Source organism: Hippopotamus amphibius, chromosome 3, assembly GCF_030028045.1.
Source record: "Hippopotamus amphibius kiboko isolate mHipAmp2 chromosome 3, mHipAmp2.hap2, whole genome shotgun sequence".
Classification (NCBI taxonomy): Eukaryota; Metazoa; Chordata; class Mammalia; order Artiodactyla; family Hippopotamidae; genus Hippopotamus; species Hippopotamus amphibius.
Window position 1 is genome coordinate 110,649,492 of NC_080188.1, and position 72,089 is coordinate 110,721,580.

At 34.5% G+C, this 72,089-nt stretch overlaps 4 protein-coding genes and 2 pseudogenes across 4 annotated transcripts; 2 read left to right on the plus strand and 4 right to left on the minus strand.

Moving 5' to 3' along the window:
* Positions 1-11,691: 11,691 nt before the first annotated feature.
* LOC130848647 (olfactory receptor 10AG1-like) lies at positions 11,692-12,705 on the minus strand (annotated as a pseudogene).
* A 20,237-nt stretch (positions 12,706-32,942) lies between these two features.
* Positions 32,943-33,824, plus strand: LOC130849922 (olfactory receptor 10AG1-like). Its single transcript, XM_057729173.1, has one exon. It carries the CDS (start codon positions 32,943-32,945, stop codon positions 33,822-33,824), a length of 882 nt encoding a protein of 293 aa, XP_057585156.1.
* Positions 33,825-33,964: 140 nt separating this feature from the next.
* LOC130849832 (caspase-3-like) lies at positions 33,965-34,581 on the plus strand (annotated as a pseudogene).
* A 6,662-nt stretch (positions 34,582-41,243) lies between these two features.
* Positions 41,244-43,512, minus strand: LOC130848648 (olfactory receptor 10AG1-like). The gene is made up of 2 exons (XM_057727077.1): positions 42,534-43,512; positions 41,244-41,326 (listed from the first exon to the last, which is right to left on the minus strand). The coding sequence occupies exons 1-2, from the start codon at positions 43,492-43,494 to the stop codon at positions 41,244-41,246; spliced, it is 1,044 nt and encodes a 347-aa protein (XP_057583060.1). The 5' UTR covers positions 43,495-43,512.
* A 7,237-nt stretch (positions 43,513-50,749) lies between these two features.
* Positions 50,750-51,709, minus strand: LOC130849862 (olfactory receptor 10AG1-like). The gene has a single exon (XM_057729083.1). It carries the CDS (start codon positions 51,689-51,691, stop codon positions 50,750-50,752), a length of 942 nt encoding a protein of 313 aa, XP_057585066.1. The 5' UTR covers positions 51,692-51,709.
* A 16,426-nt stretch (positions 51,710-68,135) lies between these two features.
* Positions 68,136-69,068, minus strand: LOC130849828 (olfactory receptor 10AG1-like). The gene has a single exon (XM_057729013.1). The coding sequence runs from the start codon at positions 69,027-69,029 to the stop codon at positions 68,136-68,138; it is 894 nt and encodes a 297-aa protein (XP_057584996.1). The 5' UTR covers positions 69,030-69,068.
* Positions 69,069-72,089: the final 3,021 nt, after the last annotated feature.

Genomic DNA, 72,089 nt, shown 5'->3' on the forward strand with positions numbered 1-72,089 from the left:
CTACCCAAAACTCAGACCTTCTCTGTCTCTCCCTGCTGGTATATTTCAAGGTTGTCTTCCATGGTGTGTGAGTGGGGAGGGGATTTAGAAATAACGCTGTTTTCACTCACTGTTGCAGAAGTAGCAAATCACTTCATTGTCTTCAGTATTTTGTGCATAACTTTCATATTATGCATTAACTACTTTGAAAGTCCACAGAGACTAATTCACTGCAAAGAAGAGTCACACCTATATCCATATTCTAAGGGTCTTAAGTGAGGACAGTGGTCAAATTTTCAACTACAAAAAAATAGACATACATGGGGCAGGAGCTACAGTTCATCCAAAACTTGGCATCCTCTGGAATTCTGTGTCTAAGAAAAAAAAAGTTAAATAGTAATTTCTTTTACCATTTACAATATTCCACACTACTTTTAAAGTACTAAAGATATTTAAACTTGCCCCATTACTATTCAATTCATCCAAAGAAAATGTGATTGTAGCCAATATGAAATGCTACAACTGTGTCTTTGAAATGATCAGAAACTAGTGGCTGAAAGGCAATATTCCTAAGAATGATGTCATGTGTATTAGTCTATACAATAATGCATTTTTTTACTACCTCATCCTGACACTTTAAACATGTTTTATTCACCTATTTAATTCAATGCAGGGTATAGTACTGGGACACTAATTAAAAGTGTTTTGTTGAATGAATTACTCATATTTTTTCAACTGGCTTGCATACTGCACCTACATTTGATGAGCTAACCATGGCCTTCAGAGACTGCCACTTGCTTTAATCTTTTTATTGTATCCTCTCTTTACATAAGGTCTTCTCATGTTTTTTGATCCCTTCTGTCAACTATTCCTACTGTTCAAGGGTGCTAGTACATTTGAAAAGCATACTGAAACTAAGGTGCCAATAAATTTGCCGGAAAAAGGACAATAGAACTTGATATTCAAGAATACAGTGTTCTACATTTACTGCAATCTTGTTTTGCATCAATTTTTATTTGTCAAATAGAGCAACATTTTATGAATACTGTATTCAATGGAACTATCAGTGTAAAACCATCTGCAAATAAATATTATAATTTCTCAAATCCTGTACAAATTGGACTTATCTTCTAAACTATCCAAAATTTCCTCAAATCATGTGACACATGTGCTGGGTTCTGTGACTTCTGGAAACCTTTGGATCCTTCTATTTGTATTACTCAGAAAGAAAACCACTAATTTAGCTAAATGTAGCAGTTTCTGTTTTTACTTAGATAAGTCATTTTTTTGGTATTGATACAGATATAATGATTTTCTCTGGCATGGGTTTATGATATCAAGTGTACCAGCTATATTGCAATAGATTTAATATGATAAAGTGCAAGTTTATAAAATCAAATTGAAGATAGGAAATAAAAATCTAAAATTGGTGAATGAAATTCAGAAGACTGTTTCGTTTAGGAGAAGTCTCCAAAGATAAAAACGAAAACATGCCATTATCCCTTTAGTATTTTCTGATTCATTAACCATAGAACTTAATTTTTCAAACAAATGATTCCCCTGGTATTAGTAGGATGCAAAGCCATTTAATAAAGTCCATTTTACTCCTTAGTTATGTACAATTAAGGTTTTAAGAGGTAGCCCCAGCTTTAATACATGCAAAGTATTTAAAAACATGCTTAACATATAGTAATCATTAATATTAGTACCTAAGATGATTATGATGAGATGATGAAGTGGTCAGTAATTTTGGGTTTACTGGCCTATTATGTTGCAAAGTATTTTGTAATTTCTTCTGATAATATAGTGATGAGAATCAGAAAAGTAAAAAGCTATGTGAATCGGGGTTTAACATTAAACAATTATGTCAAAGGATTACTTTTTAAAATTTCCCAAACTGAGCATTCTCTTACTGATGCTAAATACATACAGATATATGTAAAACTAAATTTGCTATCGTACACAAATGATTCATGCTTTCCTGTTTAAACTGAAGTTAAATATACTGCTTAATTTTATAGACAGAGTTTAGACAGAGAGAAAATGAGAAAGTTTTTTTTCTTTTTTTTTTGAGAGTTAGGTAATTCACAAATATTTGAAACAGAGTTCACCAGCATCTAAAATACATTCTATTGTCATAACAAATAGAGCTCTTTAAATAGGAAATATGCTTTTCCCTTGGGATCAACTCCTTCCGCAGGCCATTTCCTAATTGCAAGAAACCATTCTGCCTGCCACTCAAGGAGTTTGGAACAACAACCCAAATCATATCTGTCCGTACCACTCCTCCTCAAAATTCTCTACCTCTCTTACTGTATTTTATGATTATTAAGAAGTATACACATTGAAAAATCACAAATTTTTGATTACATATTACTTTTGATGAAAAAAATAAGTTGTTTTAAAAAAAGAGGCAATTGTGCAATGTCTCAAGTTAAAGACACTTTTATTTTTCTGTCATTAAAAATTCAGAAGTAGGAAATCCAGGGATGTTGGAGGGAGTTATGTCATCTTCCACATGAATCTTCCATCTCCACAGCCACAGGAGCCAGGTGGTCCTCATCACCTCCCAGACTACAGAAAAGGGGGGTGGTTAATGAGGGGGGACTCACTTATTCCTTTTTAGATGTACAAACAGGAAACAGCATCTGCAGGGTTTCCAGGAATAGTCCCTCACCTCAACTTTATTCACAAGATCGCACCAAACAGTAAGAAAGGATGGAAATAGTTCTGGCTGCACTGCCATGTAACCCCTTAAGACTCCCTATTTCTATCAATAAACTGCCCTCAGTTGTCACAACCTAAAATTCCAAGTGGTTACTGTATTGAGTTCCTAGCCAAGGATGTCCCCAGGTTAATATCGGCTGCTCTCAGTGCAGTGGCTATAAAAGAATAGAATGTTTTCTGTAACAACACCCACACACAAAAACAGGTAGACACACACTCACAAAATACAATGGAGGAGAATATTAGATTTAACTATAGGAAACAGGATAGATTTAGACCTTTATAAAGATTAATGATAGGAAAGAAGGAAAAAATGTTTTAGAAAATTATGTCCATGCATGGACAGCTATCACTATTCAGGTATTATATACTTCTGTACCAAATTTGAGTTATTATAATACTTTGTGATATATTTTATTTCATTTTAATTCTAATCATTAAAATACATGCATAGCCTAATCTCATTTTGACTTTAATTTGCATTTTAATAATGGCTAATGATTATTAGCATCTTTGTGATTATTTGACTTCTGTTTATCCACTTTCATAAAATATCTATTTAAGAGTTATGTACATCTGTTAATTAGGTTGTTCCCTTTCTTCCTGTTGATTTTGGGGAGTTCTTTGTGTAGTCTATATATATATTTCCTTTTTTGAATATGTGATTTTCCTGTATTTTTCTTTTTAGCTTGTATTTTATATCTGTCAAGACAATTAGGACAACTTATTCTTCCTTTAGAGACCATTTGTAAATATTTTGCTGACTTTATCTTAATGATAAAATTTTAGCTATAGGAACTTATTATTATGACTATATGAATATTCAAAGGAAAAATAGATTGAAACATAAGCACAGATCAGTAGCATAGATAGAGGTGTTATTAATCATATCTCTTGAAATCATTTTCATCTTTGAGATACTATTTCAAATAATGGTGAAGGGGTCATATTTGTTGTGAGACAAATTATAAGGAAACCTGCAAAGCCCAGACTTAATGGTTTTTAATATCAAAATTATACAACAGCAGGAACAAAGTTGAGGACAGTAAAATGTAATTTTAAATGTAAGATATTTGACTAAAAACTGCTTTCAGATCAAGTGTCTACGTGTGGAATATCATAATTATGAAAGTCACACCTACAGAAACATGAAATCTCTTCTCGGGACTTTCAACAGATCATTCTAAGATCTTTCATACTACTCTCTTGCTGAAAATTGGAGAATATTAAATTCTTGTGAAGTAATGAAATGTGCCTATATTAACTGCTGTCTATATCCACAGAAGTTCATACAAGAGGTAAAGGCATGTTGAATACATGCATAGCAAAGAAAAGCACCCTTGGAACCTAAAGTGCTCAGTCATACCACACTCATTAAAGCACCAAAACCCTGTCACTGTGTTCATCAGCACCATTATTTTTAGATTCCATATAAATGAGTTAGCATATGGTATTTGTTTTTATCTTTCTGGGTGACGTTGCTCTGTATGAGAGACTCTAGGTCTATCCACCTCATTAAAAATAACTCAATTTCATTCTTTTTTATGGCTGAGTAATATTCCATTCTATATATGTGCCTTATCTTCTTTATCCATTCATCTGTTGATGGGCATTTAGGTTGCTTCCACATCCTGGCTATTGTAAACAGTGCTGCAGTGAACTTTATGATTTTCTCAGGGTATATGCCCAGTAGTGGGATTGGCTGGGTCATATGTTAGTTCCATTTTTAGTTTTTTAAGGAACATTCAAACTGTTTTCCACAGTGGCTGTACCAACTTACATTCCCACCAACAGTGCAGGAGGGTTCCCTTTTCTCTGCACCCCCACCAGCATTTATTGTTTCTAGATTTTTTGATGATGGCCATTCTGACTGGTGTGAGGTGATACCTCATTGTGGCTTTGACTTGCATTTCTCTAATGATTAGTGACATTGAGCATCTTTTCATATGTTTATTAGCCATCTACATGTCTTCTTTGGAGAAATGTCTATTTAGGTCTTCCACCCATTTGTGGATTGGGTTATTTGATTTTTTGGTATTAAGCTTCATGAGCTGCTTGTATAATTTGGAGATTAATCTTTTGTCAGTTGCTTCAATTGTGAATATTTTCTCCCATTCAAGGGTTGTCTTCTAATATTTTTTATGGTTTCTTTCACTGTGCAAAAGCTTTTAAGTTTCATTAGGTCCCATTTGTTTATTTTTTTATTTTATTTCCATTATTCTAGGTGTAGGGTCAAAACGGATTTTGTTTTGCTTTATGTCATAGAGTGTTCTTCCTATGTTTTCCTCTAAGAGATTTTTAGTGTCTGGCCTTACATGTAGGTCTTTAATCCATTTTGAGTTTATTTTTATGTATGGTGTTAGGAAGTGTTCTAATTTCATTCTTTTACAGGTAGCTGTCCAATTTTCCCAGCACAACTTATTAAAGAGGCTGATATTGATGAACCCATGATAAGGCAAATACAAAGATGCAGATGTAGAGAATGTACTTGAGGACACAGGGTGGGGGTGCAAAGGGGAAGCTTTGATGAAGTGAGAGAGTAGCATTGACATATATATACATTACCAAATGTAAAATAGACAGCTCATGGGAAGTTCCTGCATAACATAGGGAGATAAACTTGATGATGGGTGATGACTTAGAGGGCCAGGATAGGGAGAGTGGGAGGGAGTCACAGGACGGTGTGGATATGGGGATATATGTATAAATACAGCTGATCACTTTGGTGTACTTCAAAAATTGGCACAACAGTGTAAAGCAATTCTATTCCAGTAAAGAACTTTAAAAAAAATTTATACTCAAAAAAAGTACCAAAACCTGCATTCCTGAGAAACATTTCCAACCACAAAAGAACTTTTGCACCAGCTGAAAAGACACTAAAGAAATACTATCCACAACCAAACACTATGAAACAGTAATACTGTAGATATTTTCTCCCTTAGAATCGTATTCAAGCCTATGCAATAAAACACATTTATTTACTACACACAGCAACACTTCTGCTGGGATGCTGTGACTAGTTCTGTGCTTTAAAATAATGACATCAGAGGTCGAGGTTTCTTACATCTTCCTGCTATTCCATTCTTAGATATGACTTCTGCAATGTTCCAGGAATGAAAAGAAGCAGAAGCAAAGGAGAGAGCACTTGTTCATGTCCACATTCATCTCATTAGCAAGAATTGATTCCTCCTCATACTCAGCTGGAAAGGAGTCTGGGAAGTCAAATATATCAAATCCCCAAACTTTACAGTTAAACTGACTGTGGGATAGAAGATTTAGACTGATATATCCTGAGCAGGTCGACAATGTCTCCTACATTATTTAATGTGAATCTCTGTATTGGGTTTCTCTTGTTTTTGCAATAAATTACCCCAAATTGAGTGGCTTAGAACAGCTCACATTTATTATCTCAGAGCCCTGTAGACCACAGGTCAAAAATGGGTCTTATTGAGCAAAAATCATAGTGTTGGCAGGGAAGAATTCTTTCTGTATGCTCTAGTGGGGCTTCCGTTGTTATTCTTGTTCAGTGAGATAATTGGCAGAATTTACTTCCTTGATGTTGTCAGACTTAAGACTGATTCCTTGCCGGCAGCCAGTCAAATGTCATTCTCAGTTTCTAGAGCTTGCAACAGTCCTTGGCTCTTGGTCCCAGCAGATTTTAGAGCCAGCAATGAGAAAATGACCCTTCCTTTTTCCTGCTTCATCTGTCATAACATATCTTTGGAATACCATTCTTTCTTTCTCTTCGTTTTTTTTAGGGCACCTGTGATCCGATTGGGTGTACCCAGATAATCTCCCTGTCTCGTATATTTGAGACATTAATCATATCTGCAAAGTCCATTTTGTCAAGTAATGTAGCATATTTACACTTTCCAGAGATTCTGGTTTGTCTCTTGGGGAGAGATGTCTATCACAATCTCCCAATAAAATAGCATGATTGGCTTATGTGGTCTTCATTTGATTGGAGGGTTAACTGTCATAAAATTATTCTCTGATGCATCATATAATATTGCATCCCAGGATAAAGCCAGTTTGGTTACTTAGGAATCAAAATGTACTGTGTTCATATGAATTGGTAGGTTTTATGCACTAATTTTAAAATTTATACATTAGGAGAGGAGAACCAGGAATAGATGCCCTGACTTTCCAAGCACTCAAGACATTGACTTGTGTCCCACTTGCCAGGTCACTAACTTACATGTTTGTTTAGGTTGGTATGTCTTTTATTTAGACTGACATCATACTTTCAGTTCTTCACTTGCCATCCTCATGGTGTAACTCTAGATGCTACATTTAGCAATAAAGAGCATTTAGTGACAAGACATCTTGCATAATTTGTTGTTTACTAAGAAACTTTACCATCCTCATAGCTGACCCTAACAAATTTGTCTTTGGCCTTGTGGTAAAAAACTGGACAACTGCAAGTTATTAGTATAGCTGGTAACCTTCCTTCTGTCAAAAAAAAAAACAAAAAAACACTTGAACTGTAACATCTGAGAGTCACCTCTCTCTGCTGAGAGTTAGTCAACCTCATGATTACTGATTACCGTACAATTTCTCTTGCCAGGTTTCAGATGACACTTGGTTTTTGGAGTTGTACAAAAAGGCATTGAGCATTTGCAGTAGAGAGAAGTTTGCCTTTTAAATATGAAGACAATCTCGCATGGATTTATATGCAGGTTGGTTGTTTTAGGTGTTGTTACTGATTGCTGCCCTGATTGTTATCACCATTATTGTAAATTCATTGAAGAGTGTTTGAATGAATACTTTGCAGAAATGAAAGACAGAGGACCCAGGAAAAAATGTATCAGGTACAAGCTTATATATCCAATATTCACAGACAGGTCTTAAGGGTAGAAGGAAGAATAGGCAAACAGTTCATTCATAGTATTTGTGGTTCAGATGGGACACATATAAAGTTTCATATAGTTTGTTTGTTTGATAGCCTTAGGAATTTGAAGAAGCTCAGCTTTTCTTATTTAATCCATTGGTCTTTAAGGACATAAGAACACCACCTTCTTCACGCACTCACAATTCCTGGTAACTTGGACAGATGTATGAGTTGAAGAACTAATAGGCCTTTAGTGAAACATTAAATGTGACCCACTATTCCTAGTGGATAAAAGGCAAGCAATAATTTATGACAAACAAGTCATCCTGAGAAATATTCAATTACTACTTTACATTAGGAAAAATAAAGGAGACATTCAAAGTGAACAAGAAAATGGTTTCAATGGACTTAATATTTGAGAGATGTGGTTGTGGAATGGGTCTTATCACTAATACAAATTCAACATATTGTCAAAGTGGCAAAAAATTATATATAATGATACATGTTATAACATTGTATTTTATATGGTGATATGCAGTATTTATGTATTATATATATACATATAACATTATTTGAGTAATATATATAACTTGAAGTGGCAATTTTCACTTTTTAGTCTAAATAGTACTTTTTAATCCTCACTTAAGAATGAGTCTTCCTTGGCAACTCCATGTAATGTGGTCCTCTTCCAAGGAAACAGAGAGTAAGGAGTCTAAAAAGAGATGTCAATACATTTACTACAATTTTGGTTCTTACTAATAAAAGTTACTACACCCATGGAAGAGAGTGATATATCCAGACAATCAGCAGATAGAAGGTGTTAGAAATTATAATGCAGAGAACACGAGCCACACACAATTCTGCAGCTTAATGATACCATGTTAAAATATGTTATATATCCTCTAAGGACACATATGTCTCATCTGTCATAATTTTTCTTGCAGAAATAGGCATTTACAAATTTCACTGTTACTATGTGCTATAGGTATTTATGCTTCGTTTTCACAAGTACCTTCTTTAGAGGGATGTTATGCCAAAAGTGTTGCTATTGTTAAGGAAGCAACATGTAGACATCCCTTGTGAAGAAGCAATCTTCAAAATGTAACACTCAACCAACATGAATCCAGACAGAAGTGTACATCTTTATTTTCTCCTTAGTTATACATTTTTGGTGATGTATATACTGAAGGCACTATTTTAATGTAACAGAGACTCTAAATCTTCACTAAATGGTTAACCAAATCATACTTTGGCTCCTACATGTATTTGGTGGCCAGAGGTCAGTAAATGCTACCATCTAGAAATCTGGTATAGTTTAAAAATCAGAAAAAGCAAGATATATTTGAATACCTTATTGGTCTTCAAGAAATTAAGGGATCGCCACATGGCAATCATGAGCTAGTCAAAAAGTTATAAAGTCAGATGACTATTTATATTAAACATTCCAAAAATGTATTTCCAGTCAGTCTCAGTTATATTGGCTGGTACTGGATAGAAAATAAATGATTAAATGTCCAGAAAGTAATTTCTAGAGGCTGTTTCATTGTGAATGAACAGAGTGGGAAGATGAGGGGTAGAGAAATAAAAGGAGGAAAGACAAAGGCATCAAGGAATGTTGTAAAGTATAAAGTCATAATCCTAAATTTAATTGATCCAGAGTTCATAGTGATATGATGTTAATTAATATTTTATATGAACATTAATGAAGGTTTAGCTCCATTTCATTGATGCTATTTAAATGAGCAAAGATTTGATTAGCACAATTGTGCAGAACTAAACATAATTCATTAATACAAGGAACACAATTCCAATGTGTAACCAAGCAGATTTTCTTCCCTAGGTAATTGATCTTATGGAATGTCCTTTGTCTCAAAAATAACATTAGGGACAACTTGGGGTAATGAGATAAATAAAATACAGAATACTATGTATAAAATAAACAACAAGGATATTAGAATGAGTTATAACCATTTTTTAAATAACTTCTAATGGAGTATAATCTGCGAAAGTACTGAATCGCTATGCTGTACACCTGAAACTAACATATTGTAAATCAACTGTATTTCAATAAAATTAGCACTATTCTCATTTTCTCTGTAAATTTGAATGTAAAATAAATGAGAACAAGTGACTCCATTAAGAATTATAGGTAAATGGAACCAACGCAGCAATTATTATTGCTTTAAACTTTTCCAAATGCTTTCCCATGCTAGGTGGATATTTGAGCCTTATAATAATTCTGAGAATTCATAGGAAAGAGTGAGTTCTTGCCACTTTCCTAGTTGTGAATTGTTAAATACAAGACAGGGCCAAAATGGAGTTGATTATGCTAATCCTCATATCTCCTAACTAAACTTAATTTAGTTTTCTTAGAAATGGAATCTTAAAGCAGTCAATGAGGGATTGTCTGATTAGCATTAGTTAGGTAAACTGCCTGATAAACATCTGCCATCCCCTATGAGGAATGTAACTGCAATAACCAATTCGATTTTTACCCTCCTTGTTTCTTCTCCTTTTTGCTTATAAAAATCTCTTGCTCTGTATATCTCTACAGAGTTCCTGTCTATCTGTTATATTGAATGTCACCTGATTTATTAATTACTACATAAAGCAAAAATATTTAAAATGTACTCACCTTAATTTTGTTCTTTAAAGAAAAACATGAAAGAAATAGCTAAATGACTTACTCAAAATTTGATAAAGGGAAGATTAAAAACCAGTTATTTAAACTCCTGGGACAGCACTGTTCCCTTGACATGGTGATCCCTGTTTTACTAAATTTCAGAAACAAAAACTTCCACCGCTGTTATCTCCATCAAAATAATCCTCTTTATCATCAGTGTATAATCACTATCTTGGTCTCCATTATGGACCAGGTATGAAATCCGTATAGAAGGTTAAATGGGAAAGGATATATGCATATACTTCTGTTAATAAAACATGTAGACAAATAAATGTTAGATGGTAGAGGATACAAATGGGTTGATGAAGTAAAATATAACTCCCTATAGAACAAGAGCTAGAATTGTCTTATACACATGTGTACAATTATAACTGAAACTGCAGAATGGCATAATTGTCAAAAGAATGGCAGAAGAAGTTCTCAGGGACAGGTGCACCAAATCATCTCAATGTGAGTTGCTGATTTGAGAATGGAATTTGGAAGATGGGCATTAATGATTCTACTGACAAATGCTCACTTTCCTTGATAACATAAGTTCAATGGTTTAAAACTCTCAACACTAAAAAAAGGGCTAAAGACATAAAAGGCTATGCAAGACTCAATAATGTAATGCAATTGTGTGGACCTTGGGTAATTCTGAATATAACTTCTGAAAATTTTCTTCAGTTTTAAATTCATAGATATTTCCTTTTAAAAATATGAACTGGCATAGAACTAGCTGTTTAGAGGGCAATTATGAAACAGATGAAATAATTTAAAGCAAATTATTTTGGGTCCAAAATTGCTAAGTAGAATATATAAATACGTGCAAAGTAAACCTAGTAAGACAAATGGGAAGGTGCTGTTTTATCATGCACTTAGAAAGAGAACCAAGTGTATGAATGCTTTCCTTTTGGTTTTGTGATTGGAATAATCCCACATGAATATACAGTGGATAAGTAAATATGCATCCAATGTACTGGTTCTCTGAAAACTCTAGAGCTTTTGCTAGGAGTCTGAGCTAGGCAATAACAGAATTCATTTGTCCATTCACTCATTCAATCCCTCCTTCAAACATCCATTATTCAACTGACAATTGGCCATTTTCTGTGCCATGGAATCAAAGAATGCCAACAAATGCAAGTGTGGAGATGTAGATAATTGTTTAGATAAATAATCTTGTATATTTCCCAGTAATATTTAAGCCAAAAAACTTGACCAATTAAATTCTGTTTTTAGTTTTTAATGTGATTCACATTACTATGTACTTCATGAGTTAGGACTACTCCTTAGGTAATATTATTTCTTACATAATAATAACCACAGTAAACTGTGGGTTAGTATTGAGTTGGCCAAAAAGGTCATTTGGTTTTCAGTAAAAATAAAAGACACATTTTTCATTTTCACCAATAATTTTTTTGAGCAATGCAGTTACTAACCAGACATTTTTGGCCACCCCAATATTTAAAAATACATCTTAGAGTAGAAGTGGTTAACTTCTTAAAGGGGTAAAGTAGAGATTTAAAATGTTCTCAGTTAAAACATTTATGATTAAGATCAACACACTATTTTTAAGTGACAATTTTCTCAGTGCTGCAATCACATCCTTGTTCCAAAGGCTATACATCATGGGATTAAACATCAGAGTCACTATGGTTTAGAACAGAGAGAGCAATTTGTCAGTTCCTGCAGAATGACTGGACTTTGATCTTGAGTAGGTAATGGCAGCAGATCCAAAGAATAAAAGCACAACCGGCAGGTAAGAAGAACATGTAGAGAAGGCTTTGGCTCTTCCTCTGGCTGTTGGCAACCTCAGAATAGTGCAAATGATCTTGCTGTAAGAGGCAAGTACCAACACAAAAGGGACAGCAGCAAATAACAGAGCTACCACATAGGCTGACAGCTCATGTACAAAAGTGTCCCCACAGGCCAGCTTCAGAATGGGGTGTACATCACAGAAGTGGTTAATTTGGTTAGAGTTACAGAAATGCAGAGAGAAAATCTGACAGGTTTGCCCTATCTGCACTGGGATTCCCCTGATCCAGGAGCCAACAGCCAGCTGGATACAGGTCTTTTGGTTCATGACTAGGGGATAGTGCAAAGGGTTACGAATGGCCACATAGCGGTCATAGGCCATCACAGCCAGAAGGAAAGATGCAGTGGTTCCCAGGATAAGGAAGAAGCTCATTTGGGCAGCACAGTTCATCACAGAAATCCTTCTATCCTGAGTCCAAAGGTTCACCAGAATCCTAGGGAGAGTGACACACACATAACAGATTTACAGCGAGGAAAAATTTGCCAGGAAAAAATACACGGGTTTCTGTAGTGTAGGGTCTAGCCTAGTTATTACTATTATGAGGCTGTTTGCAGTTAAGATAGTGGTGTAAATGATGGTGAACACGCCAAATAGTAACCCTTGGAGGTCTGGGAGTTCAGAAAATCCCAGGAGTTCAAAATGCATGACTGTGGAAACATTGTCTTCTGCCTCCATCTCTTCGTATTCCTTCTGTGGGAGTGATTTCATTAGAGGTATCATTATTTCACTTTCTTTGGCTTCTGTTATCTTATGTATAAACAGGATGGAATGTTTTCCATTTTTTCCAATTCCCTATAAAAGGCAAACCTATAAGAGTTAGATGCCTAAAGTGTGGTGAAGTATATTTTTCAGTATTATTAAATCTATCTGTAAGAAAAAATATTCCTTTAATCTATTTTCTGGGATACATTATTAGAGTCCCTTGTTTCTGAAGATTTGTGGTTGTCATTTTGTTATTCATTGGAACACTCAAAAATGCAAAATCTCAGTTTATGTCCAATTGTGTCAGTGATTTTGTTCTTTCAGCTTATGTTTTTCTCTTCACCTCTCAATTCTGTGTTTAATTATTATCAACTCAAAATCAATTTGGTTGCACAATTAAATATATTGTAAGCCACCTAAGATAGTTTTAGGGATGAATATAGTTAATTTTTAAGTTGAGAGTTTTCCTGTGGTATTTCCAAAGTTTGTTTGGCTTTGACATTCAGCATATTTAAGCAATTTTCTTATAAGCAAAATTGATGAGCTGACTACTCAGTATTATGGGATGTTTTTAATTTTAAAGATTTTGTATTTCAATGTAAGGTCTATAAAAGCAGCAGTCATAATTTTTATTCAGGTTTTTTAGTTGGGAGAAAAAGAACTCTAAGCTGGTCTTCCTGTCCAGGACCACACAGGAGGTATGAGGCAGGTACATCTAGCACTTATGTTCAAGCAGGCAATTCTAACCAGAATGTTCACCCCCACACATTTATTGTATGAATGAGACATCAGACACACTCATCTCTATCTTCCTAAATTAATCGTCTTCAATAATTGCTGTTATTCTGCTGATCCCATTTAATTTTTTTTAGGAATTTTATTTATTGAGATATAATTGTCATACAATAAACTGTGTATTTTTAAAGTGTAAAATTTGATTTTTTTCTTTTTAATGATGTATATATAGCAATTCCAATCTCTCAATTCATCCCACCAATCCCATTTAATTAATTCATTTTTTTTTTGCACACATTTGTGTTAGTTCGTGCATGTGAATGTGATAGGTTGAGATTTCCCATCTTTTGTGTATTTTTTTGTATTGCTATAACTACATCATTAGCTTCTTTTGATTTTATACACATATTTTAATGAAATGCATAGTACATTTCTTCCACAAAACGTTATTCATTAAATTCTTGAATAAATTAAAAATGAGTCAAGTGGATTGCTTCTTTGGAATAATCCCCAAGGAAAAAGCACAGCTTCCAACTGAAAATGCAGAGCTCTCCTTCCACTCTCTCCTGAGATCAAGCCTGCCTTCTGTGAGGTGTAAGTGTGTGCATGTGTGTGTGTGTGTGTTTAGAAATTATATTCTTTTTATTCATTCTTGCAGAAGCGGTAAGTTGTCTCATTGTTTTCAGTATGTTGGACAAGTATTTTCTTTCTTTTTTAAATATTTATTTATTTATTTGTTTGTTTGTTTATTTATTGGCTGTGTTGGGTCTTCATTGCTGCATACGGGCTTTCTCTAGTTGGGGTGAGTGGGGGCTATGCTTTTTTGTGGTGCTTGGGCTTCTCATTTTGTGTTGTGGTGGCTTCTCTTGTTATGGAGCACAGGCTCTAGGCTCAGGGGCTTCAGTAGTTGCGGCACATGGGCTCAACAGTGGTGGCTCACGGGCTCTAGAGCACAGGATCAGTAGTTGTGAAGCACGGGCTTCGTTGCTCTGTGGCATGTGGGATCTTCCTGGCCCAGGGATTGAACCTGTGTTCCCTGCAATGGCAGGTGGATTCTTAACCACTGCACCACCAGGGAAGTCCTGTACATGTATTTTCACATTATGTGTTAACTTATTTGAAAGCCAATAGAGACTACATCACTGAAAAGAAGGTACACAACTAAATACATGTTCTAAGGGTGTTGACTGAGGACAGTAGTCAAGATTTCAGCTACAAAAATGTAGACACACATGGGGTGGAACCAATTGTCCATGAAAAACTTGGGCATCCTGAGGACTTTCTGTGACTAAGAAAAAGAAAGTTAAATAATATATTTGTTTTCTTTTTTAAATATATTTCTTTTAACCATCTTTTTACCATCTTCACAATATTCCAAACTACATATTAGAGTACAATTGTATGATAATTGCTCCATTATTATTCAATTCTCTCAATGAAAATGTGATTGTTAGACATGTAAAAATGCTATAACTGAGTCTTTAAAATGGTCAGCAACTAGTGGCTGATAGATGCATTAATAAGATATGATTTCATGTGTATATGTGTACACAACTATGCCTTTTTTTTTCAATATCTTATTCTGGCACCTTTACCAAGTTTTACTCAGCTATTTAATTCAGTGGAGAGTGTAGGTCTTGGCACCGATTAACACTGTTGAATGAATCATCAATCTGTTTAGACTAGCATGCCTCATGCATTTACATTCGATGAGCCACCTGTTTCCTGCAGAAAGTGCCATCTGCTTTATTCTTTTTATTGTATCTACTCTTTATGTAAGGTTTCCTCTCATTTTTTGATCCCCTCCATAAATTATTCCTTGCTCTTCAAGTAGGATAGTACATTTGAAAAGCAAACTGAAACTAAGGCGCCAAATAGCCAGAAAAAGTAAGAATGACAGGAACTTGATATCAAGAATAGAGTGTTCCACATTTATTGAAATGTTCTTTTGCTTTAACTTTTATTTGTCGTGTGGAACATTTTATGAATATTCAATAGAATTATCAGTGTAAAGCCATTTGTAAAGTAAGAAATACTATAACTATTCAAATCCTATCCAAATTATACTTATCTTCTAAACTCAATCTCAGGTACAAAGATTTCCTCAAATCTTGCAACATATTTGTTGGTTTCTCTGACTTCTGGAAACCTTTAGATGCTTCTAATTATACAACTCAGAAAGAAAACCACTATATAATTAATCTAAATAGAGCCACCTTTGTTTTTACTCAATTTCTGTTTATTTTTCTGGTATTTCCACTGAAATAATGATTTTTTTTGATGTGGGAATTATGATATCACATATACCAGCTAGCTCACAATGCACTTAATACTATTTAGAGCAAGTTTATAAAATCAAATTGAAGGTAGGAAATAAAAATCTAAAATTGATGACTGCAGTTCAGAAGCCTGTTTTCTTTAGAAGTCTCCAAAGATTAATAATGGAAACATGCCAGTATCCCTTTAGTGTTTTCTGATTCATTTACCATAGAAATTAATTGTAACAACAAATGATTACCTTGGAATCAGTAAGAAAACCCATTTTAATAAAGTCCATTCACTATCATACTCCTTAGTTACTTAATTTTTTTATTTTTTGTGAGATATCCCCAGATTTAATACATGCAAACTACTTACATACATGCTTACCATGTAGTAATCACTTAATAAATCTTAACACTTAAGATGACTGATGATGATGATATGGAGGGTATAATCTTTGATATATTGGTCCATCATATTACAAAATTCTTGGTAATTTCTCACTTGATAATATAATAATGAGAATCAGAAATGTAAAAAGGTTATCTGAATCAGGGTTTTGAAATTAAATAACAATTACAACAAATGACTTATTTTTAATTTTTCTGAAATGAATGTTCTTTTGTTGTTGATAAATATATACAGACATATGTAAAACCAAATTTGCTCTTGGACAAAAATGATTCATACTTACCTGTTTGAATTGAAGTTAAGTATAATACTTACCTTTATTGATAGAGTTTAAAGACAGAGAGAAAATGAGACCTTTTTCTGACCGTTAGTTAATTCACATTTATTTGAAACAGAGTGTAACCAGCATCCGCAGTATATTCTATTGCCATAACAAATAGTGCTCTTTAAATAGGAAATATTCTTTACCCTTGGGGTCAGCTCATTTCCCATGTCACTTTTTAATTAAACTAAACCTTTCTGTTTGCCACAGGAGGAGTTTGGTACAACAACCAGTCATACTGTCCATACCACTCTTTCTCTAAATTATCAACCCCCATTACCTATTTTGTGGTTATTAAGAAATATACATATTTTAAAATCAGAAATTTATGATTACATATTACTTATGATTTAAAATAAAGATGTTCTAAAAATATGCAAATGTATAATGTCTTAAATTAAAAAAAGTTTCTCTGTTATTAAAAATTCCGAAGTAAGAAATCTTGGTCTGTTGGAATACTTCAGACATTTTCAACATGAATCTTCCATCTCCACATCCACACTAGCCAGGTAGACCTCACCATCTCCCACACTACAGAAAGTGATGTTGGGAGAAAGTGGAAACTTGCTTATTCATAGATGTACAAACTTGAAATTGGCAGAATTTCCAGGCATATTCTGTCATAACAACATTAGTTACAAGGTCATACCAAGCTGGAGGGGAAAACTGAAATAGTTCTAGCTGTACTGCCATGTGACCCCCTAAGACTCCCTATTTCTACCATGAACTGCCCTCAGTTGTCACAACCTAAACTTCCAAGTAGTTACTGTATTGAGCTCCCAGCCAAGGATGTCCTCAGGTTATGTGCCTCTTCTCAGTGCAGTGATTATAAAATAACAGAATATGTTTACTATAACACCCTCTACACACATACACATAGACATACAAAATACAATGGAGGAAAATATTAGATTTAACTATAGGAAGCAAGAATAGACTTATAAAGAATAATGAAAAGAGAGTAGGAAACAAGTATTTTACAAATATTATGCCCATGCATTGAAAGCTATCACTATTCAAGGGTTATATATTTATTCAATAATTTTAGTTATAATATTTTGTGGTGTATTTAATTTAATTCTAATTCTAACAATCAAACTACATGTGTAGTATAATTTCATTTTGGTACTAATTTGTATTTTAATAATGGCTAATCTTTATGTGATTATTTGACCTCTGTATATTCTTTTAAGCAAAATATCTGTTCATGTTTTTTGTACATTTGCTAATTAAGTTGTTTCTTTTCCAGCTGTTGATTTTTGGGAGTTCTTAACATAGTCTATATACATCTCTTTTTATGACTATGTGATTTGCAAATATTGCCCCTTTTGGCTTTTATTTTAATTTTTGGCTTGTATTTTACTTGGCAGTTAAAAATAGCAGTCTCAGAGTAAAATATTTAATTTTGATGAATTACAAATTATAAACATGGTCTTTAATAGATTGATCTTTTGGTGACACATCTAAAAACTCTCGCCTTATCTAAGGTCACTAATATATTCTTCTATGTTTTCTTTTTATAATTCTATAATTTAAAATTCCACATTTATTTCTATGACCCATTTGAGTTAATTTTTGTGTAAGGGATGAATTTTAGGTTTAGATATTTTACATGGATATTTAGTTGTTCCAATGTCATTTGTTAAACAGAGCACCCTTTCTCCACTGAAAAGCATTTGCACCTTTGTCAAAAATCCATTGCTCAGACTTCCTCAATGACTGTAAATTCAAATTTACAACAAAAATTCCATAATAAAGAAAGTACAGTGTAAGCAAACTGAGAAAATATAGGTTAATGAAACCAAATTGAAAGTCCAGATAAAGCCCCTGGGCATTAATGTCAATTTGTTTTTAACAAAGTTACCAAGGAAATTTAACAGAGCAAAAGATAGCCTTTCAACAAGCATTGCTTTGATAAAAGGTAATATATATGCAAAATGTTATTTTAAACCTTATCTCATGAAATACATAAAATGTAACACAGAATTCAACATAGACCTGAATGAAAGAGCTAGACTTATAAAACTTTTAAAAGAAAACATTGAGAAAAACTTTATGGTCGTGGTTTAAGCAAAGAAGTTTAGATATAACACCAAAAGCACAATCCATAAAATAGATAATATTGATGAATGTGACTTAAAAATTAAAACATTTGCATTGTAATTGAAACCATTAAGAAAATGAAAGACAAGTCATGGACAGAAAGAGAATATTTGCATATCATTATATTTGGTAAAGGGCTTGTACACAGCATATGTAAAGAACCTTTAAACTCTATTGTAAAACACTATCCCATTAAAAATGTGCAGAAGATTTGCATAGATATTACACCAAAAATGCCACAAGCATACACAAAATAATCAAAATAACAATTCATTATGGAAAATCAATTAAAACTATGATGTGATGCATCTTCACGCCCACTAGAATGGCCACAATAAAAGGGCAGCTAAGAATTGGGAAGATGGGGAGATTGGAACCCTTATACATTGTGGACGGGAATAAAGGTAAATGTCCACTTAAAATTTCTAAATGAATGTTTGTAGACATATTGTTAATAACAGCCAAAAACTGGAAATGATCCAAATGTCCCTCAAGTAGATAAATACATTACTTACAAACCCATACAATAGAACACCATTCACCAATAAAATATTTTAATAAAATTATTTATTTATTTATTTATTTACTTATTTATCTTATTGGCTGTGTTGGGTCTTTTTTTGCTGTGTGCTGGCTTTCTTCTTTTTAGTTGAAGTGAGTGGGGGCTACTCTTCGTTGTGGTGTTCGGGCTCCTCACTGCCATGGCTTCTCTTGCTGTACAGCACAGGCTCTAGGTGCCTGGGCTTCAGTAATTGAAGCACATGGGCTCAATAGTTGTGGCTCACAGGCTCTAAAGCACAGGCTCAATAGCTGTGGCGCACAGCCTTAGTTGCTCCAAGTCATGTGGGATCTTCCCCTGTCCCTTGCATTGGCAGGCAGATTCTCAACCACTGCGCCACCTAGGAAGCACAACCAATAAAAATTAATGAATTACAAATACATACTGCAACACGAAGAAACCTCAAAAATGTTATACAGCTGAAAGAAGTCCTATGCAAAAAACTAAACACTGCATAATTCACTTTATATGAAATGTCCACAAACTGCAAATGTATACACAGACATTAATGCTTGCCCAGTGCTGGGGATGGAAAAGGGAATTGATTGTACACAAATCTAGACTTCTTTTGGGGGGTGGTAGAAATTTTTTAAATTATATTTTAATGATGTTGCACAACATTTATTGTGCAACAAACATTATTTACATGAGTTGTTAAATTTTACAATTAAAACAAGTACATTTTATGCTGTGTACATTGTACTTCCATAAAGCTATTAATAAGTTCATTTGCTCACTTGTGTGAGTCTATTATTAGAAATTTCTATTTTGTTTCATTAATATATTTTTCAACACTTTACCAAAACCACATTTCCTTTGGTGCTGTAGTTGTATATTATCTTGAAATTTAATAGTGTGATTCCCCCAAAATTACTTTAAATTACTCTAGAGACCGTGAGCCACAACTATTAAGCCTGTGTGCTGCAACTACTGAAGCCTGCACACCTAGATGTCTAGAACCTGTGCTCCGCAACAAGAAAAAACACTGCAATGAGGAGCCCATGCACCACAGTGAAGAGTAGCCCCTGCTTGCTGCACCTGGGGAAAGCCCATGTGCCACATGAAGACCCAATACAACCAATAAATAAATCAATATATATATATAGATATTTTAAAAAAATTGTTTGGCTCTTTCAGTTACATCGTCATTACATGTACATTTTAGAATCAGATTTCTTGTATCTATAAATAATCCTGCTAGGAGTTTATTTGGAATTGAATTAAATATACATGTCAATTTGTTGAGTATTGACGTTTTTACTGTGTTGAGTCTTTAGATCCATGAACAATGTACTTATGTCCATTTATTTAGGTCTTCGTTAAATTCTTTCATTTTTGTGGGTAGTCTTTAGCATACAAATAAAAAACATGTTTTGTTGGATATATTTTTAAGAATTTAATTTTTATTGGAGTTAAATATAATATTCCTTAAAAATGTCTTTTTCCATGTGTTCATTGCTAGTTATATAATTGTTTTTTCTGTGATGACCTTGTGTTCTTCAACCTTGATAAATTTATGTTCATTTCTAGACATTTCCTGCCTATTACTTGGTATTTTCTACACTAATAATACTAAATTTTCACCACAACAAACTCAGAAAGTAGTAATGAAATAAATCCAGATCAAGCAGAAGGAAGAAAATAAAGAGTAGGAATCACTGAAATTGAGAAAACAAAAAAACAAACAAAACATAGAAAGGCAGTGAAACCAAAAGCTGGTTCTTTGTAAATTTCTATAAAGTATATAAAATTTTAGAAAGATTAACAAAGAGAAACAAGAGATGTCACATGTAGTAAACATGAAGAATGAAAGAGAGTTGGTACATCAGAACCCATAGATATTGTTAAAGGAATAATAAAGAAAATTCTAATAACTCTGTTTCCATACACTTGCCAATAAGATAAAATTAACTAATTCCTCAAAACTCACAAACTACCATTCTTATCCAAGATGAAGTAGGTAATAATGTATAGTCCTACTAACTACTGAAGAAATTAAATTTATAGTTTAAAAACTTTCTGAAGTACAAATCTCCAGGCATCAAATGCTAGTGTTGTATATGATATAGGACTTGAACAAGGCCCTGTAGGTGCAAGTAAGTTATGTAAGGCCAGGGTCGCTACTCCTGCCATGTTATGTTCTCTCTCTAAGACCATATCTGTGGTATCGTGTGGAGTTCCCTGTAATCAGCTGATGGAGGAGGAGAAAACCTGGGCCTGGTTTGTAGATAGTCCTGTGGGATATGCAGTCATCAATCCAAAGCAGACAACTGTAACACTGTAGCCTTTTTCTGGGATATCCCAGAAGAACAGTTGTGAAAGGAACTCTTCCTGGGGGAAACACCTTGAGCAGTCCATCTGGTTGTTCATTTTTCTTAAAAGGAGACATGGCCAGATATGAGATTGTGTAGTGATTGTATAGTGAGGCCAATGGCTCAACTGAATGGTCAGAGACTTGGAAGGAACATAAGTAAAAAGTGGGGGCAAGGAGATCTAAGGATGAGGATGTGGATAGACTTTTTTGAAACTGCAAAACATTTGAAGATATATGTATTCCATTGGGTGCCTTACAAAGGGTGACCTTAGGCAGAAGAGAATTTCAATTATCAAGTAGTGAAGATAACCCATTTTGTGGCCACCAGTCAACCTTTTCCTGGTTACACCTGTCAGTGTACAATGGAGTTGTGAACAGAATGGCCTTGGGAAAGTGACAGGGTTCTGCAGGGGCTCAGAATGAAGGACTGTCCCTCACCAAGCCTGACCTGATTACAGCCACCACTGAATGTCCAACTGCAGAAGCAGAGATCAACACTGACTCTCAGACACATGAATACCTGCATACACACAAATACACACACAAACACACACAGGTTTATTTCCAGAAACTGGTTAATTGATTGTAGGGGCTAAAACATTTTAAATCTGTAGGGCAGACAATTCCTGAAATTCTCAGGAAGAAGCTATTTTTGAGGCAGAATTTCTTCCTCAGGAAAACCTCAGTTTTGCTTGTTAGAGCTTCCAATTGATTGCATGAGGCCTGGGATATTCTCCTTTACCTAAAATTGGTTGATTTTAGATGTTAACCACATCTACCAAATACCTCAGAACAATGCCTAGATTATTGTTTGATTGACTAGGATTGACTACCTGGAAATTATAGCCTGGACATGTTGACATAAAACTACCTGTCAGAGTCCATCCTTTGTCACCTTGACAACCATACAAGTCTCTAGCCAGACTTAATCTCCAAATAAAGACAATAACAATGACATAAATCCACTTAATGTGAAACAAGTATTCTACATGCAATGGAAAACATGCTCACTCTTTTGCCAGAAGAAAGAAAACACAAAGTTCTTGGGTAATGTTCACTCTGCATCTTGATATTGTGATATATTCATAGTGAAGAGGAAATACTCATAACAATTACAGAGTACAGTCCTTGTTTCTGCAACTACTCATTGGTTATAACTAGTACTTATAACGATCTTCTTCTAACACATAATCCATAGAACCTTTCCCCCCAGAAAGCACATGGCTTGTCATGGTTATTTCTTTGGTGGGATGATGCAAAACTTCATTCCTGAAGGTTCTGGGCCATTGGTACTTCTGCCTCAATTGGCTTGCCGTAGTTTTTCTTTAAATTTAATAACAGGATAGAGATGATAGATAGATAGATAGATAGATAGATAGATAGATAGATAGATAGATAATAGATAGATAGATTGATAGATAGATTGATAGATTGATAGATAGATACAGATATAGATGATATATAGATATCCTAGAGTGATGAGTACCTATAGTGTTGCTGGATGGATAGACACTAGACCGATGGAATCTAAGACAGTTTAAAAATTACTGAACACAAATACAACTAACTGATTTTTTACAAAGGTTCAAAATCATTCAACAGAAAAAATACATTGTTTCAAAAAATGGTGTTCAAACATTGGACACGCAAGGTCAAAAACAAACAAGCAAAAACAAAAGCAAAAGTCCTGAACCTCTATATAAACCTCAAACCTTATGTAAAATTAACTCAAAATTGATCCAGTGAGGAAGAGAAGTGGTGATGATATTGAATATTAGTGAAACGAGGTTGCTTTACTATTTCAAGGGATTTAACCATATACTCTCGTCTACTTTTTAAATATCTGAAGTTTTATGTGATTTAAAAAAAAAAGAACTACACTTCTGGTCTTTTTCCTTATTAACATCAATTCTTTAATTGTGTATTTAGCCATTTACCATGCTTCATTTATAATTAAAAACTCCCAGAAATCTTGGTAGGGTTATTTCCTCTTACAAATACCTCTGATTTTATAAATTCTTCCATTTATGATCCATCTCTAATTTCTCCACAAGAGGACTTTATGTATAAGTAAGTAATTAGGAACCATTATAAAGTCAGGAGAGTATCTAAACTGTAAATGTCAAGAGAATACCTGAAAATCGTAGTCTGATAAAAGCACTTATTAAAAGCACAATAGAATATCTAACTAAAGACATTAGATTATTTTTTGGAGACAACTAAAAGGAAAACAGAACCACAAGAAAGAAAAAGTGCCTGAGAGAATGGTAGAGTAAGACATCACTGAAAAGTTATGTTACGGCCAGGGACATTTTTGGTTGCTTTCCAAAATATATGAATGGCAAGTATAATGAGTTGGTTCAATTAAAAAGTGATATGGGAGAGGACTAATTCCCAAGACAGAAAGAAATAAATTTTTACTTAAGGAGCACTATTTGCTTTGAAGGAAAAAAAAAAAAAAAATTTAGGAAGGTATTTGCAACTTGTAATGTTCAGAGAGTTTAAAACTGAATTTCAATAAAACAATGTTTAAAACACTCCATATCAAAGAAGGAAATAATTTCACACCAATCCATGAAGGTAAGCATAAACTTTTTCATCAAATGTGTTACTTACATTTTAGATTGGTTTTCTTAGCTAACTACATCTTAACAAAGTTCAGAAAGTCCAAATATTTACAGGTTATGAAGAGAATAATATATTAAAATTGATAAGTTAGACTATATTTCAGGCAACATCTACATTCTTTTCCTAGAAAATCAGTGAGATAAATTGTTAAAATAATTTTGAAATGTATTGTTATTTACACATTAACAAATGTTATTAAAATAGTTGAGGCAGTTTTGAAAAAATTCTAAATGTAGGAAAACTTACTGAAGAAGGCAGTAATTGGCTGTTTTAAAAATAAGTTTGCACACAACCATCAATGAAATAAATCATTATTTCTAAGGAAACAGTATCTTGAAACGGAATCTAATCTTTTAGGTTATTTAAAATAATTCATTGGGAGAGAAAAGATGGCGGAGAAGTAGAGAGATGTGGAGTGCATTCCTCTCCACAGATGCATTGGGAATGCACGGAAGGACGCAGTAATTTCCACAGAGAACTAGCTGAACACCAGCAGACGGCCTCGGACACCAGAAAGGACTGCGGGGAGCCCAACATAGCCGGTAGGGAGGCATCTACGAGGGCTCAAAGAAGGTGAAGCGGCGGAGCTGTGGCAGATGGGAGGGAGTGAGAAACATATGGAGGGTCTGCAGAGCAGCTCAGCGTTCCCGTACCGAGACGTCGATCTGCAGCTGAACGGAGGGTCCAGGAGCGGGAGCGTGGGAACCGGAGAGCTGGTTCAGGGTGAGAAATATTGTTGCCAGTAGGGTGACGGACCGAGAGGACAGGAGGGAGGAGGTCCGCGGCGAGGAGTGCCCGTCCCTGAGAGCTGCCCGGCCATGATGGAGGCTGGAGGCTGCAGGCTCACGGGCAAGGGGGAGGAGCCGTGCGCATAGCCTCTCTCTCTCTTTCAGCACCTCTGAAACAGGCAGTGGAGAGAAGCCCGTGGGCCACCTAAGGTGCTCAGGGATAATAAGCACCCTCAGGCTCTTGGGCGGGGCTGGATTAAAACCCCTTGCAATGCCAGCAGCAGGGAGGCTGCCGAGAGAAAAAAAAAAAAAAAACAAGAACAACAGCAACAACAAAAAAAAAACCCAAGAGAGGCCCAACTCTAAGACTTTCTGTTTACACCTGAGCCACCGGTGTCCCTCTGCAACAGGCACCTCCAAGCCTGACTGAAACAACAGTGCGCCACTGCTCACTCCCAGGAGAAGGAGCCACTATTGTACCCTCTCCCTCCCCACACACCGAGGCATACAGACGAACAATAAAGGAACCTCTGCTGGTCACAGAATAATGCAAAAAAACCCAAGGCAAGGAGAAGGACACTTACAGCTGAGACACTAAGGAAACAGAAATAGTAGTATCAATACCTATTGAAGTGGTCCATTCTGGGATCAGTTCTGGATTTTTTTTTTCTCTCTCTCTCTCTCTCTCTTTTTTTTTTTTTTTTTTTCTTTCTTTATTAAATACGATCTTAGCCCTAAGGGATCTACAAGTTTTATAACATATTTTTTTAATGATATTTTTTATTCTTTTTTTTTTTTGCCTTTTTATATATATATATCTATATCTAGCTAAGTTTTTGGTAGTACAGACAACATATCTCTCATACTTTCCTTTCATCCCTATCTTTTATACATTTCTATTCCTTTCTTTTATTTGCATATTTCCAACCACATTATGTTCTTCTGTTCCCCTTTCTTCCAGCCATTTTAAGTTTATTTTATCTTAACATACTTATAAGCAACACTATCGGTCTGCTCAGACTCCTTGCTCTATTCTCCAGATGATGCATTGCCTTGGTATTTAATATTAGGCTTTTGTCTTTATCTTAGTTCTTAGTACAGCTGTCTAATTTCACTCTGAGAATCTCCATTCTCTCTGGTGGTACTCTGGCTCTTTTCTATATTTGATCCTAGCTTACAAAATCTCCCTGGATTACTGTTTGTATGTGTAAGGTGTTATTTGTTTGTTTGTTTGCTTTTGCTTTTGTCTCTGATTTGTTCTATTTCAGTTGTCAATTTCTGTTGGGTTTCTCTTTGAATATCTGACAGCACACTGGGGTTCTGTCAGGTCTTTCTAGAGCCTTATGTCCTAACAGATTCAGTAATTGTGTGTCTTATACATGTATGTGTTTCGTAGACTTAATATTTGTTTAATCCAATACTTGGACATTAGTCTGAGGCTTGGACAGTCTTCGATAAACACCTCTATCGCCAGGACAAGCAACCCCAAAAGTTTGGACAACCATGAGGAAACAAAGAAACACCATGCAGGCAAAGGAGCAGGAAAAAAACCCACAAGACCAAATAAATGAGGAGGAAATAGGCAAAATGCCTGAAAAATAATTCAGAGTAATGATAGTAAAAATGATACAAAGTCTTGATAACAAAAGAGAGAAAGTACAAGAAACAGTTCATAAGAACTCAGAAAAACAAACAGCAATGGATAACAAAATAACTGAAACTAAAAATACTCTAGATGCTATAACCAGCAGAATGACTGAGGCAGAAGAACGAATAAGTTAGTTGGAAGATTGAATGGGGGAAATAAACGCCACAGAGCAGGAAAAAGAAAAAAGAATAAAAAGAAGAGAAGACACTCTCAGAGACGTCAGTGATAACATTAAGTGTACCAACATGTGAATTATAGGCATCCAGAAGAAGAAGAAAACAAGAAAGGGTCTGAGAAAATCTTTGAAGAGGTTATAGTGGAAAACTTCCCCAACATGGGAAAGCACCTCAATATATAAGGCAAATGCTAACAGCTATAAAAGTGGACATCGACAGTAACACAATAATAGGGGGAGACTTGAACACCCCACTTACATCAATGGACAGATCATCCAAACAGAAAATCAATAAAGACACACAAGCTTTAAATGACACATTAGACCATCTCGACTTCATTGATATTTAGAGGACATTCCATCCAAAAACGACGGACTACACTTTCTTCTCAAGTGCACACGGAACATTTTCCAGGATAGATCACTTCTTGGGTCACAAATCAAACCTTAGCAAATTCAAGAAAATTGAAATCATATCAAGCATCTTCTCAGACCACAACGCCATGAGACTAGATATCAATTACAGGAAAAACACTGCAAAAAATACAAACACATGGAGGCTAACAATTTACACCTAAACAACCAAGGAATCACTACAGAAATCAAAGAGGAAATCAAAAAATATCTATAAACAAATGACAACGAAAACAGAACAACCCAAAACCTATGGGACGCAGCAAAAGCAGTTCTCAGAGGGAAGCTTATAGCAATACAGTCCTACCTTAAGAAACAAGAAAATTATCGAATCAACAACCTAACCTTACACCTAAAACAACTAGAGAAAGAAGAACAAAGAAACCCCAAAGGGAGCAGAAGGAAAGAAATCATAAAGATCAGAGCAGAAATAAATGAAAAAGAAAGGAAAGAAACCATAAGAAAAATAAATAAAACTAAAAGCTTGTTCTTTCAGAAGATTAACAAAATTGATAAACCATTAGCCAAACTCATCAAGAAAAAAAGGGAGAAGATGTAAATCAACAGAATTAGAAATGAAAAAGGAGAAGTCACAATGGACACCTCAGAAATACAGGAGATCATGAGAGACTACTACAAGCAACTACATGCCAATCAATTGGATAACCTGGAAGAAATGGATACATTCTTAGAAAAATACAATCTTCCAAGACTAAACCAGGAAGAAATAGAAACCATGAACAGACCAATCACAAGTACGGAAATGGAGGCAGTGATTAAAAATCTCCCAACACACAAAAGCCCAGGATCAGATGGGTTCACGGGAGAATTCTACCTAACATTTCGAGAAGAGTTAACACCTATCTTCTCAAACTCTTCCAAAATATTGCAGAAGGCAGCACACTCCCAAACTCATTCTACGAGGCTACCATCACCCTGATACCAAAACCAGGCAAAGATGTCACCAGAAAAGAAAACTACAGACCAATATCACTGATGAATATAGATGCAAAAATCCTCAACAAAATACTAGCTAACAGAATGCAACAGCACATTAAAAAAATCATACACCACGATCAAGTGGGGTTTATCCCTGGGATGCAAGGATTCTTCAATATATGTAAATCAATCAACGTGATACATCATATCAGCAAATTGAAGGATAAAAACCATATGATCATTTCAATAGATGCAGAAAAAGCTTTTGACAAAGTTCAACACCCATTTATGATAAACGCTCTCCAGAAAACGGGCATTGAAGGAAATTACCTCAACATAATAAAAGCCATATATGAAAAACCAAAAGCCAACATCGTTCTCAATGGGGAAAACCTGGAAGAATTCCCTCTAAGAATAGGAACAGGACAAGGGTGTCCACTCTCACCACTATTATTTAACATAGTTTTGGAAGTTTTAGCCACCGCAATCAGAAAAGAAAAAGAAATAAAAGGAATCCAAATTGGAAAAGAAGAAGTAAAATTGTCCCTCTTTGCAGATGACATGATATTATATATAGAAAACCCTAAAGACTCTACCAGAAGACTGCTAGCACTAATTGATGAGTTTAGTAAAGTAGCAGGATACAAAATTAATGCACAGAAATCTCTTGCATTCCTATACACTAACAACGGAAGAGCAAAAAGAGAAATTAAGGAAACTCTGCCATTCACCATTGCAACCAAAAGAATGAAATACCTAGGACTAAACCTGCCTAAGGAGGCAGAAGATCTGTATGCTGAAAACTTTAAGACACTGCTGAAAGAAATCAAAGATGACACAAACAGATGGAGGGACATACCATGTTCCTGGATTGGAAGAATCAACATCGTGAAAATGACTGTACTACCCAAAGCAATTTACAGATTCAATGCAATCCTGGTCAAATGACCAATGGCATTTTTCACAGAACTAGAGCAAGAAATCTTATGATTTGTATGGAAACGCAAAAGACCCCGAATAGCCAAAGCAATCTTGAGAAGGAAAAATGGAGTTGGTGGAATCAGGCTTCCTGACTTCAAACTATACTACAAGGCCATAGTGATCAAGACAGTATGGTACTGGCACAAAAATAGAAAGGACGATCAATGGAATAGAATAGAGAACTCAGAAGTAAGCCCAAACACATATGGGCACCGTATCTTTGACAAAGGAGGCACGAGTATACAATGGAAAAAAGACAGCCTCTTCCATAAGTGGTGCTGGGAAAATTGGACAGCAACATGTAAAAGGATGAAATTAGAACACTTCCTAACACCATAAACAAAAATAAACTCCAAATAGATTAAAGACCTACATGTAAGGCCAGACACTATCAAACTCCTAGAGGAAAACAAAGGCAGAACACTCTATGACATCCATCAAAGCAAGATCCTTTTGGACCCACCTCCTAGAATCATGGAAAGAAAATCAAGAATAAACAAATGGGACCTCATGAAACTTAAAAGCTTTTGCACAGCGAAAGAAATCATAAAGAAGACTAAAAGGCAATCCTCAGAATGGGAAAAAATAATTGCCTATGAAACAACAGACAAAGGATTAACCTCCAAAATATACAAGCAGCTCATGCAGCTTCATACCAAAAAAGCAAATAACCCAATCCACAAATGGGCAGAAGACCTAAATAGACATTTCTCTAAGGAAGACATACAGATGGCCAACAAACACATGAAAAAATGCTCCACATCACTCATCATCAGAGAAATGCAAGACAAAGCCAAAATGAGGTATCACCTCACACCCGTCAGAATGGCCATCATCACAAAATCTGGGAACCACAAATGTTGGAGAGGGTGTGGAGAAAAGGGAACTCTCCTGCACTGTTGGTGGGACTGTAAGTTGGTACAGCCACTATGGAAAACAATTTGGAGGTTCCTTCAAAAACTACAGATAGAACTACCATATGATCCAGTAATCCCACTCCTGGGCATATACCCAAAGAAAACCATAATCCCAAAAGAAACTTGTACCATAATGTTTATTGCAGCACTATTTACAATAGCCAGGATATGAAAGCAACCGAAATGCCCATCAACAAATGAATGGATAAAGAAGATGTGGCATATATATACAATGGAATATTACTCAGCTATAAAAAGGGATGAGATGGAGCTATGTGTAATGAGGTGGATAGAACTACAATCTGTCATACAGAATGAAGTAAGTCAGAAAGAGAAGGACAAATATTGTATGCTAACTCACATATACGGAATCTAAAAATGGTACTGATGAACTCAGTGACAAGAACATTGATGCAGATACAGAGAATGGACTGGAGAACTCGAGGTATGGGCGGGGGTGGGGGGTGAAGGGGAAACTGAGATGAAGCGAGAGAGTAGCACAGACATATATATACTACCAACTGTAAAATAGTCAGTGGGAAGTTGTTGTATAACAAAGGGAGTCCAACTCGAGGATGGAAGATGCCTTAGAGGACTGGGGCGGAGATGGTGGGGGGGACTTGAGTGGGGGGTAGTCAAGGAAGGGAGGGAATATGGGGATATGTGTATAAAAACAGATGATTGAACCTGGTGTACCCCCCAAAAAAAAATAAAAAAAAATAAAAATAAATAAAAAAAGTAAGACAACATTCTGAAAAAATAAAATAAAATAAAACAATTCATTGACATTATACTATTCTGATTTAAAAAATACTCCAAAATCAGACTACAAATTTAGCTCTCTTTGTCCTCATCCAAGGGGCGTTAGAGCCTCGAGGTCATTAGCTAAGTAAAACAGAAATTGTCCTGTGTCCCTGAGAAAAGAAATCAACTGAAGAAAAAAAAAAAACAAAAAACAAAAAACCCTTAATTAAAAGGAGAAACAGAAAACACAAAATTGTTTACTGTTTGCTTTGAAGGACTTCTGAATAAGAGAACTGTGAGTAAAATTAATTTTATGGTAGGGACGTGACATTTCTTTGCTCTTGTCTGCCTACAATTAAGATATATATATATATATACACACACATATATACAATTAAATTATAATACTAATCTCATCTCCAATATTAGGCATGGTTTTAATGGATTTAAAACTCTGAAAACCATATGTTACTAATCACTAAGGTGAATATTTTTTTATGAAAATACTTAGAAGAATCCATAGGTTGTGGCTTTTCCACCTCTCCCCCCTCCCTCCCACCCTCCCTCCCTCCCCTCCTTCCTTCCTTCCTCCCTTCCTTCCTTCCTTCTTTCCTCCTTCCCTCCTTCCCCTGTTTCTGCCTTTCTTCCCTCCCTCCCTCTCTCTCTTTTCTTGCCCTCTTCCTCCTTCTCTCTCTCTCTCTTTCTTTCTGTTGCTTGAATTTCATCCAGTTCCTGATGGCTTTATTGTTTAATTATTATTTCAGAAAATAAAATGTAAACAGACTTATAGTAGATGTAGTGGATAATACCACCAACTCTGTATCGCAGAACACTGTAATTTCATTACAACTTTTTTGAAAATAAATATAAAATCATTTAACACAAATAGAAACTGTTCATCAGAACTGAAACATATAGTGAAATGACATTCTTGAAGCAAACTGGAAAAGTTTCCAAATTCATGGAGAAACTCCTTAATATTTTTATATTAAGGAAAGATTTTATGTGACTATAATATTTAAGGAAGAAATTAGAAATTGAATAGAAATTGTTTAATAATTCTAATTCCTACATTTCAAAAGTTTTTATCATCCAATGTCTATTTAATAGTCACAATACATGTGGAAACTTTAAAATTACTTATCATTACGTCTTATTCAGAACTTGCCTCAAATCTGGTTCAAGCAAGTTAGTAACTTAGTTGTAGATTGTTCATTTCTAATTCATTTTTCAATTATTTGTTAATTTTACTTTGTTTTGTTTTTCCAAAATATTTGTCTGTTACAATTGGAGAAGAATTAATACAGGACTTCAATGTGATGAGAGAGATAGAGGTGAACACAAAACACAATAGTGAGAATAGCGTATCCCACACCAGTCATGAGTGGAGTGTAGCTAATTAATAGTGGAAATTGTTATCCATTCATACATCAAATGGTTATTGAGCAATTTATATGCATTAGTCCCAAGGAAGCATATAATATTCAAATATTACATTCTGTGGTCCCCTGAAATTACCTGCTGTAGTAAAAGTAACTTGGATTTTGAGTTGTACAAGCCTGAAATAAAATCTCATAAGGCCACTTATTTGCTTTGATCTTGGTTGATTTATATAACATTTTAAAGTAGAGTTTAACAAAAGCATTCCCTTGATAGCAGGAAGTAACACTCAAATGCAAAACCAGTATTTGAGATTTGATAAATACCTCTGCTGCTGAGTTCTTTATGATTCCTTTCAATTGAAATAAACTGACTATAATAACTATTAGAACATCAAGAAATCACAAAGATCACCCTGAAATCACTTTTTCCAGCTAATTTTTAAATTATAATTACATGATGTCTCAAAAAATATTTGGATAGATGAGAAAAAATGAATTATTTTAAAAAATTTAAATAAATGCAATTATTAAAAAAAAATGAGAAAGGAGAATTCATGGAAAAGGTCATTCCAAACAGAATTGTCAAATTTCTTGCTATAGTTAATATTTTTATTATTTTTACTTTCAATTTATTTTCATTTATATAATTCCAATTAGGTTTTAATATTCTTATCACACAGCTGAATAACAAAACACAGCATCAATTATTTCATTATCAGTAATGAGAAAATATAGCTATCTCTCAGCAGACCTAATTCCTGATAGGAATGTTTTCTGATGGTTTAATTTTTGTGAAAGAATGAACTTTTTTAAACCAGAGTTTAATATCTAATTTAGATGTTTTTCTAGGACTCATTCCTAGTGACTGTGACTTTTGAAAGTACAGTGCACATAGTTTGTCATTGGCAGACTGCAACTCAGGAAGATAAAGGACTTTACATATTGAATTTTTTATTTTCACAGATGCTGCCAGGAGACCAAACAGCAGAAGGCAATTTCTCTTCAGTCATGGCGTTGGTTCTCCTAGGATTTTCTGACCTTCCAAACCTCCAGGCGTTTCTATTTGGACTTTTCTTTCTCATATACATAATCATCTTAACAGGAAATGGTGTTATCATAATAATCACAAGGGTGGACTCTGTTCTCCAGGCTCCCATGTCTTTTTTCCTTGCAAATTTCTCCTCACTGGAAATCTGTTATGTGTCTGTCACTCTCCCCAGGATTCTACTGAACCTTTGGACTCAAGACAGAAGCATTTCCTTGCTGAGCTGCACTGCCCAAATGTGCTTCTTCCTTGTTCTGGGAACCACAGAGGCTTTCCTTCTGGTGGTGATGGCCTATGACCGCTGTGTGTCCACTTGCAACCCTCTGTACTATCCTCTCATCATGAACCACAAAATGTGTATCCAGCTGGCTGCTGGTGCCTGGCTCAGTGGAGTTCCAGTCCAGGTAGCACAGACATGTCAGGTGTTCTCACTGCCTTTCTGTGCTTCAAACCAAATCAACCACTTTTTCTGTGACATCCCCCCATTGATCAAGCTGGCCTGTGGGGACACTTCACTTAATGAGGTGTGTGTCTATGCAGTCTCCGTGCTATTTGCCATGATCCCTTTTCTGCTGATACTTGGCTCTTATGTCAAAATCATTTCTACCATCCTAAGGTTGCCCTCAGCCACAGGGCGGTCCAAAGCCTTCTCCACCTGCTCTTCCCACCTCATAGTTGTGCTTTTATTCTTTGGTTCTGTTACTATCACCTACTTAAGGCCCAAATCAAATCATTCTGCAAGAACCGACGAGATGCTCTCTGTTTTCTACACTATTGTGACTCCAATGTTTAACCCATGATATACAGCCTTAGGAACAAGGGTGTGATTGCAGCTTTAAAAAAATTATTACTTAAGAAAACAGTTTAGAGAGCAGCAACCGAGATGAGCAGAGCCAGTTGGTGGCCGCCGTGTGGGGGCTGAACATTAATAAAATTATCCATGGAGAACGTTGAAAATTCAGTGGATTCAAAATCCATTAAAACTTCAGAGACAAAGATCTTACATGGAAGCAAATAGTGGACTCTGGGATATCCTTGGACGATAGTTACAAAATGGATTACCCTGAAATGTGTTTATGTTTTATAATTAATAATAAGAACTTTCATGAGAGTACTGGGATGTCATGTCGGTCTGGTACAGATGCAGATGCAGCAAACCTCTGGGAAACCTTCAAGAACTTGAAATACGAAGTCAGGAATAAAAATGATCTTATATGCAAAGAAATTCTGGAATTAATGTCCAGTGTTTCTAAAGAAGATCATAGCAAAAGGAGCAGTTTTATTTGCATGCTTCTAAGCCATGGCGAGGAAGGAAAAATTTTTGGAACAGATGGACTTGTTGATCTGAAAAAAATAATAGATTTCTTCAGAGAAGACTGTTGTAGAAATCTAACTGGAAAACCCAAACTTTTCATTATTCAGGGCTGCCGAGGCACAGAACTGGACTGTGGTATTGAGACAGACAGTGGGGTTGAGGATGACATGGCCTGTCAGAAAATACCTGTTGAGGCGGACTTCTTGTATGCATATTCTACAGCACCTGGTTACTATGCCTAGCGAAATTCAAGGGAGGGATCCTGGTTCATCCAGTCACTTTGTGCGGTGCTGAAACAGTACATTCACAAGCTTGAGCTTGTGCATATTCTCACTCGGGTTAACATAAAGGTAGCCATAGAATTCGAGTCCTTTTCCATCGATTCTGCCTTTCATTCAAAGAAACAGATTCCTTGTATCATGTCTATGCTCACAAAAGAACTGTATTTTTAATCACTAAAGAAATGGATGAATTTTTTTTTGTATGCCAAGTGAAGAAATGGCATAACTGATACTGTATTTTCCTCTCATTTAAATCTAATCTAATCGCCCAGGTAATACTCGGAAACATGTCACTTTCATAGCAATAAAACTACGATGAAGCTACCTCAAACACAATCAGGTAGTTGACATTGAATTTAGTTAAGAATAAATAAAAATGGATAGAGATACAGTCATTCTGAGAGGAAATGATTGTAAATAAATGGCTCTCAGAATTAACAAGTTTTAGTGATTACCTATGCTACAAATTTTCAAGGAACTATGGAAAATGTTAAACATTTCAGGAATGTATTTCATTGATATGGATATGCTGTTGTATCAGGGAAGCTGTTCTGGTTTTTGTCAAACTATAGAAATGATGATGTGGAATATTGTATCTTAGAACTTGGTGGCCCATGTGTGTGGTCAAAGGCTTGAAGACCTGGATCTTAGAATTAATATTTGGAGATAAGACAATGGTATTTTTCCATCACTTCTCTGAGCACATGGTTTTGTGATGTTTGTCCTGAGCATGTCTCTGTTGTTTAAAAAAAAAAAAAAATCAGGTTTAGTATTGAAAAAGGAACTAAATATTTTACTTGAAAATATGTGAGAAAACTAAGTTGACCCTCTCAAGGTTAAATGCAACATTAATAGAGGGAGACAGAGTTAGGACTTATAAGGTGCTGAAATGCAACTCTTCCCACCAGCTGCTGGGCTTCGCATTCCCACAGAATATCTGAAGGGCTCTTATGTCACAACCTCAAACTTTGATCACATTGATAGCAGCACGAATTGAAGAAATTCTATAGGAACATATTAAAATACACCTTACAGAATACACAGTGAGGTGTGAGGAAGAAACAGTAAATCAATCCACTGGGCATTCTGTAATCAGAAGATGGTTTGAGCCTGAACAAGGACACAGCACAGCCCATGTGATGAAGGCAGAGCCATAGACTACAGGTTTCAGGAAAAGGAATGCTGGCTAGTTATCTTCTTATCTTGGGATGCTCCCAAGACAACAAGCTCCAAGGAAGTGAACCAAATCAATCTTCTGAAATGGAAATTTTCCAAAGATGGTGAGAGTCATAATAAAAATCATAGCATTCTTTTTTTTTTAATTTTTCAGTAATGGCTTTTAATTGGATGTTAAATTGAATTCTTATCTGCCTTTCTGTAGATAGCACATTATATAAAATACACTTAGCACCACTACCACTGTAACTATACTCTGAATAACAATTCACTTCTCACTTTACAATGAGGGGGAGCAGAGCTGCTGTTGTCAGCCTGTCAGAAATTAAGTATGTAAATTAATGCTTAAGTATATGAATTTGCATATGATTTACAAGAGTCCAGGAGTGTTGGGGGGGTGGATACTGAGGTTTCTCTTTCCCCTTCAAGGGTGAGGAGTGCTCAGTGACCTTTACAGACTGCACGTGGGCACAGGTGTGCCCTTGTGTGCACCTGGCCACCAAGCTTTGGCTGGGAGCTGAAATACTCCTGAAGAGCAAATCCTGGCTTCCTTCCAGAGCATCCTTTCCTACCATCAATGAATGTCAGCCCATATAAGCAATTTCACTAGAATTTCCTCATTTTCCAATATAAGCAGTGAGTGTGGCCTAATACTATGGGCCCTCATCCATCCTTTGCAGAGGATGGAAAAAATCATAGCACTCTTTGAAGTAAAATTTGTGAGCATGTTAAGTTGTATACTGTTGATGTTTACAATCAAAGGAGAATGTTACTGTTATGACCATATACTGTTCTCTGAAATGAAAGGACCATGGCACCCAGGACTTTATCAGTCATCCAGTCTTCCCTTCTTTGGTGCCCAGGGAAACTGAAGGCCAGAGAGGAGCAGCAGCATGGCCCCCAGCTGGGAGCCTCCTAGCTCAGGAGGTGTTGAGCTGTCCCTGCCCACTGTATCCTGATGTTTTTCAGTCTGACATTTCCTGTGAGCTTTCTTTTGCTAAAAGAAAGGAACTCACATTTATAAGTGAGAGCTATTTGTTTTGACTAAGTAACTTTTTCTAAGTAAATGCTGCATGTAATGGTATCTTAAGGTCTGTTCTTGTGTGACAGTTTTATTAAAAATTTATTATTATGAGTTTTTATTTCCAAATATAAATTTTAACTTAAAATTGCAAAAAAATGTGTAAAGATCTTAAAAGTCACTTTAATAAGCTTTTCTCATCTTTATCATCAAAATACAATTTAATTTCACTCTACTCATGTTTATTGATGATGTAATCATTCACAATTGTGATGGTGAGTCAAAAATTATCCCCACTCTGGCTGTAGAATTTACAGGTTTTAATATAAATGGAGTGCAGATACTTTTTAACGCACCCTCGTATTATGAAATCACTTAAAATTATTAAATATTTTAGATTCTCTGACAAAGTCACTTGTGACTACATCTTTAATAAGAAAGTTTTTTTATTCTGTAAGACAAATGCTCTTTTTCATAGCACATTATAAATTTACCCAACTCTAAAATTTTCAGATAATTTAAGCTGCTAGAATTTTGCTTAAAGTGTGTAGAAAAAAGTCTTTGCCTTTACAATTGATCAATTATTTACAAATATTATGCTGGTCCAGCCATTTGTATTTATGACACATTCATTTCCCATGGTATGTTTATGTTAGATATGTAATGAGAGAGTGAACACAAGACTAAATTATAAATCATATATTTAATGGTGAATGATTTAATTGCATGCACTTTCTCAAGTATTAATTAAGAAAATGTTTCTTTGTGTATCCAGAGGGAGCTGAACATCTGGATCTTTCTTCTCACTTCTTCCCAGGGTGATGAAAATTGAATATCAAATGTTAGACACAGCTCTGTCATCCTGCTTTAAATATATTTCATTACTGTGCTTCATATCAGTTTCCAAAACATTTCCTACCTAGAATCTTTGCTAGAGCTCACTTGAATTAACAAAGTTGAAAGTGAAAAAAAATCTATGACTTTTTTGTTTACACTTAGTTTAAAGGAACACACTTGAAACTTAGGAGAAAAAGAAAAGCTAAGGCAAAGATCCACACACAATTACTTGATATCACAAATAGTAATAAATATACATTGAAAATGCCTAACACTGCCTGCCTTACAAGCTGTATTTAAATAAGTATAAATGTAACTAATCTTTCCCATTTGGTCTTTCTTTTATGTATGTGAAATTTATCAGAGGGTACAGATAAAATCAAGAATTAATCCATCATAAATATCCTAATAGGAAAAAATACTTGGAGGATTTTCAACAATTCATTAAACACCTGCTCTTCTGTTTTGAATATATAACTCAGAGGATATTCAGTCTCTGTATCTAAAAATTATTGTTAGTAATTGTAGACTATATAATTTGTCTAACAATAATGTCACTTTATAGGTTTAATAACCTTTGTAGATTTTTTTTCCTTCAGGTTAGTTTCTCTTCATGAGAGCTTACATTATAATTGTAACATTTGCTTTATAAATTTGAATTTTTATTTTTAAGGGCTTACATTTTAACCTCACACCTGGTTAACATGATGCCTATAACATCTTTGTTTTTAATGTACATATGAGTGTAAAAATCTTAATCTACCTCATGTATTTTTTTGCACTGTCAAAAATTAACTACATTCCAAATGGGGATAATGACAGTGAAGATACAACAGTTGTGGGAGTGCTACTCTTTTCCTTAATCTTTAGATAAATATATGATAATATAATGAAACATCATTAGTCCTGGAATTAAGATAACTGATTTTTGTTTCTAATTTATTATAATCTGTGCATTCTCGATTATCTCAACTGTTCTCTTTATATCAATTTCTCTGTCTATAAAATAGTATGAATGCCTACAATCATTAATTATGTCACATCAATATTATGAACACATGATCCTGGATTCAAAGAGTCTTGCTGGAAATTTTTAAAATGTTGGAGAAGGAAGCATTTGTCAAAATCTAGTTTTCCATAGAATGAAGGTTACTCATTTAAATATTGACAATATTTTTATTCCAGCAATACTAATACAAATTCTTTTATAATAACTTTTATATTTCCCTGCCTCCTTTAAAACTTTGGGCAGAGTTCATTCTGCCTTGGCTTCTCAAGACATACATGAATAGATATCTGCTACTGTCCTGGGCTTCCAGGGTCTGCCACTGTTTGCAAACATGGGACAGTTAGCTTTACACTGACTCTCCATAGAACACATCTTCTTTCTCTCTTCTTGACTCTCATCAATTGGCTTTCAAACCTCCAGAAATATTTTCTAATTTATTAACTATTTTTCTAATAAGTTTTTCATTGTCATCTATCATTACTTATCACACTGAAAGAGAGCAGATAGCTTTTTAAGTTAGTCGTCTGATTTTACTTACAATTCTAAATGTGACCCCACTTAAAAGAAAGGGACAGAGATTACCTCAAGGGTCTTCTTCTTTTTACTTGATTTAGGACATGAAATGGTTTGCTAATATTTATATGTACTTCCAATATGGAAATTAAATATATCAGGCAGTTGTTAAATTAATTGACTCACTTGTTTTGTCAGATATGTTGGCTGTCACAGAATAATGACCCTCAAAGACACATCATGTGTGTATATACATGACAACCTAAATATAATTATATTGATCATCCTAAATATAATTAGTTCAATGAATCCACATAGAGAAGTTCACATCTGTGTTATCACATGCACAAACACAAACTCTATTTATCTATGTCTCTATTGCCATCTATCTAAATGCCTTACATGCACAAAGTAAACATACATACATGCATAAATATGTATATCTTTTGTGTGTAAGGCTTATTATGGCAAAGTTCAACAGTCCTTCTCTTTGAACTTTCATCATCATCTCTCTAAAAATTTGTTTCATCATTTATATTTTTCCCAACTCTACTTTACCCTTATACCATACGTTCACCTTCCCTTTATCTTCCAATTCTATTATTCTATTTCTATATATGTTCTCTGTACTTATTTTCTGACTTTGTGAAATAACCTTAAATGTTTTAGTGTCACAGCTAAAGAAATATTTTATCAACATAAAGGTTACATATAGCATAACACTACTCCAAGAAACACATATATATATATGACACACATACATATATATATATAAATATACACATATCTTTAAAATGAGAGAGAAGATTGTTTACCATTATACCCTATATACTCTTTTCCAGCAAAGAGCCCATAGCCACAATCCAAATACAAATTGAAAATATATTCACTTTTTACTTTCCCCAAATCAGGCTATTGATCTTGGAAAGATTATTCACATGTTCTTGACCTCCCCATCCCTCGTTGCCAATTACGTTCAGTCCAAGAAAAGCAATATTCTCCTTCTGAAGTACATACACAAACACACACAGACATGCATGCGTGCCTATGTAAATAAATGTCTGTTTTCACATTTCCAGAGAAGAAAGTCAGTTTCCTAGCACTATAAGTAACTTGTTCTGGGAATAGTACAATGCAAAATAGTAACAAAAGATTACCTTGCTAGTAAAGGTAGTTATAATTTATGAAGCATTGGTAGCAGTTGCACATATTCATCATGCTTTAAAAACTAGTGATGCACATGCATTTTTGGTGCCCAATTATCACTGAATGTGATGAGTACTTTAGACATTGCATGTTAATTGTCTAGGTCAGTGAGAAAATAATTTCCAAAGCTGCCCACTCACTTCTTTAGTGTGTGGAACTTCATTATCCACCAAAAAAAAAAAAAAAAAATCACAGTATTCTGAGACATAGCTCTTATTTGTCCTTCTCTATAAAAAAAGAGATGGATTCATTTATATCTACTAGAGATATTCATATTTCTAAATGTTCCCCCCCACACTTGTTAGTTATCTCTTTGCTCTAAAACTATTTGTTTTTTATTTTTATTTATTTTTTGAAGTGTCTCACAACTCTTTATTCTTTTCTTTATGTTTTTTTATTATTTTTATTATTTTTTTTAATTTTTTTTGGGGGTACACCATATTTGTTTTTTAAATAGGCAGGAGTGACAGAAGAAAGGAAAGGACTTCTTAATTTCTATCTCAATCCTTTCCACATAAAATAGCTTCAGGATTTATCCAATTTCTGCCTGGAAAATTTCCTGGAATGTGGTTGCTGTGATTATGTTTCTCTTTCTTTTATTCTTCCCCTGTATTCAATTATTCCCACTAGATTGTAATAGTTTCTGATAACAGTATTATCTGAGAAACTTGGTGATTCATTATTTACTTGGCTTTCAGTGAGGGTTGGTTTTTCCTTCTTCAGTTTATTATCAGAATCGTTCACATGATACCTGGTTGTTTTCTCCCAGGGAGAAAGTGGTACTGTACCTCCCTACCCATGTGGAGGTAGGCAGGTCCAAATAAATGTGAACAGAACTGACATTTTTATGGGGAAAAAACTTTAAAAGCAGATGCCAGCTTCACCAAATTCTTTTTTAATGTGGAGTACTGGTGACGGGTCATGTTTCTGCAGTGATCTGTTACCTGTCTACATGAAGAATTATTAGATAAGCATGGAATTCTGAAAATTATATAGCTAGAGAAATAACACACATAAGTTGCCACTGTGATTCTCCTTATCCACAATGAATACAGATTTATTAGTTGCCTTTTATGATTACCTGAATAACACAGGTTTACTGTAATAAACTGCACAATTTCAATAAAATAAAATAAAAATAATAGAATGATTTACTCAGAGGTTTCCATAATTAACATTGATGATCATATTTGTTTTGGTGATTTCTAATGTGTGTGTGCATGTGATGTACAAGGTATGTGTATGATATCTAAACTTTTATAGCAGGTACTTTTATAAAAATTTAAATCCCTTCCCCTAATTTTCCTATCCTTAGTATAATCTCTAAGAAAGTGTATTTAAGAAACCATATCTTGGGGGAGGGTTGGGATGGGATGAATTGGGAGATTGGGATTGCCATATACACATTAATATGTATAAAATAGATATCTAATAAGAAAAAAATGTCAAATTGTACACTTTAAGTATATGCAGTTTATTATATGTCAATTATATCTCAATAGTATTTTTTAAAAGAAAAAGAAGAAACCATATCTTGTGACTTTTCCCATGACTTTTTCCCAGCTCTTATTATATGCAAATATTTAAATAATTGTTTTATCAAATTAATAAATTATATTATGTAGAAATATTTAATCTGATATACACATAAATGACACAATATTTGCTAGTATCATAATACAACATCATTTATAAACTACATTCTCAAAGAAAGGGGATTTTTTCTCAATAAGTTATTTCTCAACAGAATAATTGCTAGGCCAAAATGTATACAAAATTTTAATGAATGTCCATTACCAACCTGGTTTAAAACTGACTGGGACAACTCTAAGGAAGTGAATGCTATGGTTTCCAATAGCAATATAACAGAGTCTACATTACAATTGAGTCTATTACATCCATCTGTGTCAAAAGGTCTTACTGAGAGGGGACATTTCACAGTAAAATCATAGAATTCCCAAACAAATGACTTGCTATTTGATGACCCATACACAACTCTATAACTGGAGACAGAAAGGTCTCTCTGTGTTACAAGAACTTTTTTAATATTATAATAATTAGCCCTGTATAGACAGGTACATTGATGTTAAGATAAACACCTATTGAAAATTTATTACAAATATATAAGAAATCAATTTATTTAAATACAACTCATTTTTTTAAATGAAGTAAATTTACATAGCAATTTTCTCAGTGCCATTATGACATCCCTGTTCCTTAGACTGTATATCATGGGGTTAAACATGGGAGTCACAATAGTGTAGAAAAGAGAAAGCACTTTGTCAGTTCCTGCTGAGACTTGGGTCTTGGGTCTTAAATATGTGATAGTGGCTGATCCAAAGAACATCATCACAACTATAAGATGAGATGAACAGGTGGAAAAGGCTTTGGCCTGACTTGTGGCTGATGGCAATTTAAGGATTGTGGAGATGATTTTTCCATGGGAGACAAGAATCAGCAGAAATGGAACCATGACAAACAGCACAGCAACTGCAAAGACCAACATTTCATTCAGAAAAGTGTCCCCACAGGCCAGCTTGAGTATTGGGGGGATGTCACAGAAGAAGTGGTTGATGAGGTTAGAACCACAAAAGGGCAGAAAGAAAATCTGGCATGTCTGCCCTATTTGGATTGGAATTCCGCTGATCCAGGAGCCAGCCACTAGCTGGACACAGACCTTGTCGTTCATGACTAGAGGATAGTGCAGAGGGTTACAAATGGCCACATAACGGTCATAGGCCATCACGGCCAGAAGGAAACACTCAGCGGCTCCTAGCACAAGAATGCAGCACATTTGTGTAGCACAGGCAACTAAAGAAATTGTTCTTCTCTGGGTCCAAAGATTAATGAGCATCCTGGGGAGGGTAACTGATACATAGCAGATTTCCAAAAAGGAAAAATTGCCAAGGAAATAGTACATAGGCATCTGGAGAACAGGGTCCAGTTTTGTTATCAGAAATATGATGCCATTGCCCATCAGGATAATGATATAGATGAGTATGAACAATCCAAATAGAAACTTCTGGAGATGGGGAACATCAGCAAAGTCCAAGAGAACAAACTCCATCAAATTAGTTAGATTTTCTTCTGGTGCTTTTTCTTCGTGTTCCATCTGTGGAAAGGGGAAATTGATTATCTACTTTTTATTTTACCTTCAGGGATCAGTGCCTATTCTCTAAATTGTATCAGGATACCCAGGTTGATTTTCATGGTCACTGCAATTGTTTCTTATGTAAAAATGTTACTATTTATTTTCCTCTTTCTCAATTTATATCCCATGCAATATCATTGTACACTCTCCCCTGAAATGTCCTTTAAGGCCTTTGTTTCTGAATACAGTCCAGGACAAATGGACTGAGCACAGACATTGGACAAATTGATAATCATTGAAGATAGACCCACAGCTTTGCCATATGATCTCACTTTTAAATAGTTACTTTTTTTTCCCCCACCCCTTGCAGCTTGTGAGATCATAGTTCCCTGACCAGGGATTGAACTCCAGGCCCATGACAGTGAAAGGCCCTTTCTTAACCACTGGACCACCAGGAATTCCTTTAAATACTTACATTTCTTGAAAATCCTTGTACTTCTGTATGATTTTTCTCTACATACTTCAGTAAAACTATATCAGAAATTACCTTTTTCATACATTTTCAAATGCCTATTTCAACTCTTCATTTCCCTCCCATCACTTGATGATCTTGAGCACGCATGTCCATATATACATTTCACATTATTAGTTTGTTTACCAAAAAAAGAGAATATTTTATTTTATTGCACATATCTTCTTAGTAGGATACTAAGTGGGGAATTTAAGAAGGTTTTATTCTAGAAAAGTTGCCTGGGAACAGATACAGATAGAAACAATCAAGAGGGTCACCCTGGGAAAACAGGGATAACCTGAGGTGTTCACTACCTACGTAAGATATTCCCTGTTATGTTTCACCCTGTGTTCCATGTGCATCTCTGATGTCTTTGTTGTTCCTCAAAAAATACTTCAGATAACAATTTCTAAACTCACACTTCTTAAAGATAAGATATTGAGACTTAGCAATGATGGATAAATTGATCATTTGCATGTTGGTTTTGTGATTGCAAGTCAGTGCTAATTTTTTTTAATTGTATTTGAGTTTGAATGCTAGCTCCGTGACTTATCATCTGTGTGATATTAAGCACTTGTTTAAAATTTCTGTTTTCTTCCTTATTCATAATAATTAAATGAGATGGTATTAGCAAAATTACTTTTCATTTTGATCTGCTTATATATTAATTATGGCCCTATAATTATAATTATGAATATGGCATTATGCTCTTAAAGCTTTAGTTGCCAGGGTTGTAACACATTGCCCAGCAAAACTGTATTTGATAAAGTTATTGAGTTACTTGTCGATGATTACTTTTTCCCATTATTTTCTTTCATCAGGGCCAGTAGTAAGATAAGGCCCTATTTAAATAAGGAGTGAGACTCCTCTTGTACAAACTTTAAGAGGCCCTCACTCATTTTCAGGGCTGATCCTACATTGCACCTTTGTGAAATTGAGTACCTGCCTAAATATTGCACCCAGGCATCTCTTGACTCAACATGAATCCCAGCCCTACTTTTCATTTTCCCATCCTTTGTGTTTAGATCTTGTCCATGCAAACATCATCTAAATATAGTGTCATGGACAAAAAATACAGTCCTAACAAGATGGCCTGGAATTGGATTATGGCTTGACCTAGCTGTGTGACAATACAAATTGCTTAATCTCCCTGTGTCATGGTTCACTCAGCTAACAATTGTAAAACTGGCTAACAATTAATTGTACCAACAGTTAGAATTGTTACATGCATTAATTCATTTAGTATTTGCAAAACAACTTGAAGGCATCTTAGCATTCATAAAAAGTCTATTCAAAAGCTAGTATTATTGTTATTATAAACTAAATTTTATTCTTCTAAATTTCAATCTCTGTTCTAAGCAGCATGAAAATAATGCTAATTTACTTTGGCTTTGTATCACCTGGTTCATGTGAGCATGAAATGAGATATTAAAACAATCATCACAGTGTTATAAAAATCCCAAACTCTTAGTTGTGAATTCTCCATGAATTCTCTGCCAATAATTTTGTTAATATTATAACTTCTACTCTGTGGACCTGACAGCAAGAGTACACATCACTTTGTTGCACATATGTGTTGCAATTTGGCTAATTCCGTTCACATATCTTTTCTTTCACTAATACTATATGATCTGAGAAATAAGGACTTCAACTGTATTCCTACTTGGAACAATACAGATCTTAGAAAATGCTTGTATACCTAACACAGTGTTCATTATTTGATTCCGAAACTGAGCAAAGGAACAGACACTTAAAAAAAATCATCAATCTTAAAAGGGAGAAAAGGATTAACATACAAAAGAACAAAATTCTAATCTTTATCATTTTTATGAATAAAAACATTTAGTATAAGTAATTTCACTCATTACTGGAATAAAATTACTTCCAGTGCTATATCAAATATAATTTCCAATTGTAGGAACCCAGCATTTTGGTGATGAAATCTTGTATAACATGAAATAGATAAGATTTAAGTTTGTATTTCTCAAGAGTGAGACAAGGTATACTTCAAATATATTTGTATATTTGATACAAATTAGTAATTCAATCCTTGAAAATAATTTAAAAACAATGTTGAACTTAAAGCTATTTTTATTATTTTACAAATCCTGAATTCTATAATATTTTCTTCAAACTAATTGTTCTTTGGGTCCTCCAATAGTTATACCTTTATTTTTTGTATTGTTTTACTTTAAATTTCTTATTACAATATAAAGCTGAATACACATATATAACACTTTTTTTTTTACAATGTGTTGACTCAAAATAAAGTTTCTTTTAATGTTATCTATACCTACAAAAATACTTCAGTTATTACAGTTTTTGGTATTTCAAAGTGATTTAATACCATTATTTATTATCATTATTTAAGTATACATTTTATTTAATAGAATTAGAAATATATAGGAGTTACTTTAATGAACAAACATATTTGCTGCTATGTATGTGTAAAATATTAATTTTAAATTAAAAAATATGAATTAAAACAACATATTTTCATATTTACCTTTCTTAAGATATTGCTGATTTTTCTCACTAGAGACGGTTTAAATATTTACATTACTGTAGGTGGAATTACTTGTTTCATCAAAGCTATTGACCCACCTTTTAAATATTCTGTTCTTTCTAAACATAAAGTGCTCGTTAATAAAAATAGTTATCTCTACCCCAGGGATCTTTTCCATCTCACACATTTAAATTTCTAATTAAAATCATCACTTTGCCATTTGCTGATTTGTTGTACTCTATTTTTCCCAGATAGTTCTCACTCTGCCCAGAATACTTTTTCTTTATCCTCTCCATGGAATAGAGGGCATGGTGCATTTTATTTCTTAGGTGTAAACAGGGTGCTGAGTAATATTATTTGGGACCATCCAAATTGACACACAATGAAATCTTCCTTTGTCTATTATGAGTGTTTCATATGGGGCCTCTGTTAGATAAGTTCCTTGATTGCTAGTTAGAGGGCTGGCCTGTGTGACAGGAGTCATACATGATCTGATGACAAATATTTTCATGTTTAAAAGCAGTGTGTTAGTGGTTTCTTCAGCAACCTGGGATTTAGCCCTTGAATGTATTAAACACATCTCAAAATTTAAAAATTTATCCCAAGATTAATTGTAATAGGAGGAAAATTTTTCTTCCTTTAGCAGTCTATCACCATCTTTTCCCAAATTTATTTTACATCTTCAAGAGTGAATACTTTCAAACTCTACTTACAATAAAATAAGAATCTGGAATACTGAGATCATGGGGAAGATGCCAAACAAACAGTCTGTGAATTCTAGGCTTCAAATGTGTGGAGGAGAAACTTTTCAATATGTGAATTGTTTAAAACTCTTGGCTTAGAGCCAAATTCTCATGACAAAAGATAGGATGTTGCTTCCTGTTATTTAGTAAACAGTGATTACTAAGAGTTTATGATTGTGAAGAGAAAATATTTACAAGAGAGGGAACACACATAGTAATGTGATAATGGGAGTGATTTGGGACATTAATTACAAAGTATTAGGAAGCACAGGGCTGAGATCATGGAAGGCCAGCGAGGAGTGGGTGGTGAGAGAGGCTTCACGTGGGGACCAGGTGTGACAAAGGACAGCAAGGAACTGAAAGCCCAGCCAGGCCTGACCTACTGCAGATGCACATCTAAGTAGCTATGCTACAAAGGAGTTCTTAAAACCTCAAAACTGGCAGAATGTAATATTAAGTATAAAAAAAGTAGTCATCTGATGCAATAGAATAGAAATTCCAAAAAAGGCTCAAGTACAACTGAGATTTTGTCATTTAATAAAGATGGCCTACCAAATTAGTGAAATATGGACATTTAAAATAATTGCTATTGGGACTTTCTAGGTAGCTCAGTGGTTAAGAATCAGCCTGCCAGTACAGAGGACCCGGGTTCAATCCCTGCTCCAGGAAAATCCCACATGCCATGGAGCAACTAAGTGCTTGCGCTACAACTACTGAGCCCATATACTGCGACTACTGAAGCCCATGGACCTAGAGCCCATGCTCCGCAACAAGAGAAGCCGCCACAATGAGAAGCCCATGCACCACAATGAAGGGGTACTCCCCCTGGCAACGGCAACTAGAGAAACCCGCATGCAACAACTAAGACACAATGCAGCCAATTAATTAATTAATTAATTAAAATATAAAATAAAATAATTGCTATTGGGACAACTGGGCAGCCTTAGTGGACAAAAAGAATAGATTTTTCTTGATACCTTTTCCCGCAGTAGGAGAATCCCCAAATGATACACAGGTTTAAATATTTTAGAGAGTGAACTGATGAAAGCACTCTAAGAAAAAATTTTATAATTTTGGAATAAGGAAGTTTAACTCTGACTCAAAATTTAGAATGCAGGACAGAAAAACTAAAAAAAAAAACTAAAATAAACTATGTAAAAATAAATGATTCTGGATGATAAAAAGAAACAAGCCCCAGAAATTAAGTCAAATAGAATTAATATAATGGAAAAATTATTACTACTGATCTCAAATAAAATGATCGTTGCTCATTCTTGAATATGGAGGAAAAATCTAAAGTATAAATTTTTCAAAAAAGGACAAAACAGATGAATTTACAATTCACAGGAAAGATTCCATAGCTACAAATTCGTATTCAAACTGTAAATATATTCAGATGTTTTTCTTCCCAGGATCAAACTGTGTAAAGACTCCACAAATGCCACTGCTCTTCCCCGTCTGCCTTAACAAGTGACTTCAGTCCCGGAAAGCAATGTTCTTCTCCTGAAATGCGCACAAACACACACACCACGCGCGCACACACACACACACAGCAGTACCTACATAGATAATGTGTTTGTGTTTATAAAGAAGAAAGTGAGGTTTTCAGCACTGTAAATGGCTTTGTTTTAAGAATAATGCAATTCAAATAATAAAAGTTTCCCTTGATAATAAAGACATTTATACTTTACAAAGCACATATATTCACTACAAATATTCATCATGTTTAAAAAATTAGTGGTATAACTATATTTTTGGTATGTTATTACAACTGAAAGTGGTAACTACTTTGGATTTTTGTTTGTTAGTTGTCCCAATAAGTGAAAAAATAATTTTTGATACTATTCACAGGTTTCAGGGGTATGGAACTTCATTACCTAACAAATAAATCACAGTGCTCCAAGAACATAGCTCTTGTTTACCCTTCTATAAACAGTGTTAGGTTAGTTCATATCTACTAAAGTTATTAGTATATTTAAGTGTTTTTCCTATGGTTAGTTAACTCTTCTTTTGCAATGATATTTTTTAAGAACCTTTATTGGCATATAATTGACATACACTAAACTGTATATATTTAAAGTGAACGATTAGATATTGTTTTTATTAGCAATGTATATATGGCAATCCCAACCTCCCAAACAATGTTTTCTTTTAAAATTAGGCAGAAGGGACTGTGAAAATGAAAGCATTTCTCAATATTTGTCTCACTCCATTCCACATTCAATAGCTTCAGGAGTTATCCAATTTTTGTTAACATTTTTCTGGGAATTGTTTTAGTTGTTATTATTTCTCTTTCTCATATTCTTTTCTTATCTCCAATCATTTCCATCACATTTTTATAGTTTCTGATAAGCATGTTCACATACATGTGAATAGAAAGGACTTTCTCACTTATGAGTGAAAGCTTTAACAGCAGGTGCAGACTTCATCACATTCTTTTTTAAGCTTAAATATGAGTGGCAGGCCATGATTCCACAGAGATCTTTTACCTGTGTATATAGAGAATTCATTTGGTAAACACAAATACTGACAATTTGTAGAATTAATCACATCAATATAAATTGAGAAATAATAAAAGCAACCACTCATAGTACTTTTCCTGTTTTACAATGGATACTGATTTGTTGTTTTTTTTCATGGTTATATGAATAGCACAGGCTTATTGTAACAAAATATATATATCAGTAAAACAAAAGAGAAAATAACAGAGTACTTTATTTTGAGATAACCACAATTAACATTGATTACTGTGTTTACACTGATCATTTTCCGTGTGTGTGTGTGTGTGTGTGTGTGTGTGTGTGGTATACAAGTTATGTGAGTATCTGTGTTTTTTTAGCAGATATATTTAAGCAAGCCTTATTTTCTTTTCCCTAATTTTTGCATCGCTACTATCATCTCTGAAAAAATATTCTTTAAAAGTATGTCAGTGTCTTCCTCCCTCTTCTTATTATGTGCAAATATTTTATAATAATATTTATTTTTGTCAAATCATTATTATGTGGAAATATTTAATCCAATATAAACATAAATCATGCTTCACATTCACTGGTATTGGGGAAACAAAATCACATAAAATACTACATTATCCATGAAAGATATTATTCTCTAAGAAATTATTTGTTGTATAGTCATTGCTGGACCGAAATATTTTTATTTAATGTTTATTGCCAACCTGGTTCTTAAAATGGCTGTTACAAATGTATAGAAGTAAATGATATTGTTTGTCATAGGTCATATAATAGAGTGTATATTACAATTGAATCTATTATGTAAATCCTTGCTAGAAGTTCTTACTGAGAGAAAACACTACACAATAGAATTCTAGAATTACCAATAGAATAATTTGTTATTTGCTAGCGTGGACATAAATGTATAACTTGAAACATTACAAGTAAGTTTTAACATAGAAAAAATTATGACTGTATAAACAGAGTTTTACATAAATATGTTAAAATTTCAATACCAATATACAAGGAATCAATTTCTATAAATATGTGTTTTTAATGAAATAAACTATTTACATAGAAATTTTCTCAGTGCTATAATGACTTCCTTGTTCCTTAGGCTGTATATCATGGGGTTAAACATGGGAGTCACAATAGTGTAGAAAAGAGAAAGCACTTTGTCAGTTCCTGCTGAGTGACTAGCCTTGGGTTTTAAATAGGTAATAATGCTAGATCCGAAGAACAACACCACGACCATAAGATGAGATGAACAGGTGGAGAAAGCTTTGGCCCGACTTGTGGCTGATGGCAATTTAAGGATTGTGGAAATGATTTTGCCATAGGAGACAAGTATCAACAGAAATGGAACCATGATAAGTAACACAGCAGCTATGTAGACCGTCATTTCATTTACAAAGATATCCCCACAGGCCAGCTTGAGTATTGGAGGTATGTCACAGAAGAAGTGATTGATAAGGTTAGAACCACAAAAGGGCAGAGAAAAAATCTGGCATGTCTGCCCTATTCGGAGTGGAATTCCACTGATCCAGGAGCCAGCCACTAGCTGGGCACAGACCTTGTAGCTTATGACAAGAGGATAGTGCAGAGGGTTACAAATGGCCACATAGCAGTCACAGGCCATCATGACCAGAAGGAAACACTCAGTAGCTCCAAGCACAAGACCACAGCACATTTGTGTAGCACAGGGAACTAAAGAAATTGTTCTTCTCTGGGTGCAAAGATTCCTAAGCATTCTGGGGAGAGTAACTGGTACATAGCAGATTTCCAAAAAGGAAAAATTGCCAAGGAAATAGTACATGGGTGTCTGAAGACCAGGGTCCAGTTTTGTTATTAAAAATACGATGCCATTGCCCATCAGCATAAAGATATATATGGCTAAAAACACTCCAAATAGAAACCCCTGAAGATAGGGAACATTAGCAAAGTCCAAGAGAACAAACTCCATTAAATTAGTTAGATTTTCTTCTGGTGGCTTTTCTTGGTGTTTCATCTGTGGAAAGGGTAAATTTAGAATATGCTTTTCATTTTACCTTCAAGGATCAGTGCCTGTTCTCTAACAGAAGTTGGTTTTCATAATCATTGCAATTGTTTTTAATGTAACAATATTTCTATCTGTTTTTTCACTTTCTTTATATCCTCTAGATTATCAGTATACAAACTCCCCAAAAATATTCTTCAAAGTCATTCTTTCTGAATACAACCCAGAATAAAGCAAACTATGTTCTGCTTAGCACAGACCCTGGACATTGGTGATAATCAAAGATAGATCACAGCTTTGCCATGTGATCTCACTTTTAATTACGTACATTTCTTGACAATCCTAGTTTACTTCTCTATGATTTTTCTGTATATGCTTCTGTAGGGCTGTGTCAGAAATTATTGCCCTCATACATTTCCAACTGCTTATTTCAATCCTTCATTTCCTTCCTACCACTTGATCTTGAGCACATATGTCCTTATGTACAGTTCGTATCATTAGGCAGCTTACAAAAGAGAGCAAGAGAGAGAGAGAGAGGATAATGTCTTTTATTACACATAGAGAAATACAACAAATATCTCATGGTAGGCTATTAAGTGGGGAATATACATGATTTTACTCTGGAAACATTGCCTGGGAACACAGATACAGATAGAAACAATCTAGAGATTAACCCTGGGAAAATGGATAGCTTGGAGTGAGTGTATGGGTGTGGGCAGGGGAAGAAAATGTATTGCCATTATATTTTACCCCATGTGCTGGGTTCAACTCCACTGTTTTTGCTATTCCTCAAATAATATTTCAGATAAGTTTATAAACTCACTTTTCTCAGTGGTAAGCATATTGAGAATTAGTAATGGTAGATTAATTGATCATTTGCACATTGGTTTTGTGATTGCAAGTCAGTGCCTATTTTTCTTATTGGACTTGATTTTGAATCCTAACTCCATGATCTATTACCTGTGATATTAATCAATTGTTTAAATTACCTAAGGTTTGCTTCCTTATTTGTGATAATGAAATGACATAATATGGGTACAATTACCTATCAATTTTAATCTGATTATTGATTAGTTATGTTTCTATGATTATAACTATGAATATGATATTATGTTCTTAAATCAACAGATTTTCTAGCAAAATTGTATTTAATAGAGTTATTGAGTTACTTGTTGACAACTGCTTTGTTCCATTCTTTCTTTTCTTCAGGATCAGGACTAGGATAAAATGAGTGAGATTCCTTGTGTACAATATTTAAAAGGCACTCACTCATTTGCAGAGCTGATTCTACATTGTGCTGTCCTGAAAGTAGCTCGTCCTTAGCTATCACGCCCCAGGCATCTCTTGACTCAAGATTGCTCCCAGCCCTGCCTTTCATTTCTCCATCTTGTGTGTTTGGACTTTGTCTATCAAACATAGTTTAACTATAGTGTCATGGACAAACAATACTGTCCTACCAAGATGGCCAGGTCCAAATTACAGTTTCCCCACATGCTAGCTGTGTGACCTATGCAAATTGCTTAACTTCCCTGTGTCATAGTTCACTCCACTCTCCACCAACTGTACCAACTGTTAGGATTGTTATATGTAATAATTCAGTCAATATATGTAAGACAACTTGAAGAGGTCCTGGCACCTATAAAAGTCTACTTTGAAGCTAGCTATTATTGTTGTTACTAAAGACAAAATTTTGTTAATCTAAATTTTATTCTCTGTTCTAATCAGCATGAAATAATACTCTCTAATTTAGTTTGCTTTGTATCACATGGTTAAACAAAATGAGATCTTAAAGCATTCATCAGAGTGCTATAAAAATTCCAAACTCTTAAGATGTGAATTCTTTGCCAATATTTTTGTTTCTATTATCATCATCTCCACTCTGTGCACCTAATACCAAGAGTACACACAGTGTTACAACTTGGCTAATTCCTTTTGTATGCCTTTTATTTCACTAATACTACATGATCTGAGTGGAAAGGACTGTGATTATTTTTCTGATTGGGATCAATTTAGATCTTACAAAATGCTTTTAGGCCTAGTATGGTACTCAGTGTTTGATTCTGAAATTAAATAAAGCAACAGACACTTGAAAATGAAATCATCATTCTTGAAAGGGAGAAAATGATTAATGTATAAAAAATGAAATTCAAATATTTTTGTAACACTTTTATGAATGAAAATATTTAATATAAATGATTTAACTCTTATTACTTGAATAAAATTACTTCAGTGCTAAATAAAATGGCTAATTGTACAACCCCAACATTTTGGTGATGAAACCTTATAAAACATGAAATAGGAAATATTTGTGTGTGTATGTATTTCTTAAGAGTGAAACAAGGTATATTTCAAGTACATTTGTATATTAGGTATAAATTAGCAACTTTATCATGAAATTAATTAAAAACAATATTGAACTTCAAAAATTTTTATAATTTTATAAATTCTTAGTTGTATCATTTATTTTTCTTTAAAATAATTGTTTGCTGGACTCCCCAGTGGTTATAACTTTATTTTATGGATTATTTTACTTTAAATCTCCTGTTACAATATCAAACCTTATACATAAATATAATGCTTATTTGTTACATGTGTTGGTTCAAAATGAAGTTTCCTATAATATTGTCAATACCTAGAAAAAATACTTCAGTTATTACAGTTTTCAGTATTTCAAAGTTATTTAATACTTATTTATTACCATTATTTTATTGTAAATTTTATTTAGTACAATAAGAAATATAGAAGGTGTTTTAATAAAATAACACACATTTTTTACCAAGTGTTAAATACTGCTTTAAAATTTTAAAATATGAACTAAAGTTTAATATCAGTATAAAATATTTTTATTCTTACCTTTCGTACTTGAAGTGTTGCTGATTTTCTCCCTAGAGAGGGTTTGAATATTTAAAATACTGTAGGTGGAATTACTCGTTTCATTAAAGTTATTCGATCCACCGTTACAATATTCTGTTCTTTCTAAACATAAAGTGCTCTTTAAATAAAAATAGTCATCTTTACCCCAGAGATGTCTCCCACCTGACACATTTAAAGTTCCAATTAAAATTATTACTTTGGCATTTGCTGATTTGTTGTATTCTTTTTTCTCAGATAGCTCTCATTCTACCCAGAATACTTTCTCTTCAGCCTCTCCATGGAATAGAGGGTGCAGCACATTTTGTTTCTTAGATGTAAACAGGATGCTGAGGAATCCTATATGGGACCATCCAACTTGACACACATCCAAGACTTCCCTTGTCTATTACGGGTGTTTCACATGGAGCCTTTGCATGGTTCCTAGCTAGCGGGCTGGCCTGTGTGACAGGCGTCATACATGATCTGATGACAACTATTTCTATGTATAAAAGCAATGTGTTAGTGGTTTCTTTAGCAACCTGGGATTTAGCTGTTGAATGTATTAAACATACCTCAAAAATTAAAAGTTTATCCCAAGATTAAGCATAATAGGAGGAAAATATTCCTTTCTTTTGCAGCCTATCACCATCTTCTCACAAATTTATTTCAAATCTTCAAGAGTGAATAGTTTCAAACTCTACTTGCAATGAAATGAGAATCTGGAATAAGTCCCGCTGAGATCTTGGGGAAGATGCCAAGCAAATAGCCTGTGACTTCTAGGCTTCAAATGTAGGGAGGAGAAATTTTTCAACATGTAGATTGTTTAAAAATCTTGGCTTAGAGCCAAATTCTCATGACCAAAAATAGGATGTTGCTTCCTGTTATTCAGTAAATAGTGATTACTAAGGGTTTATGATTATGACTAGAAATATTTACAAGAGAGCAAACACATATAGTAATGTGATAATGAGAAGCGATTGGAAAGTTATTATAATTATAAAGTATCAGGAGTCACATGGCAGAGATCATGGAAGGCCAGTGAGGGGTCATTGGTGAGAGAGGCTTCACATGAAGATCAGGTGTGATAAAGGACAGCAAGGGAGTGAGAGACCAGCCAGGCCTGACCTACTGCAGATGCGCATCTAAGTAGCTATGCTAAAAATGTGTTCTAAGACCTCAAAATTGGCAAAGTATAGTATTATGCACGAAAAGAGAGAGATGGAGTAGGATAAAAATTCCAGGAAAGTCTCAAATACAAATGAGAATTTGTCATTTAGTAAAGATAGCTTACCAAATTGGTGAAATATGGACATATAAAATAAATGCTATTGGGACAACTGGACAACTTTAGAGGAAAACAAAATGCAACAAACTTTTCTTGATACCTTATACATATCAGGAAAAGCCCCAAATACACATGTTTAAATATTTTAGGGAGGGAACTGATGAAAGCATTCTAAGATTTTTTTTTTTTTTTTAATTTTGGAGTAAGGAACACGTAACTGTGACTCAGAATTTAGAATGCAGGACACAGAAATTTAAAAAAAAATGTGTAAAAATAAATCATTCCAGATGATAAAAAGAAACAAGCCCCAGAAACAAAGTCAAATAGAATTAATATAATGGGAAAATTATTACAACTGATGTCAAATAAAGTGATCTTGGCTCATTCTTGAATATGGAGGAAAGTCCAAAATATAAATTTAAAAAATGGGTAAAACAATTGAATTAACAATTCACAGAAAAGAGAAGAAAATTACCCCTTCAACATAGTGACAGATACTCAACTTCATTTATTAAAATACTGATTAAACTTTAATCTGAACAATGATTTAGTTTAAAAAAACTGAGACAATTTCTTATGCACTGTGTATGTGGAGAGGAGGCAGGAACCACAAGTGTGTTTACTCTTTGAATTAATGAATGAAACGTGCACATATGAAGACATGAGTAGCATGCTCTTGTAGCATGTTCATGCTGGTAAAGATTGTAAGCCACCTAAGTGTGAACAGTCATGTGGGTTGTCTCCCTCTGACTTAATGAGCCTTAATTTCAATATTGTCATCTATTCTTTTTTTTCCCAGAGTTATATGAGGCTTTTAAAATATGTGTTATAGTTTATCAAAATTTTCCTAGTTTTTGCATCAAGAAGCCTGCCTTGCTGTGACCCAGTACAACTTAACCAGAAATGGGAATTACTTTCTTTTAAATGTTAAAAATTATATGTGACTTGGTTTTAAGTATGTCCATTTATAGAAGTCTTGATTCATTTCTCCAAAACAATTCAGTAGTGTCCTAAGTCTTCACTCATATTTTTGATGTTGACTATTATTATTTTTTAATGTAAAAGTCAATTCATTTCTTCTGAATTAGTTTCAGAAAAAATAGAAGTATAGCATAAAAGTAATAAAGTATTAAGGTTTCTTTCATTATAAACACAATATTTTCATTAAGTAAATTTAGGAAATAGAGGGAAAATATAAAAATATATAAAATATATGGATATGTTGAATACTGCCTTCTAACCTTGATGAAAAGTGTCCGCAGAGTATGATTATGGCTTATTTTGCTCAACAATATGCTTCATCCGTGTTGTATTTAATTGCATTTCATTCATCTCTATCCCTCTGTGTTTCCTCTATGTGAAATTATCACAATCTTATTCCATTTAAACTGATAAAGATTTGACATTATGAAAGATGCAAAAATGAACCTTCTTGGACCTGTCCCCTGGCACACACATGCATGCATTTCTGTTGGTACATGCCCAGGAATAAGATTCTCTAGATAAAGGCAGGCTGTGTGCTAACATGGTGTACCAATTCACATGTCAGCATCGAGTGAGGGCTCCCATTACTCCACGTCCTTTACATATGTGATATGGCTAGTAGGTGTTTTTAGTTTTGTTTTAAGTTCACCTTTCTGATGAAAGTGTCAGATTTCATTTGGCTTTAAGTTTTTTTTTAAGTTCTTTATTGGAATATAATTACTTTACACTCTTGTATCAGCTTTTGAGGTGATACAAAGTGAATCAGCTGTATTTATACATATATCCCCATATCCCCTCCCTCCTGCGACTCCCTCCCACCCTCCCTGTCCTAGCCCTCTAAGGCATCACCCATTATTGAGTTGATCTCCCTTTGTTATACAGCAAATCCCCCCTAGCTATCTATATTACAGTTAATAGTGTACATGTGTCTATGCTACACTCTCATTTCATACCAGCTTCTCCTCACCCCCTGCCCCTCCAACCCCATGTCCTCCAGTCCATTCTCAGCATCTGCATCCTTATTCTTGCCCTGTCACTAGGTTCATCAGTACCTTTTGTTTTTTCTTTTTAGATTATGTATATATGAGTTAGCATATAGTATTTGTTTTTCTCTTTCTGACTTACTTCACTCTGTATGACAGACTCTAGGTCTATCCACCTCGACATATAGCTCAATTTCAATCCTTTTATGGCTGAGGAATATTCTAATGTACATATGTGCAGCATCTTCTTTATCCATTCATCTACAGATGGGCATTTAGGTTGCTTCCATGTCCTGGCTATTGTAAATAGTGCTGCAATGAATGTTATGGTACATGGATCTTTTTGGACTATGGTTTTCTCTGGGTATATGCCCAGTAGTGGGATTGCTGGGTCATATGGTTGTTACTTTTTTATATTTTTAAGGAACTTCCAAACTGTTTTCCATAGTGGTTGTGCCACCTTACGTTCCCACCAACAGTGTGGGAGGCTTCCCTTTTCTCCACACCCTCTGCAGCATTTATTGTTTCCAGATTTTTTGATGATGGCCATTCTGACTGGTGTAAGGTGATACCTCATTTTGGTTTTGACTTGCATTTCTCTGATGATTAGTGATGTTGAGCATCTTTTCATGTGTTTGTTGGCCATCTGTATGTCTTCTTTGGAGAAATGTCTATTTAGGTCTTCTGCCCATTTGTGGATTGGGTTATTTGCTTTTTTGGTATTAAGCTGCATGAGCTGCTTATATATTTTGGAGATTAATCCTTTGTCTGTTGTTTCATAGGCAATTATTTTTTCCCATTCTGAGTGTTGTCTTCTTGCCTTGTTTATGGTTTCTTTTGCTGTGCAAAAGCTTTGAAGTTTCATGAGATCCCATTTGTTAATTCTTGATTTTATTTCCATTATTCTAGGAGATGGGTCAAAAAGGATCCTGCTTTGATGTATGTCATAGAGTGTTCTGCCTATGTTTTCCTCTAGGAGTTTTATAGTGTCTGGCCTTACATTTAGGTCTTTAATCCATTTGGAGTTTATTTTTGTGTATGGTGTTAGGAAGTGTTCTAATTTCATTCTTTTACATGTTGCTGTCCAATTTTCCCAGCAACGCTTATTGAAGAGGCTGTCTTTTTTCCATTGTATATTTTTGCCTCCTTTGTCAAAGATAAGATGCCCATATGTGTGTGGGCTTACCTCTGGGTTCTCTATTCTCTTCCATCTATCTTCCTTTCTATTTTTATGCCAATACCATACTGTCTTGATCACTGTGGGGCTGTAGTATAGTTTGAAGTCAGGAAGCCTAATTCCACCCACTCCAATTTTCCTTCTCAAGATTGCTTTGGCTATTCGGGGTCTTTTGCATTTCCATACAAATCATAAGATTTCTTGCTCTAGTTCTGTGAAAAATGCCATTGGTCATTTGACCAGGATTGCATTGAATCTGTAAATTGCTTTGGGTAGTACAGTCATTTTCACGATGTTGATTCTTCCAATCCAGGAACATGGTATGTCCCTCCATCTGTTTGTGTCATCTTTGATTTCTTTCAGCAGTGTCTTAAAGTTTTCTGCATACAGATCTTTTGCCTCCTTAGGCAGGTTTATTCCTAGGTATTTTATTCTTTTGGTTGCAATGGTGAATGGGAGAGTTTCCTTAATTTCTCATTCTGCTCTTCCATTGTTAGTGTATAGGAATGCAAGAGATTTCTGTGCATTAATTTTGTATCCTGCTACTTTACTAAACTCATCAATTAGTGCTAGCTGTTTTCTGGTAGAGTCTTTAGGTTTTCCTATCTATAATATCATGTCATATGCAGAGTGACAGCTTTACTTCTTTTGCAATTTGTATTCCTTTTATTTCTTTTTCTTCTCTGATTGCTGTGGCTAAAACTTCCAAAACTATGTTGAGTAATAGTGGTGAGAGTGGACACCCTTGTCTTGTTTCTGTTCTAAAAGGGGATTCTTTCAATTTTTTCCCATTTAGAACAATGTTGGATTTTGGTTTCTCATATATGGCTTTTATTATGTTGAGGTAATTTCCTTTGATGCCCATTTTCTGGAGAGTTTTTATCATAAATGGATGTTGAATTTTATCAAAAGCTTTTTCTGCATCTACTGAGATTATCATATCATTTTTATTCTTCAATTTGTTGGTATGATGTATCACATTGATTGATTTATGTATATTGAATAATTCTTGCATTCCAGGCATAAATCCCACTTGATCATGGTGTATGATCTTTTCAACATGCTATTAGATTCTGTTAGCTAGTATTTTATTGATGATTTTTGTATCTGTATTCATCAGTGATATTGGCCTGTAATTTTCTTTTTTTGTGCCATCTTTGCCTGGTTTTGGTATCATGGTGATGGTGGCCTCAAAGAATGAGTTTTGATGTTCTTCCTTCTGCTATATTTTGGAAGAGTTTGAGTAGGATAGGTGTTAGTTCTTCGCAAAATGTTTGATAGAATTCACCTGTGAAGCCACCTGGCACTGGGCTTTTGTTTGTTGGGAGATTTTTATTCACATTCTCAATTTTCATACTTGTGTTTGTTCTGTTCATATTTTCTATTTCTTCCTGGTTTGGTCTTGGAAGATTTCACTTCTCTGGGAAATTATCCATTTCTTCCAGGTTATCCAATTTAATGGCATATAGTTTCTTGTAGTAGTCTCTCATGATCTTTTGTATTTCTGTGGTGTCAGTTGTAATTTTGCCTTTTTCATTTCTAATTCTGTTGATTTGCATCTTTTCCCTTATTTTCCTGATTAGTCTGGCTAATGGTTTATTAATTTTGTTTATCTTCTCAAAAAACCAGCTTTTAGTTTCATGATCTCTGCTATTGTTTCCTTCATTTCTTTTTCACTTATTTCTGCTCTGATCTTTATGATTTCTTTCCTTCTGCTCACTTTGGGGTTTCTTTGTTCTTCTTTCTCTATTTGTTTTAGGTGTAAGGTTAGGGTGTTTATTCAATATTTTTCTTGTTTCTTAAGGTAGGACTGTATTGTATAAACTTCCCTCTTAGAACTGCTTTTGCTGTGTCCTATGGGTTTTGGGTTGTTGTGCTTTCATTGTCATTTGTTTCTAGATATTTTTTGATTTCCTCTCTGATTTCTTTAGTGATTTCTTGCTTGTTTAATAGCATATTTTTATCCCCCACGTGTTTGTATTTTTGCATTTTTTTCATATAATTGATATCTAGTCTCATGGCATTGTGGTCAGAGAAGACGCTTGATATGATTTCATTTTTCTTGAATTTACTGAGGCTTGATTTGTGACCCAAGATGTTATCTATCCTGGAAAATGTTCTATGTGCACTTGAGAGGAAAGTGTATTCTGTAGTTTTTGGATGGAATGTCCTATCAATATCAATTAAGTTGAGATGCTCTAATGTGCCATTTAAAGCTTGTGTGTCCTTATTTATTTTCTATTTGGATGATCTGTCAATTGATGTAAGTGGGATGTTAAAGTCTCCTACTATTATTGTGTTCCTGTCAATTTCCCCTTTTATGTCTCTTAGCATTTGCCTTATGTATTGAGGTGCTCCTATATTGCGTGCATAGATATTTATAATTGTTACATATTCTTCTTGGATTGATCCCTTTACCATGATATAATGTCCTTTCTTGTCTCTTGTCATTGTCTTTACTTTAATGTCTAATTTGTCTGATATGAATATTCCTACCACAGCTTTCTTTTGACTTCCATTTGCATGGAATATCTTTTTCCATCCCTTTCCTTTCAGTCTATATGTATCCCTTGGTCTCAAGTGGGTTTCTTGTAGGCAGCATATATAAGGGTCTTGTTCTTGTATCCATTCAGCCAGTCTGTGTCTTCTGATTGGAACATTCAAAGCATTTACATTTAAGGTGATTATTGACATGTGTGTTCCTATTACCATTTTCTTAATTGTTTTGGGTTTGTTTTTGTAGGTGTTTTCCTTCTCTTATGTTCCCTGCTAGAAAAGTCCCTTTAGCCATTGTTGTAAGGCTGGTTTGGTGGTGCTGAATTCTCTTAACTTTTGTTTGTCTGTAAATATTTTAATTTATCCGTCAAATTGGAAGGAGATTCTTGCTGGGTAGAGTGTTCTTGGCTGTAGGTTTTTCTCTTTCTGGATATTCAGGATATCCTGCCTTTCCCTTCTTGCCTGCAGATTTTCTGCAGAAAGATCAGCTATTATCCTTATGGGTTTTCCCTTGTATGTTATTTGTTGCTTTTCTCTTGCTGCTTTTAATTTTTTTTCTTTGTGTTTAATTTTCATTAGTTTGATTGATATATGCCTTTGATATATTTCTCCTTGAGTTTATTCTCTATGGGACTCTCTGTACTTCTTGGACTTGGTTAATTATTTCCTTTCCAATGTTGGGGAAGTTTTCCACTATAACCTCTTCAAATATTTTCTCAGACCCTTTCTTGTTTTCTTCTTCTGGGATGCCTATGATTCAAATGTTGGTGTACTTCATGTTGTCACCAAGGTCTCTGAGACTGTCTTCCATTCTTTTTATTCTTTTTTCTCTTTCCTGCTCTGTGACAGTTATTCCCCCCATTCTATCTCCCAACTCACTTATTCATTTTTCTGCCTCAGGTATTCTGCTATTTATGCTATCTATAGTATTTTCAATTTTGGTTATTTTGGTGTCCATTACTGTTTGTTTGCTCTTTAGTTCTTCTGAGTCCTTATTAACTGTTTCTTGTATTTTCTGTATTTTTTTCATTGAGATCTTGAATCATCTTTACCATCATTACTCTGAATTCTTTTTCAGGCAATTTTCCTATTTCCTCTCTATTTATTTGGTCTTGTGGGTTTTTTCTTGCTCCTTTGCCTGCATGGTTTTTCTTTGTTTTCTCATTTTGTCTTATTTATAGGATTTGCTCTCTCCTTTTACTATGCTGCCTAGTAGTAATTCCTCTTGTTTCTGCCCTCTGTCCCCTGTGGTGGGGTTTGTCCAGTATCTTGAGTAGGCTTTCTGGTAGAGGGGTCTGGTGTCTTCTTTCTGGTGTGTGGCTCTGTGTCTTTTCTCTCTGATGATCAGGGATGTGTCAGGTGGTGTGCTTTAGGGTATCTATGAGGTTAACATGGCTTTAGGTTGTCTGTGTTCTGATGGCAGGGGGGTTTGTTCCTGTCTTGTGTGTAGTTTGGTGTTATGTGTCCAGCATTGGCTGTTGCAGACAGGCGGAGAAAGCCGAGTCTTAGACTCTGATATAGGGCTCTGTGAGAGTTTTCTGCAGTTAATCTCCCCTGTGTCTGAGGACTCCCTAGTAGTCTAGCATCCTGGATTCAGTGCTCCCTCCACAGAGCCTCCTGCTTGACTTCTGATGGAGTAGTCCACAGTTCAGAGGTTGCTTGTCCTGGCAATAAAGGGGTTTAGAGAGGACTGTCCAAGCCCCAGACTAATAGCAGAGTGTTGAGTCAAACAAATACTAAGTCAAGGAAACACATACATGTATAAGACACACAAATACTGAATCCAATATAACATAAGGCAATAGAAAGACCTGACAGAAGAACCCCAGGATGCCATCAGACAATCAAAGAGAAAGTCAACAGAAATCCAAAACCAAAAAAAAACCAAAAACAAACAAACAAAACACACACAAATACAAATCCAGGGAGATTTTGAAAGCTAGGATCAAATATAATAAATATCAAGAGTACAATCAGACAGACGGAAGATTCCCAAAACCAAATCAGACAATTATAATCAGAACTAAGATAAAGCCAAAACCTAATAATAAAAATCAAAGCAGTCAGTGTGTCATCTGGAGAATAAAGTAAGGAAACAGAGCAGACTGATAATATTGCTTATAAGTATATTAAGATAAAATAAACTGAAAAAGGTTAGAAGACAGGGCAACAGAAGAGCATAGTGTGACTGGAAATATGAAAAGAAAAAGAAAAACTATTAATGTATAAAAGATAGAGATGAAAAGAAGGTAGGAGAGATATAGTTAACACTGCAAAAAACTTAGCTAGAATTAGAAATATATAAAATTGCTAAAAATAAAAATAGAATAAAAAAATATGTTATAAAATGTGTAGACCACTCAGGACTGAAATCATAATTAAAAAAATAAAACAAACAACAACAACAACAAAAAAACTAGAACTGACCCTAGAATGGACCAGATCAATAGAATTAATAATTATATTTCTGTTTCCTTGGGGTCTCAGCTGTAAGTGTCATTCTATGTGCCTTGGGTTTTTTGTATTACTCTGTGACCAGCAGAGCTTCCTTTCTTGTCCATCTGCAAGTGCTGGTGTGTGGGGGGAGAGAGGGTACAATAGTGGCTCCTTCCCTTGGGAGTAAGTGAGCAGTGGCACCCTGCCTGGGTCACAGCAGCTCCGGCAGCTCGGGCAGTGCCTGTTGCAGAGGGAAACCAGTGGCTCAGGCTGAGAGGGAGACTACAGCCATGGCTCCTCCCTACTGCTACAACTCTGCCAGGGCACCCTGCCTGGGTCACAGTGGTTCAGTCGGCCATGGTGGTGCCTGTTGCAGAGGGATGCCTGTGGCTCAGGTATAAACAGAATGTCTTCAGAGCTGTGCCACTCTGTGGACTTCTGGATCTCGGCTGCAGGCACTCTAGGCCAGCCCCACCCAGGGGGCCTTTGTTATTCCTTAGTGTGTTAACCAGGCCCAGAGGGGTCCTTCCTTTGTCCATTGTAGGTGCTGAAAGAGAGGCTACACCCACAGCTCCTCTCCCCTGCTTGTGAGTCAGCAGTATCGAGCTGCTGCCATGGCCACCCAACTTTCCGTGGTAGGCACTCTCCACTGTGGATTTCTTCCCTCCTGCCCTCTGAGTCCATCTCCCCACTGCCAACCTTTCTCACCCTGAACCAGTTCTCCGATTCCCATGTTCCAGCTCCCAGATCCCCTGTTCAACTGTGAACTGGTGTCTCAGTCTGGACATGCTGAGCCATGGTGCAGGCCCTCCATGTGTTTCTCATTCTTTCCCATCTGCTGCAGCTCAGCCACTTCACCATCTTTGAACAGTCCCAAATGCCTCCCTTCTGACACAGGGAAATTCCCTGTTGGAGAAGGGGTTTCCCCATCAGATAAGGGATGTTTCCCAGAGATTGGCAATCTCCCCTCTGTTTTAGATCCCCCTACCACAGGGTGTGGGACCCATCACTCCCTTTCTTGTCCTTCTCTTCCTCCCTTTTTTTTCCCCTCTGTCCTGCCCAGTTATGTCAGGATCTTTGCAGTCCTTTCTGGTGTCTGAGCTCTTTTGCTGGCATCCATCTGGTTCTCTGTGGGAATTATTGCATCTTTTGGTGTATTCCTGATGCATCTCTGAATTTTTTTTTAATTTCACTTTATGTGTGGCAAGATAATTTCATTAGATAAACCATTCTAGGTTTACACTGGTTTTATCCTATTCTTTAAAGGTATAATCCATTCTCTCTGTCTTAAATATTTTCCAAATTGGAATCTGCTTTAATCAAATCTGTTCCACTGTTATGATATATATTTTCTCTTGGCTACTTCATTTTTTGTCCCCTTTTTTTACTGTGTATGCATGTGGGGATATGTGTTGGGCTCTCTGTTACTTGTCATTTGTTGAATTGTATTTCAGTCTCTGAATCCTGCACTATTATAGTAAAGCATGTTGTCCAATGAAGTAAATCCTCTCACTTTACTGGTCTTCAAGAGTACCTCAGCTATAACTGGTTGTCTTTATTTTTACAACAAATTTAGAATCAGCATGTTACACACACACACACACACACTTCCCTATCCCCCACCTCACCCTCCCACACACTAATGGAATTTTATTCTATTTAATTGAATTTCTATATCAGTGAATTAATTTTCTTTGGAGAAAATTGACATCTTCTCAATATTGAGTTTTCCAACAGATAAACTTGATATAGCAATTCATTTATTTCCTTATATTAAATTTCTCTCAAATTATTTTCTCATTTGCTAAATAGACTTCTTGCAGGTTTTTATTAAAATTACTTTTAAAGTTTTAATATATTTGTTCCTATTTAAGTAGTATTTTTAATGTCTATTTATTTTTATGCTTTTTTTAATGTGGAAATAAATTGATTTTTTTTTGTTGGCTCTGTATCCAGCACACATGTTGAGTTTGTTTATTATGTCTAATAATTTCACTGTAGATTATGAAAGAGCTTCCAAATATATATCTATAACATCTGTCAATAATTAGATTAACCTCTACCTTTACAATGCTCATATATATATATATATATATATATATATATATATATATATATAATTTCTTCTCTTTTTTACATGGCATAGGCTATTATCTCTAGTAAAATGTTGAATACAACCTGTAATAAAAACCCTTGCCTTGGTCCAAATTTCAGAAAGACACATTTCAACATTTTTTAAATTAATTATGTTTATCAGTCTCATTGTTGAGATAAAGAAGGTTTGTTAATGTCATCCTTGACAGAAAACGTTTTTTAACCTCTTATTACCAAAACTAAGTTAAACACCATTCTAATATTACAAATTCAGTGTGGATCGTTTTACTGTGTATGATTTATTTTATAATTTTATGCTAAACTATTTCATTATCTATCTAGTTATTTTACAGTTCTTTTCCCCCTTAGGGTATGAAAATTACATGAGAACTGAGCTATTCTTCTCTGTAATGCATCACTGTAACTACATAATATAGTAACATGAAGTTATTTTAGATAGGAAAACCAAGCCAGTCACCATGTGAATACTCCTTAGTGACTACAATCAATGCTACATGGAAGGGAATAATCATACAGCTGACAATGTAGGTGATACAATAAAGTGAAACTGTTCTAAGCCACAAACTTTGGATGTAATTTGTTGTGCAGCAACAGAAAATTGAAACAGGGCACCACAAAATGACTGCAAAGGGACTTCCCTGATTGTCCAATGGTTAAGACTTCACCTTCCAATGCAGGGGGTGAGGGTTCTATCCCTGGTTGGAGAGCTAAGATCCCACATGCCTTGAGGCCAAAAAAGTAAAATATGAAACAATATTGTAACAAATTTAATTATGATCCACATCATTTTAGAGATTAAAAAAATACAAAACCAACTTTTTAAATTTTTCTTCCATTATTCCTGTTGATGAGTAGTATGTTATAATCACAGGTGCCATCTATTACTGTCATCTGAACATTATCTCTTCTGAAATTATTGCATTATTTTGTGTGTGTTTTCAGGTGTCTCCTTATGCCATGATACCTATTTAAACAAAAGAAGTAGCTGGTGAATAAATTACGGCTTTATGAAAAATAAATTATTGAAACACATATTATGGTAAAGGAAAAATAGACTTAAAAAGAAAAACTAAAAGAAAAAAACTTACACAGATTGCATCATTTCCCAATCAGTTTAACTGAAAATGGATCCAATGGATTGCCTGCATTTTAACTTGAAACATCTGAAGAAATATAAGACTCTTGGTTTTTTAATAGTAACATTTTCTGGTTTAATACAATGATTCTGTCTTCACAGGTATCATCCTTTATAAGCAGGAAAACTTTGGAAAATAATGCACTAAATATCCCAAGCATTTTTATTTTCATTTCAATTATTTACTCCACCAAAAGAGTAAAAATAAGTCGGGGAATCTTAGAGAATGTGTTAATCAATATGAGGGCAAAATAGTTCAATCTCATAAGTACTATATCTCTGAAAAGAAAACATGCATTCAAATTTTTCACCTTAGTAAAGATTAAGGTAATAAATTATTGAGATGCCAGTAGCATGATTTGGTTATATCAACAATGCATGTCTATAAGAAGAATTCAGAGAGAAGTAAAGGATAAAAAGTTTATTGCCACACCACCAAATGTTGTGTTAGTATGCAGAATTTCTACTTTTAATCTTTACTTAGTATTCTGTTAATCATAAAAAAATCAAATTGAGTTTGCTGAAAAGTACAAGTTCTAAAATTATAGGCACATAGATATTTAACAACTGTCCTCCAAGGCTTAGCATCTTTGTTATCTAAAGACATTATGCAAGGGAAAAAGAGGTGAATGACAGTTATTAGAACAGGAAAGCATAAAAAATATTCACTATGTGTTTAGTGGAGTAGGTATATAATAGCAATTACTAGGAAAGAGATACTACATTTTATCATACAAAGTCTCAAATCTCCAATAAATTTGTGAACTGAATATGAGATTAGCTAAATATAGTTGCTTATCAGCAAGTGACCCTGTGGATATAATCCTGATATCAGAAAATCCAACATAAAACAAGAAGCTCAGGAGTGAATAAATAAAATAAATCTATAGTAATGGAGGAAAAACAAACTAAATATTCATTCTGATTATACAATGACAGAGTTAAACAGGAAAATAGAAAATGAGTTCAAATCAAGCAGCTAATACTTTATATTAAGTTAGCAATTTTCTCAAAGCCATCAAGACATCCTTATTTCTCAGAGTGTATATCAGGGGGTTAAACATCAGGGTGAGAATGGTATACAAAAGAGAGAGAAATTTGTCTGTTTTGGAAGAATTTTTGGAGTTAGGTAGTAAATATATAATGATTCCAGATCCAAAAAATAAAGTCACAACCATGATAGGAAAGGAGCAAGTGGAGAAGGCCTTTGCTCTTCCTGTTGCTGATGGCAACTTCAGGATGGTTGTGGTGATTTTACTATAGGAGCCAAGTATCAGCAGAAAAGGGATCATGACAAACAGCACAGCACCTGTAATGACCAGCATCTCATTCAGAAAAGTGTCCCCACAGGCCAGATTCAGCATTGGAGGGATATCACAGAAGTAATGGTTGATTTGGTTGGATCCACTAAAGGGCAAAGAGAAAATCTGGCATGTCTGCCCTATCTCAACTGGAACTCCAGTGACCCAGCAGGCAGCCACCAGCTGGGCACACACCTTGGAGTTCATGATGAGAGGATAGTGCAGAGGGTTACAAATGGCCACGTAGCACTCATAGGCCATCACTGTAAGAAGCAGGCTCTCTATGTTTCCAAACATTAGGACAAAACTCATTTGTGTTGCACAAGCAAACAAAGAAATATGTGTTTTCTGAGTCCAAATGTTTATGAGCATTCTAGGAAGAGTGATGGACACATAACAGATTTCCAAGAAGGAAAAATTACTGAGGAAAAAATACATGGGAGTCTGGAGAGTCTGGTCAGCCCTGGTTATGAGAATGATGATGCCATTTCCCATCAGAGTCACCACATAGATAAACAGAAACATCACAAAAAGAAACATTTGGAGATTGGGAATGTCAGAAAATCCCAAAAGAGCAAATTCCATCACTGAAGTGAGATTCACATCCAGTAGGTCTGTTTGCAGTTCCAACTGTGAAGATAGTACAATTAGACATTTATCTTCTGGGATTTGTTTTTTAATTCTATAAGTTAAAAGGATTTGGGGGAATTAGTACATAAGATTTCTATTCTCTATTAATGTCTAGCATTTTTCATCCTTGACCCAACACAACTGAAGTCTAATAGAGACTATGTTTACTAAATTCTAAATATAAAAATGTGATATCTAATTCTAGGTTTAACTTTAAATGAAAGAGATGTGTTTGAAATTTATACAATTTCATTTTTAATTTTTGAGTGCACAACAAACTCATTCCATTTTACTCCTCATATTAACAAACAGAATTCTGAGGCAGAAACATTTGCATCCCACTTTTTCAGCGGTAGAACACCACCAAATTTTGTAATGTATTTTTCAAGAATTTCTCAACTGTTCCATTAGAACTTTCCCAAGCATAAGGCATGCCTTCCCTTCCATTTTGTGCTGCTATAATGCTTACTATTTGTGCATACACTTTATTTGAGGCCATTCTGATTGCATTTATATATCAATATAAACATCATGGCCATCAAGCACTAGAAAGCAAGATCTTTTATTTATCTTATGCAAACATGCAACTTAAGTTTGACAGTTTTCTGACCTATTGGTTGTTTAATTAATAATGACACGCTTGAAGGAATTACATTGATGATATTATTTCTGAAGCTCTGACTAGTAAATCTCTTATCAAATGTCTTGCTATGTTCCATTGGTCATTTGTATTTAAAAATTATCATTTTAATAATAAAGCTAAATCAAAACACATGAAAATCAAAATTGAAAAGTATAAATTATTTAAAATATGGTTAATAGTTGTCAAAATATCAAAAGCAGAGAATATATATTTTAGCTAGAGGGTATGTGAGCAAGTATATTTTACTCTGTAATTAATGAGACATACAGAGACTGAACTTTCTCCTGTATTGAGATATACCTGGAAACTAAAGGAATTTAAAAAGAAATGTGATTAGCACATTATAGCTTTAAATAATATCTGGGAAAATGGAAAAAATGATTTTTAAAATGATTTTAACTGAGCTACTCTTGTGTTAGTAGACTACTTGCAATAACATATTCTTGAATTGTGTTAATGTCCTCATGTTATATCAGAGATGAAGAAACTAGGGTTCAAAGGTTCACATAAGTTAACTAAACAGAGAAAAAATGTTCACTTTGACTCCCAGGATTCATGAGCATTGTGAGAAGGATAACGGTTCCATCGTGATTTCCAAGAGGGAAAAATTGCCCAGGAAAGAATACATGGGGATCTGGAGGTCAAGATCTACTTTTTTTGTTACTAGAATTATGGTGCTGTTGCCCATCAGGAAAATAAGCACGACTAAGAACAATCCAAATAGAAACCACTGGAGAGGGGAACACCAGCAAAGCCCAAGAGAAGAAATTCCATCAATTGAGTTACATTTTCTTCTGGTGTTTTTGTTGTTGTTTCTGTTGTTTTCCATTTTCCTTTCTTTCTCTCTTTCTTTCTCTCTTTCTTTCTTTCTTTCTTTCTTTCTTTCTTTCTTTCTTTCTTTCTTTCTTCTTTTTCTTTGTGTGTGTGTTTTATCTGTAGAAAGAGGAAATTTAACATGTGTTTTCACTCTTCCTTCCTTGACATTTCTTGTTCTTCAGATAGTCTCAGGATGACAATACTGTCTTTCATGATCACTGCAATTATTTTTATTTTAAGAAAGCTACTATATAAGTATTTCCCACTTTCCAGTTAAACCCTATGGGTTACCATTGTAAAAGCGCCACTGAAATTTCCTTTAAAGCTATTCCATATACTTTCTGAATAAAGCCCAGGATAAACAAAATTTTCCCTACTCAGCACAGTCATTAGAACATCATTGACAAATGTGAAGAAGACGCAGAGCTTTGCCTTATGATCATACATTTACTTAATTGCACTTCTGGACAATCCTATTGTAGTTCTCTACACATTTCCCACTCAGTAGCTCTGTATCATAAAGTGTCTTTTCTCACACATTTTCAACTACCTATTTGAATCCTTCATTCCCCTCTCATATCACCTGATCTTGAGCACACATGTTCCTATTTTTCAGTTCATATTATTAGACAGTTAAAATATTGGTAGCATGGTTATTGTCCACTTGAAAATTAAATTTTTTGATAAGATACTAAGTGGAAAGCATAAGAGGGTTTTAAAATTGAGCCAGCTGATGTTCCAACACTCAGGTTCTTCTATGAACTAAATCATTTAATGTATGTGAAAAGACTTGTGGAAGCTCTGGTATTTATAAAGGTCTATATAAGTGCTAGTTATTGTTACAATGAAAAATTAAAGTTTTATTCTTCTGAATTTTAATCAGAGTTCTACACAACTTGAAACAATACTTTGTAATTAGCTTTTCTTTGTACCACTTTATTACTAGGGAATGGAGTGTGATTTAAAGAAGTCATTAAGTGTTATGAAAATCCTAAACAATTCAGCTCTCAAGCTGCAAGTTTTCCATGAATTTTCTGACAATAATGTTTTCTGTAATATTATCTTTACTCTGGGAAATTCATGCATGTAGTATGCATCACCATTCAGGCTTTAGTGTTGCAATTTGGCCAATTCATTCAGTTCACCTTTTTTTAAACTGACACTGAGTTACCTGAGAGGTAATTGCTGTGTCTATTTTTCTCTTTGGTATCAATATAGACCCAAGAAAATTACAGTACACTTAATATGGTACCTAGTATTTGATGCTTCTATGAACTAAAACACTAGACAGTGTTTAAATGAAATTGTCACTCTTAAAGGGGAGAAGAGGATTAATACATGAGAGAATAAAAAAAAAAAAACAACCTTTATGTATCACTTTTAAGAATGACTACATTTAATTTAAATAATTTTCTTCTTATTACATAAATGCAATGACTTCCAGTGCTAAGTAAATTATAATTTCTAATTTTACAAGTCCAACTTTTTGATACTTAAATTATTAGCATGCACCATGAAGCATGTAAGATTTGTCTACGTTATTCTCAACAGCGAAC

What these genes read in the sequence shown, in the direction of transcription:
- LOC130848648 (XM_057727077.1), bottom strand. Translation starts at nt 43,494, where the DNA reads ATGGAACACGAAGAAAAAGCACCAGAAGAAAATCTAACTAATTTGATG. An exon ending in TACTTCATTTAAAAAAATGA is followed by an intron (nt 41,327 to 42,533) that starts GTTGTATTTAAA and finishes TCATGTAGACAG; the next exon opens with GTAACAGATCACTGCAGAAA.
- LOC130849862 (XM_057729083.1), bottom strand. Translation starts at nt 51,691, where the DNA reads ATGAAACACCAAGAAAAGCCACCAGAAGAAAATCTAACTAATTTAATG.
- LOC130849828 (XM_057729013.1), bottom strand. Translation starts at nt 69,029, where the DNA reads ATGGAATTTGCTCTTTTGGGATTTTCTGACATTCCCAATCTCCAAATG.
- LOC130849922 (XM_057729173.1), top strand. Translation starts at nt 32,943, where the DNA reads ATGCTGCCAGGAGACCAAACAGCAGAAGGCAATTTCTCTTCAGTCATG.